Source organism: Magnolia sinica, chromosome 11 (genome assembly GCF_029962835.1).
Source record: "Magnolia sinica isolate HGM2019 chromosome 11, MsV1, whole genome shotgun sequence".
Taxonomy (NCBI): Eukaryota; Viridiplantae; Streptophyta; class Magnoliopsida; order Magnoliales; family Magnoliaceae; genus Magnolia; species Magnolia sinica.
Window position 1 is genome coordinate 82,133,287 of NC_080583.1, and position 60,948 is coordinate 82,194,234.

The 60,948-nt window shown below is 39.7% G+C and overlaps 1 protein-coding gene and 1 non-coding gene across 2 annotated transcripts; both read right to left on the reverse strand.

Annotated features, from left to right (window-relative positions):
- Positions 1-3,437: 3,437 nt before the first annotated feature.
- On the reverse strand, positions 3,438-3,544 carry LOC131219821 (small nucleolar RNA R71). The gene has a single exon (XR_009158464.1). It is a non-coding gene; the product is annotated as a small nucleolar RNA R71 (small nucleolar RNA).
- A 25,857-nt stretch (positions 3,545-29,401) lies between these two features.
- LOC131219512 (uncharacterized) lies at positions 29,402-48,816 on the reverse strand. The gene is made up of 4 exons (XM_058214684.1): positions 48,565-48,816; positions 48,407-48,483; positions 32,456-32,648; positions 29,402-30,123 (listed from the first exon to the last, which is right to left on the reverse strand). The coding sequence occupies exons 2-4, from the start codon at positions 48,458-48,460 to the stop codon at positions 29,993-29,995; spliced, it is 378 nt and encodes a 125-aa protein (XP_058070667.1). The 5' UTR covers positions 48,461-48,483; positions 48,565-48,816; the 3' UTR covers positions 29,402-29,992.
- Positions 48,817-60,948: the final 12,132 nt, after the last annotated feature.

The window sequence follows — 60,948 nt, forward strand, 5'->3', positions numbered from 1 at the left end:
GCCATTTGTTTAAAAAATACAAGATTTTATTTCAGGGCTATAGCGATATGCACTTTACAAGTGCCCACTGGTCGATGCGATTCGTTCATTTACGAGTGCGGTCTGGATCTATCGTCCGTGATGTACCACAAGCCCAGTGAGCCCAAAGACCTCCCATTCAGTCAGACTTTTTTGCCCTTCACTGGGCGATACATAGCCCGATAAGACAGTCGCCAAGTACAATTTGCATTCAATATCTGAACTATTAAATCTTCTTTCTCCTTTTAATTTAGTTTTTTGGTATAAAGGTCCTACCATCTTTGCATAGTCTTTTATATAATTTCTAGCTTGGTTTAGTTTTCCTAAAAATCCCCTAAGTATTTTAAGATCTTCTAATTTATCTGGCATTTCTAAAATTCCTTTAGCTATATGGTTGATCAGGGTCGAATATTACATATTAGACCCTAATCATTACCAGATTTTACGTATATGATAATGCTTAATGGAGTATTTTAATTGTATTTTTGTTACAGGATGAAGTCAGGAGCGTTAATTGAAAATTGATGTTAAAGGCATGGATTTCATGATCCAAAGTCTCCAGAGCACGGGATGGACTCCAGAGAACCAATAATGAAGATTTTACACGCCTGGGATCTGAGGAAAGCAAGCCAAAGGGGCCCGAAAAGGGTCCAGAATGTGAGATCACATGGTTCCTGCTATCCAATCAGTTCGAAACTTCATACATGAGATGAGGGCCGTAAATTAACCGTACATATTAAATTTCAACCATTGAAGATCTCGGGAAGTGGTCCAACGGACAGATCAACCTATTAATCTCCAATTTGGGGCCCACCTGATATTTGGAACTGCCTCAACCTTGGTATTGACGGCTAAATTACCATGATAAAGAGGATGGATAGTGTAGATTTCTCGTAAACATCACGGTGGGCCCTGTGTATGAGGAGTGTGCACACTGCACGTTTTCACCGGTTGCGCACCGCACCGCCAGGACGGTCAGCGAGCCGCTGACCTGCGCTCTCTCTCCTGCGTCTTCAAAACAGCGCCCGCCGTTCCAGCGTCCGCAAACATGACCTGCGGTCGTCGGTTGTGGGTCCCACCTATTGTCCAAATGGACAATCCAAACCGTCCATCCGCTTCCTGGGGCAGCCATAATCCACGCCAAGGTGACGGAAATGGAAAGTACAATGAATACTAGTTTTTCAACCGTTCAATGGTAAAACGGACGGTGAGTTCAAAACTCTGTGGGCCACCACAAAAATAACTCGAAATTGGGCATTCCCAACCGTTTTTTTCATTCTCCATCCAATGAACGGAGTGGATTTCTAGAATACCAAGTGGTTTCGCGTCCGCGTAACGGACGGTCGCTGTCCGTTTTTGCGAAGGATTGTGGGCCCCGTACGTCACCCGTATGGCCGATCCGATCCGTCCATCTTGTAGAGTGGTTCGAGAGCTTCAAAACCATGCTGATATTCTTCTCTCATGCGTGCACACGTGCGTGATACAGAGGCTACAAACAGGCCGTCTTGTGACGTTCAAAACTGATTTTGTTGTGATTTCTTCTCTGGGCCGCGTCAATGGACATTCAAAACCACCCATTCTTGACTGAAATTTCGTCCTGAATCTAATGGACGGGGTGGATTTTCCAGAAAATACCTCTGTGGGGCCCACCGATCACGGCTGTGAAAAATTGCACTCCGTGTCCTGCTACGACTCTGCCACCGACTCCAGCCCTCCAACAGCTATAAAAGAGGAATTATGGACGTGGGAAATTCATTCAGAATGAGGGGATTCCAGATCTGAAGCAAGGGAGAGAAGAAAGAGAAGAAAGAGAAGAAAGAAGAGAGAGAGAGAGATTGTTTGGTTTGACGTTTTTTTTATGAATTTTATTTAATATTTTTTATGGATTTTATGGGTCACTAATCTCTCAGCTAGGGCTGAGATGAAGCCCCTAATTTGATTAGCTCTTATATTGGTTGATTTACTTTGAATTTCAATTAATTTGTTTCTTTCTTTAAGTGGGCTTTATGGGTTTAAATTCTATACTTCTCCATCTATGAACTTGACCAAAGTATATATATGGATGTTGTTTGGATGCTTATTATAGGTGCTTGTGTCTGATCAAGAACAGGTTTCCTATAGAGGAAGAAACAGGATGCTTTAATGAATTGTACATCCCTTATGCCCGACCAAGGATATGGGATATGTCATTCATGGCATTGCTTAAAGGAATTAGACAGTCTGTATGCCCGATTAAGGACACAGATTGTGCTTTCTCTATTTAAGTGGTATCAATCTAGATCAAGGTGAATCAACAGACAAAACAAGGATTAGGATAATTAGGGGTGGATTCGAAAGTCCTAGTGCTCTCTTTCTGATTGAATTTTCTTCCCTGTTCTTAATTGTTTTGTTTCCCTAAAATTGTGCTTAGTAGTTGATTCCATTATCTGTTGGATTAGTTAAGGAGAGTCATAGATTTGAATTGTGACGACCAGTCCTCGTGGGAACGATCTCGTAATACGTACCGTATCTGCATCTGATTCGTATACTTGTGAGTTTAAATATCATTTAAATCGTGTTGGTTTAAATAAAACATCAAGTTTTTGGCGCCGTTGCCGGGGACTGTTTCGTTCCAAATTGAATTTGGGATTCTCTCTTATCATAATTCATAGCTTAGGATTTTTTCTAACTTAGAGTTTTTTTCTTGATTTTAGAAACTAACCTATTTCCTGTTTTGTAGGTCCTGACATAAATTTCTAAGTTAGATTCTAACATAGATCTCCAAATTGGAAGTGAAGGAAGAGCTCCATATTCTTCAATCATCTCCTTTTCCGGGTTCTTTCTTCCCATTCTTATTTACATAGTTTTAACTTGTTTTAGAATCTCATAGTTCCTAGGTCTAGTTTTATTTCTCTTAGGTTGCTTCTTAGTTTAGTTTTCTTTCTTACATTGCAATAACATAGTTTATGCTAGGACGTAGATCTCTGAATATAGAACTAGCACCGTTTGATCCTGAGATTGAAAGAACAATTCGTGAAAGATTGAGAAATAATCCTGTTGAAATGGCGAATGAGACTGAAGTTAAAGCTCTCAAAGATTATTCAGCTCCTGTCCAATTTAATGCGCCTTCATGTATAGTGTTGCCAACCACTACGGCAGCACACTTTGAACTTAAACCTGGAGTCATACAATTGTTGTCATCCTTTTATGGATTGGACAAGGAGGACCCATATCATCATGTGAAAGAATTCTTAAACATTTGCTCCACCTTTAAGTTCCAAAACTTCTCAGACGATTCGATCCGCCTACGCCTGTTTCCTTTTTCTTTGAAGGATAAGGCGAAAGCATGGTTGAATTCTCTAGAAGTTGGATCTATCACTATATGGGACCAACTGTCTAAGAAGTTCTTAAACAAGTTCTTCCCCGTTCACAAAACCAATGCCCTCCGTAGAGAAATTACTAACTTCACACAAAAAGAGGGCGAGCACTTTCATGAATGTTGGGAAAGATGGAAGGACTTGCTTCTTAAATGTCCTCATCATGGTTTTGAGAAGTGGCAACAAGTTCAATACTTCTATGACGGTCTGACACCACAAAACCATCGCATGGTTGATGCCACCAGTGGAGGGTCATTCATGACCAAAAGTGATGTCAAAGCGTGGAACTTCTTTGAAACCTTGTGCGAAAATTCCCAGCAATGGGATTATTCAAATAGAGGTGACAGAAGTCCCCAACCACAAAAGAGAGGTGGTATATATGAGATAGGAGTCATGCCAGAGCTGAGCGCTAAGCTTGATAACCTGACAAAGAAAGTTGATGCTCTGGTATTAAATAATGGACCACCACAAACAGCTCAAGTCGAGGCATATGCCACATGTTCTAGTCTTGCCCATCCTATGCAGTCTTGTCCATCTGGTGCAGCATTCCCAGAACTTCTCTCTGAACAAGTTCATGCTATGAACGCTTTTCAAAAATCTGGGAATGATCCTTACTCGAACACATACATCCCAGGGTGGGCTAGACATCCAAATTTCTCTTGGGAAAAAGGACCACAACAAGGAGGACCATCTGGAAATCCTCCCATGCAACCGCACCTCTAAGTTGGCAGTCAACAACCTCGACAGTTTCCACAATATCAACAACTGCCTACACAATCAAGGAAACCATCTCTTGAGGATACACTCCATCTTTTCATGCAGAGTTCTCTCCAATTCCAAAAAGACACCCAACAAACCTTACTGGCCAACCAGCAAAGCTTACATGCAAATGTACAATCCATTGCCAAGCTGGAAGTACAAATGGGTCAACTAGCTGCCACATTGAGTGAGAGAGAGAAGGGCAAGTTCCCTAGCCAACCTGAGGCTAATCCAAAGGGACAGTATGAGATTGGCTCTAATTCCAACCGAGGGCAATATCATGAACAGGCCAAATCGATCACTACCCTTAGGTCAGGCAAGCAGATTGATAGCAGAATAGAGATGCCTGGGGATGAATCAAATTCTAAAACAGAAGATCAAGATGAAGCAGAGAGCCATACCAATGCATCCAAAGTCCAAAAGCTCTCTGACTCTCCAAGAGCCACTAATGTGCCACCTTATGTGCCCAAAGCACCCTTTCCTCAACGTCTGGCACCAATAAAGAAAAGAAATAACTTTGATGAAATCTTGGATGTGTTTCAAAAAGTGCAAGTCAACATCCCGTTGCTTGACGCTATCAAGCAAGTCCCTGCTTACGCTAAGTTTCTTAAAGATTTATGCACTCAAAAGCGTAAGAAGAATGTTCATAAGAAAGTCTTCCTTGCAGAGCAGCTCAGCTCCATGATTCAACATAACACCCCTCCTAAATTTAGGGATCCAGGAGCTCCCACCATTTCTTGCGGCATAGGAGATCATAAGATCGGGAAGGCATTACTTGATTTAGGGGCGAGTGTCAATTTGTTACCATATTCGGTTTATGAGCAGCTAGGACTTGATGAGTTGAAACCGACTAAGGTAACATTACAACTAGCCGATAGATCTGTCAAGGTGCCCCGGGGTGTTATTGAAGATGTATTAATCCAGGTTGATAAATTTTATTTTCCAGTGGATTTCATAGTTATAGATACTCAGCCTGTCCAGAATCTTCATAGTCAGATCCCAGTCATTTTGGGTCGTCCATTTTTGGCCACATCTAATGCTATTATCAATTGCAGGAATGGAGTTATGAAATTGTCCTTTGGTAACATGAATATTAAACTCAATGTTTTTAATGCAGGACAACAATCCTCAGATTTGGATGACATATTTGAAGTGGACATGATTGAGAGCCTTGTGCAGGACTCCTTCCGTACATCTTTTGAAGATCCTCTTGAGACCTGCTTAGCACAATCGGGCATGGATTTTGACATTGATAGTCCCATCCATGAAGTCAATGCATTGCTCGACTCTACTCCTATATTGGAGACTGAAAAATGGAGAGCGAAAGTGGAACCTCTTCATCCCTCTGAGACTCTTCCTGACAGCACAGTTTGTAACTCTGAGAAGATAAAGGCGAGCAGGCTGCTTAATATTCTTAGAGCATATAAGGTAGCAATTGAACGGAAGATAGAAAAAATTCAGGGAGTATGCCCCCCTGCATGGATGGATCATGCTGTGGTAATATCGCATAACATGCAAAGGAAGCGTGATCCTAACATAGAAGAAGTCGTTCGAGCAGAAGTCCTTAAATTATTTGACGACAGTGTTAGTTGCCTTATTTCAGATAGCACAGTTCATGGGAACTCACATCACTTGTCTGGGATCCGTTAATGAAAGTGTTGAGGTAATTTCTTTGGCGGACCCTGGTTATAAAGATTATTTCATTCATGGTCCGTTCTTGTCTGGCTGAAGACGTTAAACTTAGCGCTCATGGGAGGCAACCCAGCCTTTTGCTTTATTGTATTGCTTTTTATTTCATTCATTTTCATTTTTCTTAGTTAGTTACTTCAATGTTTGTGGGTAACATTACTGCAAACCCTCACGAGACTACAACTCGTCCACTAGGGGTAACCTAGGGGTTTAAAGGCTTGTTGCATGCGCTAAATGCAATCGAGAGCACCTGCGAAAGTGGTATAGGTAGGATCTTCTTTTCTTTTTCTTTTTGTTATTTTTGCTTTTGTTAATTTCTCTCTTGCCCTAACTTGCTCTTACATTGATAATTTTGGGAAGCCTCTTGATTCTCCGTCCAGGTACTATCTTTCCCTCATTCCTCTTTTATTATTCGTTGTCCCATGTGCATCGCATGATTATTTCTTTTACATTGAGGACAATGTAGATTTTAGGTTGGGGGTGGGAGATTAGGTTACCTAATCAGTATTTTCTTGGTCTTGAGCAAAATTTGTGAAAATTTTAAAATTTTTTCTGGAATTTCTATTGAATTCAAAGTGATTTTGAAGGATAGTTGTGATTTTAACATTATAAGATATGTGATGTTGGTAACTTATGACTCTTGGATTTGGCCATCTGCTTGATTTCACAGTCAATTTTGAATTGTTAATCCATGATTAGAAGTTGTAAACATTGATTGAGCCATGATTTCACATATCACATCTCGCTTACACATTAAGTTTTCGGTTCGATAATTGAATGATTAACTTGGTAAAAAGAAGAATTAAAAGGCTAAATCACATAATCTTCACCATAGGTTTGCTCCCTATAGGTGCAGATTTTATTCTCCATAGTTGACATATGAAAAAAAAAAAAAAAAAAGTTAGGCGACAAGTTTTCGCCATAGGTTTGCTCCCTATAGGTAAGAATTTGATTCCCCTCATTTGCGTTACTGCTCATAAAGAAAATCAAAGGCTGGTAAAATGAAAAGTTAATCTGTGAGATAAGTGTTGGTTTCAAGCTTGGTTGTCACGAATTACCAATGATATCATGAGATTGACAATTGGATCTCTTAATGTTTGTAAGTCGAGATTACACTTTACATTCATGGAGCTCGATGTTCAGAATTGTTCCAATTAATGGATTAATAGTTTGAAATTAATTATGAAATCTGTCGAGAGCTTGATTCCAAGAGAAAAATTCCACACACCAATCATGAATCTTAGAATTTTCACATCTCAGCTATCTGTTCACAAGTCACTTGAGTTTACAGGAATTGTCTTTTATTTCTGAAATTATTTTTCGCATGTTTTGCTCGGGACTAGCAAAATGCTGGTTGGGGGTTGTGATCAGGGTCGAATATTGCATATTAGACCCTAATCATTACCAGATTTTACGTATATGATAATGCTTAATGGAGTATTTTAATTGTATTTTTGTTACAGGATGAAGTCAGGAGCGTTAATTGAAAATTGATGTTAAAGGCATGGATTTCATGATCCAAAGTCTCCAGAGCACGAGATGGACTCCAGAGAACCAATAATGAAGATTTTACACGCCTGGGATCTGAGGAAAGCAAGCCAAAGGGGCCCGAAAAGGGTCCAGAATGCAAGATCACATGGTTCCCGCTATCCGATCAGTTCGAAACTTCATACATGAGATGAGGGCCGTAAATTAACCATACATATTAAATTTCAGCCATTGAAGATCTCGGGAAGTGGTCCAACGGACAGATCAGCCTATTAATCTCCAATTTGGGGCCCACCTGATATTTGGAACTGCCTCAACCTTGGTATTGACGGCTAAATTATCATGATAAAGAGGATGGATGGTGTAGATTTCTCATAAACATCACGGTGGGCCTTGTGTATGAGGAGTGTGCACACTGCACGTTTTCACCGGCTGCGCACCGCACCGCCAGGACGGTCAGCGAGCCGCTGACCTGCGCTCTCTCTCCCGCGTCTTTAAAACAGCGCCCGCCGTTCCAGCGTCCGCAAACACGACCTGCGGTCATCGGTTGTGAGTCCCACCTATTGTCCAAATGGACAATCCAAACCGTCCATCCGCTTCCTGGGGTAGCCATAATCCACGCCAAGGTGACGGAAATGGAAAGTACAATGAATACTAGTTTTTCAACCGTTCAATGGTAAAACGGACGGTGAGTTCAAAACTCTGTGGGCCACCACAAAAATAACTCAAAATTGGGCATTCCCAACCGTTTTTTTCATTCTCCATCCAATGAACGGAGTGGATTTCTAGAATACCAAGTATGTGGACCCCACCATCACAACAGCAGCGGGTTTCGCGTCCGCGTAACGGACGGTCGCTGTCTGTTTTTGCGGCTGTTTGTGGACCCCACCCGTTAACCGTACGGAAGATCTGATCCGTCCATCTTGTAGAGTGGTTCGAGAGCTTCAAAACCATGCTGATATTCTTCTCTCATGCGTGCACACGTGCGTGATACAGAGGCCACAAACAGGCCGTCTTGTGACGTTCAAAACTGATTTTGTTGTGATTTCTTCTCTGGGCCGCGTCAATGGACATTCAAAACCACCCATTCTTGACTGAAATTTCATCCTGAATCTAATGGACGGGGTGGATTTTCCAGAAAATACCTCTGTGGGGCCCACCGATCACGGCTGCGAAAAAATTACACTCCGTGTCCTGCTACGACTCTGCCACCGACTCCAGCCCTCCAACAGCTATAAAAGAGGAATTATGGACGTGGGAAATTCATTCAGAATGAGGGGATTCCAGATCTGAAGCAAGGGAGAGAAGAAAGAGAAGAAAGAGAAGAAAGAAGAGAGAGAGAGATTGTTTGGTTTGACGTTTTTTTTATGAATTTTATTTAATATTTTTTATAGATTTTTTGGGTCACTAATCTCTCAGCTAGGGCTGAGATGAAGCCCCTAATTTGATTAGCTCTTGTATTGGTTGATTTACTTTGAATTTCAATTAATTTGTTTCTTTCTTTAAGTGGGCTTTATGGGTTTAAATTCTATACTTCTCCATCTATGAACTTGACCAAAGTATATATATGGATGTTGTTTGGATGCTTATTATAGGTGCTTGTGTCTGATCAAGAACAGGTTTCCTATAGAGGAAGAAACAGGATGCTTTAATGAATTGTACATCCCTTATGCCCGACCAAGGATATGGGATATGTCATTCATGGCATTGCTTAAAGGAATTAGACAGTCTGTATGCCCGATTAAGGACACAGATTGTGCTTTCTCTATTTAAGTGGTATCAATCTAGATCAAGGTGAATCAACAAACAAAACAAGGGTTAGGATAATTAGGGGTGGATTCGAAAGTCCTAGTGCTCTCTTTCTGATTGAATTTTCTTCCCTGTTCTTAATTGTTTTGTTTCCCTAAAATTGTGCTTAGTAGTTGATTCCATTATCTGTTGGATTAGTTAAGGAGAGTCATAGATTTGAATTGTGAAGACCAGTCCTCGTGGGAACGATCTCGTAATACGTACCGTATCTGCATCTGATTCGTATACTTGCGAGTTTAAATATCATTTAAATCGTGTTGGTTTAAATAAAACATCAATGGTCCTGTAATTTAATTTTTCCTTCTCCTATAACTATTCCTAAGAAGTTCATTGTTCTTTGTCCTAATACCATTTTCTTTTTACTAAGAACTAATCCATTTTCTTTACATAATTTAAACATTTCACGAATATGGTTTAAATGTTCTTTTAATTGTTAATTCTACATTCTCTTCTTCATAATTTTGTTCTTCTTTATCACTTATATTTTCATATTCATCTTCTATTTCTTTTAGCTTAAGTTTCCCTTCTAATTCATTATTTCTTAATTCTAATTGGTTAATTTTTCTTTTAGCATTTTCTAGTTCATTTTCTAACTGTTTATCCATTCTTAATTCATTTTCTTTATATATTTTAAATTCAAGTTCTAATCTTTTTGATTTTTCTTCTAAGTATTGATTTTTATGTTTTAATTCATCTAACTCTTTATTTTCATATTCTTGTTTACCTTTTGGTCTACCTTGTTTATAGTAATTATTTCTTTTTAACTTTCTACGCTTCTTATGTTCTCTATCTAAAGCTGGTACATATATCTTGTTACAATATTGGAAATTAGCTACTTGTCTTCTAGCTTCTTGGTTTAAACATTCTTCTTTTAAATAATCAAATACAAATCTTACAGCTGGTAATAAACTAGCTACGTGCGTGTTTGGTTCGAGGGATTGGAAGGGATGTTTCGGTTTAATCCCGGGATTGGCTGGGCGTGCCAAACAGACTTGATGTAGCAATCCAGGGATATAGCAATCCCATGGGTCTCAAGACAATCCACTGCCAACACCATCATTACCTAGAAATCCATGCCATCCACAGTAATACCATTCAATCCCTTCCAAACCACCCGGCCAAACGGGCCCTAAAATCAGCGGGGCAAACTATAAGGGCCCTTTTGGCCTGTCGGATTGGAAGGGACTGGATGGTATTGGAAGTTAAATCCCGGGATTGGCCGGGCGTGCCAAACAGAGACGGTGATCTGATCCCAATCCCACCGATGTTAAGACAATCCACTGACAACATCATCATTACCTTTAAATCCCATCGAATCCATCCTAATCCGTTAAAATTTGCCAGGCACGTGTTTGGTTCGAGGGATTGGAAGGGATGGGAAGGTTTAATCCCGGGATTGGCCGGGCATGCTAAACAGACTGGACGTAGCAATCCAGTCTAATAGCAATCCCATGGATCTCAAGACAATCCACGCCAACACCATCATTACCTAGAAATCCATGCCATCCACCGTAATACCATTCAATCCCTTCCAAACCACCCGGCCAAACGGGCCCTAAAATCAGCGGGGCAAACTAGAATATCAGCAGGGGAAACTAGAATATCAGCGGGGGAAACTACAAAAACAGCGGGGCAAACTAGAATATCAGCGGGGGAAACTACAAAAACAGCGGGGCAAACTAGAATATCAGCGGGGGAAACTACAAAAACAGCGGGGCAAACTACAAAATCAGCGGGGAAACTGTAAAATCAGCGGGGCAAACTAGAAGATCAGCGGGGGAGACTAGAAGATCAGCGGGGCAAACTACAAAATCAGCGGGCCAAACAGAAAAATCAGCGGGGCAAACATGAAAATGAGCGGGGGAAACATGAAAATCAGCGGAGCAAACTACTAAATCAGCGAGGCAAGCATGAAAATGTGCGGGGCAAGCATGAAAATGAGCGGGTCAAGCATGAGAATGAGCCGGCCAATCTCAAGCACTGAGTCACATCAACAGCATACTTGATCGATAAGTATAGCGAGGCAAACGAAAAATATAGTGGGTCAAAGTATAAAGTTCATTTCATCACCCACCAAAATTACAAAGTATGCTATACATCATAACTTACAATTCCGACGAATATGCCAAATTTTTTTAAAGTATGCTATCCACCAAAGTTACAAAGTATGCTATACATCAAAACTTACAAAGTATGCTATACATCATAACTTACAATGTACATTCAACGATGTATATAGTACAATGTATACAACATATTTCAAAAATTCATCCCATGCCCTAAACAAATATCATCTACAAACTAGAGACAAGCAATCATATGCTATTGACTTCCTCCAAACGGCAGTGAATTTTTGCATGTCTATTCCCGCCAAGGTGAGACCGCTACACAAAGTGTCGATGTATTTCATTACGAATATACCACAGTCATAACCATTGTCCTGCTTCGGCGCATATTCATCGACTCTGACGGTCCACTTCTTCCCTTCAAGCGCAGTGCTGTCTCCAGTAGTATGGAAGAGGATGGGGAGTGCATCAGTCATCATCTTCATCTTTTGCTTGTACTTCGGCAATAAACGGGTGCACAAGCTATCCACAATAACAATTTCTCTTGCTCTAGGATAGATGACTAGCAGAAACTAATGTGAATTATCGTGATTTATGGGCGCATAGACCTGTTCGTGATTCACAGGATAATATATTAGTCAAACATGATAGAAGACATAACAATAAGAGATGATGTTCTGCGACAAGTGCATTACCCGTTCATAACACCAAATTGCTTTGGCGTATGGTCTATCTCGCTGTTTGGCAACTGCGTAGGCCGTACCCATCTGATCTATTAGCTCGGCCCGCTCTGACGCTGATATGGAGGCCTGGTATGCAGTCAAAATAGGCAAACACCCCTCAAGGCTTTGCTGTTACAAACATGATGAACGTTCACGTCATGTAAGAAAATCAAATTTTCAAACAGATTATGGATTAGCGCAATAAACAGTTACCGTAAAATATGTAGGACAGAATTTGCAATCTTGAGGATATGCTATTGTAAGGTCGTTATGCCTTCTCTCAAGGAACTCAATGTATGTGTCGATAGCCTAATCAATAGGATAGTACGATTTAGTCATAGATAAATATAACACATAATTATATGTCAAGATTGCATAATATAGAATAAATTAGTAATACTTACCTCGCTATCAACCCACGCATCCTTCAGCCATATCGTACCAAACCATTTTCCCGCTGCCCTGGCTTTGTTTGCTTCATACCAGTCCTCTACCTCTTTAACCTCATGTGCGGATAGTATCCTGAAAGGATCCATCTGTAGAGGAAATGGTATCGGAGATGTTGCAAAAGCTGTTACTTGCTCGGGTTTGGGATCCGCCGCAGGGGTTGTTTCGAATGCAGATAGGGACAAGTATGGAGAAATCTTGTAATATGACGGCTTCGGTATCCTTTTGGTTCTCCTTTCATAAACAGGATGAGAAGTGGATGCATTCAATACATTACCTTTGACATTACTATATGACTGCACATCTAGGTCCCCATGTCCATGCTCTTTATCTTCAATATCATTTACTTCCCCTCTCTTCCTCAACTCCTCACCCTCCTTCGTCACAAAACATTCCCTCCGTGTACGACTACATTCTTTTTCCTTAATAAACTCCTCTCTCTCATTCACTAACTTTTCCTTGTCCTCAAAAAACAAATCCTTCTCCCTCTTCAATTGTTCTTTCTCATTCAGCAACCTCTCCCTCTCGGCAAACATTGCTTCTTTCCTTCTCATCTCTTCCCTCTCTTTTCTCAATTCTTCCCTCTCCTTCTTCAATTCCTCTCTCTCCTTCTTCAACTCTTCCCTCTTAATTCGAAATTCATCCATAAAAACAACATTCTTCATAATACCCCCCCTCGGTCCCTCTCCCTCCACGCCTTTCTCATCGTTATCATCTGACTCATCCTCCTCATGATCAGTCTCATTACCCTCATCATCATTATCTTCCTGGGTCTCAGTAAGCTACAAGATGTATAGATGGATATGTAAGAGTAAGGATAAATTTACAATGACAGAAATTTATAATTCATTTTTCATGACATCTCACCTGGAAACTGTCACGCACCGAGCGTACGGCATCCATTTCCCATTCTCGTAGAGTTGGTTCTAATTTCGTAGCTACTAATGTCTAGAAAAGAACAAAGAGTAATGGTAAATAATTAAGCGTATACGTCAACTCAAGCAAAGTAAATACTGTTGATATATAAACTTACCGCTTTACTCTCGAAAATAGCATTTATTCTGTTGTACCTCCAACATTTCCAGCCTCGGTATTGAATGAACCGTGGAATTTGATGGGGAACATATGAAATAATACACTCTTGTAGGGCCGGATATGTCTCTACTGCCCATACCTGTTAGAATGAAATCAATATATGGTTAAAAATCTATAATTGAATATAGAGGGAAAATATAGGAAAGAAATAGTGGTCTTACTTGTAAGGGAAGGACGCAACCACATACAGTGTACCGACGGGACATTGATGCGGCAACAGCAGATTCGATTCCTTGCAACATTGTATAGTATCCCAGGCTGCCCCAGGGATACATATAGAAATCATCTAGCGAGTCCACCAGGTGAATATAATCCAAGTTGCACATGGTTTTCGGTTCGGTTCCCCTAAGAAAGCACTCTACAACTAGAAGTAGGGCAACCTTCACGACGTCCTCATGTTTATTGGTGTCAACTAATCTCTCAAACACATCCATCAGGTGCTTCTTTAAGATTGGATATTCTTTGAAGTATTTATCTCTTAGTGTTCTCGTAGTGCAACGATTCTTTGGTACAGTAAGATCTCCAATCTTAAGACCAGTAATGAGGGCGAAGTCCATCTCCGAAAACTGAAATCGCCTCCCCCTGATCTCAAATACTGAATCACCTTTGTATTTTAATAAAAGAATGTGAAATATAGCCCCTATAAATCTAAAGGATGTAACATGCAATAGAAACGAGAAGGGGGATTGCCTAAACAGATTTAGGCGACTATTGTGTTTTTCCACTCCACCCTTCACCTTCTCAAACCACCATGTCAGTGTACACCTAGATGTTGGGTTGGAGATTACGGCAGAATATTCGTCACCTACAGAAATGAATTGAAAAACATATCAAACATACAATTCACAAGATAAACATAGTGTACAAACTTGGAATCATTTCTGAAAACAATGTAGCATTTCATTAATTTGAACAAGTTTCATAGGAAATATAAATATAAAATAAGCAAGGAAATACCAAAAATTGGACAGAGACAAACAATCAACATAAGCTATACATTGATCGGAGCTAACAAGAAATTGGAAATTGAACAGGGCAAGCTGGACATTTTACCAAGTTCAACGTTTTGGCCAGTTTAGTCTCTTTTTTATAGTGGTAGTGTCAACAACAAGATGTTATTTGCAACTACCTTTATAGTTGGTTCATTGGTCATATTTTCTTCTTGAAGAGAGTTGTTCATATTCAAAAAAGCAGGCTGAAATCATTATGCCCACTGTTTTCATCACAAAATGTATACACCAAAGCCCCATATGTGGAAGGGAACCTAGACATTGAGGGTGGACACCTAGACATTCAGCGGGACAAACCTGAAATTGAATGGGGCAAACTAGAAGATCAGCGGGGCAAACTAGAAGATCAGCGGGGGAAACTAGAAGATCAGGGAGCAAACTAAAAGATCAGCGGGACAAACCTGAAATTGACCGGGGCAATCTAGAAGATCAGCGGGGGAAACTAGAAGATCAGCGGGGGAGACTAGAAGATCAGCGGGGGAAACTAGAAGATCAGCGGGGCAAACTAGAAGATGAGCGGGGGAGACTAGAAGATCAGCGGGGGAGACTAGAAGATCAGCGGGGCAAACTAGAAGATCAGCGGGGCAAACTCAGCAAATAATTTCGTAGCTTGAGCCGAAAAATCTAAACATATCCAATGTTCAAATGGACCACACCACATGAAATTTTGAGTTGAACTTCTAATGTTGATCATTTCTTAGGGGCCACAGAAGTTTTGGTTCAAGCTTACAATTGTGTTTTCTATTAATCCATATATGTATGATCTTGTGGTAGAAATCATTATGCCCACTATTTCCCACGGTATGATCCACTTGATCTTTTGATATGCTTCAATTTGGGGGCTAGACATTACAAAATAAATGAAGAATCGGATGGACTGTGTGGATATATTACATGCATTCATTGTGGGCCCAACTGAGTTTACATAGTACAATGGGAACGTACTACTAACTCAGTACGCAATCCGATTACGCTTGCTACGCCCATGATGGTGTTTTATTTGTAATACATCATGTTCATCGGATTATGTAATTCGCATATGTTTTCATCGCAAAATGTATACACCAAAGCCCCATATGTGGAAGGGCATTCAGCGGGACAAACCTGAAATTGAACGAGGCAAACTAGAAGATCGGCGGGGGAGACTAGAAGATCAGCGGGGCAAACTAGAAGATCAGCGGGGGAGACTAGAAGATCAGCGGGGCAAACTAGAAGATCAGCGGGGCAAACTTAACAAATAATTTCGTAGCTTGCGCCGAAAAATCTAAACATATACAATGTTCAAATGGACCACACCACATGAAGTTGATCATTTCTTAGGGGCCACAGCCAGGCCGTTCAAGCTTACAGTTGTGTTTTCTGTTAATCCATATATGTATGATCTTGTGAATAGGTTTGATAACAAACAAACATCACTGTTGGGCCGGCTATGGTTTCGGTGGTAGAAATCATTATGCCCACTGTTTCCCATGGTATGATCCACTTGATCTTTTGATATGCTTCGATTTGGGGGCCAGACCCCTCAAAGTAAATGAAAAAACGGATGGACGGTGTGGATATATTACATACATTCATTGTGGGCCCAACTGAGTTTACATAGTACAATGGGAACGTACTACTAACTCAGTACGCAATCCGATTACGCTTGCTACGCCCCATGATGGTGTTTTATTTGTAATACATCATGTTCATCGGATTATGTAATTCCCATCCGTTTTCATCGCAATATGTATACACCAAAGCCCCATATGTGGAAGGGAACCTAGACATTGAGGGAGGACACCTAGACATTCAGTGGGACAAACATGAAATTGAACGGGGCAAACTAGAAGATCAGCGGGGGAGACTAGAAGATCAGCGGGGCAAACTAGAAGATCAGCGAGGGAAACTAGAAGATCAGCGGGGGAGACTAGAAGATCAGCGGGGCAAACTAGAAGATCAGCGGGGCAAACTTAACAAATAATTTCGTAGCTTGCGCCGAAAAATCTAAACAAATCCAATGTTCAAATGGACCACACCACATGAAGTTGATCATTTCTTAGGAGCCACAGCCAGGCCGTTCAAGCTTACAGTTGTGTTTTCTGTTAATCCATATATGTATGATCTTGTGAATAGGTTTGATAACAAACAAACATCACTGTTGGGCCGGCTATGGTTTCGGTGGTAGAAATCATTATGCCCACTGTTTCCCATGGTATGATCCACTTGATCTTTTGATATGCTTCGATTTGGGGGCTAGACCCCTCAAAATAAATGAAAAAACGGATGGACGGTGTGGATATATTACATACATTCATTGTGGGCCCAACTGAGTTTACATAGTACAATGGGAACGTACTACTAACTCAGTACGCAATCCGATTACGCTTGTTACGCCCCATGATGGTGTTTCATTTGTAATACATCATGTTCATCAGATTATGTAATGTCCATCCGTTTTCATCGCAATATGTATACACCAAAGCCCCATATGTGGAAGGGAACCTAGACATTGAGGGAGGACACCTAGACATTCAGTGGGACAAACATGAAATTGAACGGGGCAAACTAGAAGATCAGCGGGGGAGACTAGAAGATCAGGAGGACACCTAGACATTCAGTGGGACAAACATGAAATTGAACGGGGCAAACTAGAAGATCAGCGGGGGAGACTAGAAGATCAGCGGGGCAAACTAGAAGATCAGCAGGGCAAATTGAAAAATTAGCGGGGCAAACTAGAAAATCAGCGGGGCAAAGAGAAAAATCAGCGGGAGATTTTTGAAAATCAACGGGGCAAACATGAAAATCAGTGGGGCAAACTTAACAAATAATTTCGTGGCTGGAGCTGAAAATTTTAAACATATCCAATGTTGAAATGGAATGTTGAAATTGACCACACCACATGAAATTTTGAATTGAACTTCTAATGGTGATCGTTTCTTAGGGGCCACAGAAGTTTGGATCAAGCTTATAATTGTGTTTTCTGTTAATCCATATATGTATGATCTTATGAATAGGTTTGATAACAAACAAACATCACTATGGTTTCGCGGTGGAAATCATTATGCCCACTGTTTCTCGTGGTATGATGCATTTGATCTTTTGATCTGCTTCAATATGGGGCTCAACCCCTTAAAATTTTCCGTTAACGGATGGATAGCATGAATAGTAAATTCAATGTGGGCCCAACTGAGTTTAAAATATAAAAGCGAAACGGATTGGCTACTCCCCCTGACACCAGCCCCGGAGCTGGTGGTCGGTGCTCTATGGGCCCCACCATGATGTATGTATTTCATCCATTCCGTTCATCCATTTTTAAATATCATTTTAGGTTTTAATCCCAAAAATGAGAGGGATATAAATCTCAGGTGGACCACACCACAAGAAAACAATAGTGATTGGAAATCCATCGTTTAAGTCCTCCTAAGGCCCACTGTACTGTTTATTTGACATCCAATATGTTGATTAGGTCATAAATATCCAGATGAAGGGAAAAAAACAAAGGTCAACTTGATCCAACACTTTTATGGCACCAGAAAGTTTTTAATGGTCGAAGTTCATTTAACATTGTTTCCTGTAATGTGGTCCCCTTGAGACTGATATATATCTCATTTTTTGTTTATTACTATAAATTGATCTAGAAAAATAGATGGACGGAATGGATGAAAAACATACATTATTATGGGGCCCACAGAGCACCGACCACCAGCCATTGGCTGGTGGCAGGGGGAGTAGCCAATCCGTTTCCATATAAAAGGTGGGGTCCTTACTCTTGTTTGGTGGTAACCTCTCAGTAGTTTCAACTCCCGGTCAGGAGTTCGAGTGCCATAGGTGGTGAAATGCCACCAGCGTGAGTGTGCGCGGTGTCTGTGCAGCGTGAGTGTGTGCGGTGTGTGTCTGTTCGTGTGTAATAATAATAAAATAATATATATATATACCTGTCTTGTGTGCTTTCTTCGCTGGACCCACCATTTCAAGAAGAAAAGATGAAATGCTGATAAGGGGCCGACAAAAAGGGTGTTTTTTTGGGTCTTTCTACGGGAAATGCAATGGGGAAACGGGGGTGACAGCAACGGCAGGGAAAGTAGCAGCAGAAAGAGAGAGGAAAAGCAAAGAGAGGAAACGGAAAGGAAGAGCCGTTTCCGCAGGAGGAGGGGTATTTTCGTCCTAAAATTCCGACTCCGTACGAGGAGGTCCAACTGCGTATTCTAAGTTTGTTTTGCTTCAAAAAAACCGCTGGATAAAAGGTGGGGTCCACGGTCGTAAATTTCTCATTAACAGGTGTTAAAAATCTACCACCTGAGCAAGAACGAGGACTTTAATGAAATCAAAGTTACATGAGCCTTACATTCAGGTATTTATTATATCCACCCCATTCATCCACTTGACGAGATCATTTTAGAGCATTAGCCCAAAAACGAAGATCAAATGGACCACACTAAAAAATAGCAGTAGAGGCAATAATTATCACCATTAAAACATTTGCAGGGCCTTTTATAATGTTTATTTTCCATCAAATCTGTTTATAAGGTTACAGATGAAGAGGTAAAATAAATATCATATTGATCCAAAACTTTTGTGACTCCAAAAGTGTTTTAATGGTAGACATTCAATTTTATTTTTTATTTTTTTGCAGTGCGGCTCACTTGATCTTTTTATCTTTCTTATTCTTAGACTCAAGCCTTAAGACTAACTCACCAAATGGATGGACGGTTTGGATATAACACATATCTCATGATGCGACCTACGGAACTTGGTGACGTCTACCAATCAGCCAGGTCGGTAACTCGTTGGTGTCTGGTGTGTGCTGCACCAGCCAATCTGCTTCCTATAGCCGATGGATGCGGATTGGCTGATGTACCACGCACTTATATAGTTGGTATATTGACATTAACAAGGGTCCCTTCACGATGTATATATTATATCCAAACCTTCCATTTATTTGGCGAGCTAGTCGCAAGGCTTGAGACTAAAAATAAGACAAATTTGAAGATCAATTGGACCACACTTCAAAAAGCAGTGAGGATTCAACGTCTATCATTGAAATCCTTTTTAGGGTCACGGAAGCTTCGGTTCAATATAAAATTTGTTTTTCCTCTTCATCCAACTATTTGAGCCTTATGAAGAGATTAGATGGAAAATAAACATTATGATGGACCCTGCGAATTTTTTAATGGTGAAAATCATTATCCTTCTGCTATTTTTGGTGTGGTCCATTTAAGTTTTGAATATGATTCATTTTTTGGATAATGATGTAAAATGATCTCAAAAATTTGATGAACGATGTGGATATAATAAATACATCATCGTGAGGTCCATGTAACTTTGATCTCCTTTGAACCGTTAGTGCAACTCGAAGCTCGAGGAGCGTCAGCGCTCGTCTACGCACGACAGATATCTACACCAGATATACAGCTGGTGTGTGGTAGACCAGCCAATCCATGGGCCCGTTTGGCCGGTCCGATTGGAAGGGATTGGAAGTTAAATCCCGGGATCGGCCTGGCCAACAGAGTCGGTGATCTGATCCCAATCCCATGGATCTTAAGACAATCCACTGAGAACACCATCATTACCTTTAAATCTCATCCAATCCACCCTAATCCGTTCAAATTTGCCTGGGACATGTTTGGTTCGAGGGATTTGGAAGGGATGGGAAGGTTTAATCCCAGGATTCGCCCGGCGTGCCAAGCAGACTAGATATAGCAATCCCATGGATCTCAAGACAATCTACTGACAACACCATCGTTACCTAGAAATCCATGCCATTCACCCTAATACCATTCAATCCCTTCCAATCCAACCGGCCAAACGGGCCCTAAAGGCCACCCTATGTGGGGATAGCATTTTCAGCTAGCGTATTTTCAGCCATACTGGGCGATAAATGCACGTTCTAGATCCACCTGCATCATAACTGGGCAAAATTTCCTGGCATGGGAAGCAGGATGGGGTCCACTGTGATGTTTGAGATAAATCCACCAGGTCCATCCATTTTTACAAATCATTTTAGGACATGACCTGAAAAATAAGGCAGATCCAAAACTCAAGTGGGCCACACGACTGATGCTCCAACGCTTATAATTGAAACATTGGTAGGTCACAGAAGTTCTAGATCAGGGTAATTTCTGTGTTTTCAGTTCATCCAAGTAGGAATTACCTTATAAACAGTTTGGATGGCATATAAATATCACCATTTACTCAGAAAGGTTTCAACGGTAAGCATTTACTTACCAGCATTTTCCTGTTGTGTGGCCCACTTGTTTTTTGGATTTGTATTATTTTTATGCCCATGTCGTAGCATGATCTGGAAAAATAGATTGGCAGGATAGATTCCCACTAACATTACGGTGGGCTCCACCTTGCTGGCGTAGCAGGAAGTTCGTGTGAAAGGTGAAAGGCTTCCCTCATTTAAAAATCAAAATAAAAGGTATTACCAGTACAACAAGAGTCCAGACCAAGTCAATCCGCTTCCCTTGTCGGAAGATATTTCAACGCTGAAGTGGACAACACGAGCAAGAAAGATAGAAAATTTAATGGCATTCATTGAAATATTGGTGGGGCCGCAGCTTGTTTGTGAGAAATCCACCCCACCCATCTATTTCTCTACCTCAATTTTGAGTAGATCTGAAGCTCAAGTGAACCACACAACAGGAATCAGTAGAAAAGTATGCGTGCCATTGAAATATCTTGGCCCATCATGTGCCCACTTTAAGCTTGGGATCTGCCTCTTTTTGGAGCCACGCTTTTAAATGAGTTAGAAAGACAGATGAACGGGGTAGATTTCTCACGAACATCAAGGTGGGCTGATGTAAGCAATGGTGAGAGTTGCACGAAAACAATATTCACAAGAGATACGGACATTTAAGTGCAGAGGAGAGGGTTGCCTACTGGTAGGTGCAGGGCAGCCCACCATAATGTTTGAGACAAATCTACCATGTATTTTCCAACTTATTTTAGGACATGTCTCAAAAATTAAGCAAATACAATTCTCAGGTGGGCCACATGGTTCATGAAAGAATGAGGATTGAACACTCATCATTGAAACATTGGTAAGGCCATTGGATTATTTGTGACAAATGCACTGGTCTAGTTGTTTTTTGAGTTCATTTTAGGGCATTGGGTAAAAAATAAGCCCATTCTTGGCACAAAAATAAGGCATGCAATTGGAAGTTCAAATGAAGCACATTACATGAAATAGTGGGGAAGAAAGACTACTATTAAAATATATTGAGCCCATTGTGGGGCCCATCATGAGCATTGGATCTGCCTCATTTTTGGGGGTTGTGTTTGGATGGGCAAATTACATGGGATTGGATTGTATCAGGGTGGATGACAGCGTTTTCAAGGTCATAATGGCTGCGTTAGTGGATTGCATGCAATCCTATGGGATTGCTATATCCAGTGGTTTAGATAGTGGCATATTTGGATGGGCAGACGGAACTTGGGATTGCAACCCTTGGCGTGTTTGGCCGGGCATGGGATTGAAGTCTTGCTGCCTGAATTTTTAGAAAAGTCAGTTATAACCGTTTTTTGCTAGGAAACGGATTGCCTACTCCCCCTGCCACGAGCTCCGTGGTTGGTGGTCTGTGCTCTCTACACCACACCATGATGTGTGTTTAAAGCATGTCATTCATCCATTTTGACATATCATTTTACGGTGTGATCCCAAAAATTAGAGGGATATAAATCTCAAGTGGGTCACACCACATGAAAACATTAGTGATTGGATATTCACCATTAAGATACACAAAGGGCCCACTATTTACAGTTTATTTCATATTAAATCTGTTTATTTCACTATCACCGTGGAACATGTCCACGTATCCAATGGACCACATCACGTGAAAGTGGTGTAATATAGATCCCAAAAAATTTATGGCAGTCGAAAATGTAACATATATAAAACTACTAGAACCACAACCGATGTCAGAGATAAGTCATACACGAAAAATCCACCTGCGATACAGCAGAAAATTCATCCGTACGATGGACTGTGGATAGGCGTAAGAATGACAGTGAGAAGGAATCCTGATCCAGCGTTGGATCCGCAAGATTTCACAAGTACCAGCGAAAAAGTTTCGAATCCAATGTCAAATTCCATCCGTCTTCGATCCATCGCTGCCCAAACAGACAGCTGTATGGACGGGGGTGGATTCAAGAAGCCTATCCCACCTAATACAACCAACTCCAGCACAAGCTGTCCATGCAAACACAGCCTAAATGAGCTTAAAAAATAGATAAACAAAGTGGATTTCTCATAGAGACCAAAGTGGGCCCAACATACCGTCCGAGTGAGGGTTGCACGGAAATCAAGTTATCAATGGGGTTGTTGGACATTTAAGTCCAGGGGTGGGTTTGATGCACCGTAGCTAAAGTACAACATGATGTTCGTGATAAATCCATTCCATCTATCAGATTTGTCATCTCATTTTGACGCATAAGCGAAAAAATAGCTGCAGATACAAAACTTAAGTGGGCCACATGAACAAGAAAGACTGGAGATTGAACACTAACTATTGAACCGTTCCTTGTGCCACGGATTGTTTGTGACAAATCTACCGTGTGCATGTATTAAACCAATTCATTTTAGAGCATGGACGAAAAATGTTGCAGATTCAAAACTCAAGTGGGCCACACGACAGGAAACCGTGAGAAAGAATGCCGAATGCTCAGCTGCGCACCAGCTTGCATGGAACTCATGCGAACTTGAGAACTCATCATACATGATGTGAATCCAAAATCTAAACGGTCCACGTGAAGCATCACCTCATGAAATACCTCGGGCCAAATTTTTACTTTTGATCCAAAACTTTGGTGGAACATAAAAAATGAAAACAGTTTCCTCCCTTGATATATGTACGCTATATAACAGGATCATAGAGAACATAGCCTAATGGGCTGGATAACAATTTGCAGAAAAGAAAAGTAGTTGTAACTTCCAATGATGCCAAAGGAATGATTTTTGTATGGATAAAATCCAGACCATCCATCGAATGTGACTTTTGTGTAACTCATCAAGTAAGTCACCCTATGTTTGGACCACAGCCAAAAAAGCAGGCTAATTCAAAACACAGGTTAGCTATACCACAAGGAGTAGCTTGGATTGGGACAACTAACATTAAAATCATCCAAATTAAGTGGGATCCCTAAATATGTTGTGGACCACATGATCATACAATTTTTGGCCTGAGCATTTATTCACTGGGGTCATCCGAGTTTCACATTTCTCAATCCAGCCCAAAATAAAGCCGGTATTTCCATTGAGTGGGCCATACGCTCTGGACCAGAGCACATGATGGGGCCTACCTGATGAATGGCCATGATCTTGCACATCCGGGTTGAGTCCCATCAGAAGTCCCCATTGGAGTATCGCTTGGGATATCAACTGTACAGTTGGACCCATCTTCACTAATTTGGTGGGGAGAAATTTACGACTGTGGGCCCCACCTTTTATCCATTGGATATTCTTGAAACAATACAAACTTAACATACGCACTTAGACCTCTTCGTACGGACGACAAATTCCAGGACGAAAATACCCCTCCTTTTCACGGAAACGGATTGGGTACGCCTCCTGCCACCCGCCAATGGCAGATCGTCAGTGGTATGTGGGCCCCACCATGATGTTTGCTTTTCATCCATGCCGTCCATATATTTTTCAGATCATTTTATGGTATGAGACCAAAAATGAGGTATATCCAAGTGTCAAGTGTACCACATTACAGGAAACAGTGTTGAATGAGCGTCAACCATTAGAAACTCAGGTGGATCCCACTGTGATGTTTGCAAGAAATCCTCCCTGTCTAAGTTCATTCATAGGGTCACAAAGACCTGGATGAAGAGGAAAAACAAATTTCATAATGATCCAAAGCTTCTGTAACCCCTGAAAGGGTTTCAATGGTAGACGTTCAATTCCCCACTACCTTTTACAGTGTGATCCACTTGATAGTTAGATCTAGCTTATTTTTCATCTCAAGCCTTAATATGAGCTCGTCAAATAGATGAATGGTTTGGAAATAACATAGGCCTCATGATAGGACCCACAAAAGCAACACATAAAAAAAAAAAAAAAAAATAACACCGACTGCCGTGGCAGCAGTCTGACAATTTATTTTTATTTTTATTTTTTTACTGGGAGAACTTTTTTTCTCTTACATTTTTCTCTAATACATAATTATATAAATATATATATTATAAGTATATAAAAATATTTTTTTATCTTTTAATTCATTTCTTTATCCATATATTCAACAAGCATATCTCCTAAACTATAATGATTTGTTTTTTTTTTTACACACGCACACACACCCCCACACACTCACACTAGTGGAATTTTACCACCTATGGATACTCGAACGCTTGACCGGGTGTTGAAACTCTTAAGAATCTACCACCTAACCAGAGTAAGGATCTAAATTAGAATGATTTGCTTAACGTACCATATATGATTTTGGGGTAGGAGAAGCTAATTTAGCAGGGCAAGCATGAGATTCAGTAGGGCAAACATGAAAATGAGCAAGGCAAATATAAAATTCAACGGGGCAAACATGAAAATGAGAGGGCAAGCATGAAAATTAACTGGGCAAACATGAAAATGAGCGGGCCAAACATGAAATTGAGCGAAGCAAGCATGAAAAAGAGCGGGGCAAACAAGAAAAAGAGCGGGGTAAACTAGAAAATCAGCGAGAGAAAAATAAAAAGCAGCGGGGTAAACTAGAAAAACAGCGGGGCAAACTAGAAAATCAGCGTGGGAAACATGAAAATCATCGGGGAAACATGAAAAGCAGCGAGGCAAACTAGAAAAGCAGCGGGGGAAACATGAAAATCAGCAGGGGAAACATAAAAAGCAGCGGGCAAACTGAAATATGAGCGGGGCAAACTATAAAAACAGCGGGGGAAACATGAAAAGCAGCGGGGCAAACTAGAAAAACAGCGGGGCAAACTGAAATATGAGCGGGATAAACTAGAAAATCAGCGGGGGAAACATGAAAAGCAACGGGGCAAACTAGAAAATCAGCAGGGGAAGCATGAAAAGCAGAGGGGCAAACTAGAAAAATAGCGGGGCAAACTGAAATATGAGCGGGGCAAACTAGAAAATCAGCGGGGGAAACATGAAAATTAGCGGGACAAACAAGAAAAATCAGTAGGGGAAACATGAAAATCAGCGGGGGAAATATGAAAAGCAGCGGGGGAAACTAGAAAATCAGCGGGGCAAACATAAAAAACAGCGGAGCAAACTAGAAAAACAGCTGGACAAACTAAAATATGAGCGGGGCAAACTAGAAAATCGGCGAGGGAAACATGAAAATCAGCGAGGGAAGCATGAAAAATAACGGGGCAAACTAGAAATATCAGCGGCGGAAAAATGAAAATCAGCGGGGGAAACATGAAAAGCAGTGGGGCAAGCTAGAAAATCTAAGTCGCCGAACCGGCGGTAGTGCCACGGCAGGCGGTTGATATATATATATATATATATATATATATATATATATATATATATATATATATATATATATATATTTGCGATGTTACTTTTGTGGGTCCCATCATGAGGTCTGTGTTATATCCAAACCGTCCATCTATTTGGCGAGCTCATATTAAAGCTTGAGACGAAAAATAAGATAGATCTAACTATCAAGTGGACCACACTGTAAAAGGCAGTGGGGAATTGAATGTCTACCATTAAAACCTTTTAGGGGTTACAGAAGTTTTGGATCATTATGAAATTTGTTTTTCATCTTCATACAGACCTTTGTGACCTTATGAATAGATTGGATGGAAAATAAATGTCATGGTGGGCCCTACAAAATTTTTAACGGTGAAAATCAATTTTCCCACTGCTCTTTGTGGTGTAGTCCGGTTGATCTTTGGATATGATTTTTTTTTTTTGGGATAATGCTCCGAAATGATCTCGAAATATGGATGAACGTTGTGGATATAATAAATACATAGTTGTGGGGCCATGTAACTTTGATATCTTTTTAGCCGTTCATACAACTCACGGTTGGAGGAGCATCAGCGCTCGTCTTCGAAAGGAAGGCAGGGGTATTTTCGTCCTGAAATTTTGACTCCGTACGAGGAGGTCCAAGTGCGTAATCTAAGTTTGTATTGCTTCAAAAAAACCGCCTGATAAAAGGTGGGGTCTATAATCGTAAATTTCTCTTTGGTGGGACGTATACTATTGCCTTCTCAGGTGATTGGATGGACAGGATTTTCTGTAGGGGAACGATGTACCATAGCACAGTTGGGTAGAGCAAAATATTTCTTTTTAACATGCTTGGCACACTGAGTTACTCAGTACGCTTTTACGGTACTGAGTAAACTCAGTTGGGCCCACCTTGAATGTAAATGGTTTATCCAATCCGTCCATACGTTGTTTCAGCTAATTTTAGACGTTGAGGCAAAAATCAAAGGATATCAAAAGCTCAGGTGGACCATACCACAGGAAGCAGTGGGAATAATGATTTCAACTGTTGAAACCTTACTAAGTGCCCATAGTGATCTTTATTTGTCATCGAACATATTCATAAGATCACAAAGACTTGGATGAAGGGAAAACAAAAATATCAGCTTGATCCAAAACTTATGTGGCCCCCCAGAATTTTTCAATGGTAGACACTTAATTCATATTTCCTGTCGTGTGGTGTACTTGATCTTTGGGTATACTTCATTTTTGGTATCTGGAATTTAATTTAACTGTTAAAATGGATGGACGGGGTGGTACGCTTAAACTCTATGGGGTCCACCGTGATTTATGTATTTTATCGACTCTGTCCATCCATTTTACCGGATAATTTTAGTATCTGAGCCCAAAAATGAAGTATATCCAAACATCAATTGGACCAGGTAACAGTGTGAATTGAACATCTACCATTGAAAATTTCTTGGGGGCCACAGAAGTTTTGGATCAAGCTTGTATTTGTGTTTTCCCTTCATCCATGTTTGTGTGATCTTATGAACAGGTTAGATGAGAAATAAACATCACCGTGGGCCCTATAAAGGTTTCAACGGTGGAAATCATTATTCCAACTGTTTCCTGTGGTATGGTCCACTTGATCTTTGGGTATGCTTAAATTTTTGTCTCAACCCCTAAAATAAGATGGAAAAATAGATGGACGGCGTGGATAGACCAGATACATTCACGGTGGGCCCAACAGAGTTTACTCAGGACGATAAGAGCGTACTGAGACTCAGTACGCAATCCAATTTCAATGGGACGACCAATTCAAAATCGGGCCCACACAAACCTAGACTGGCCCATTGATAGCCTTACAGATAATGAGCAGTAGATGAAGCATCTAGATCACATGATAGTGGACCACATCTATGGGGTTCTCACATGCGAATGCAAAATATACCATGAAGTTTTCATTTTGTACCAGTGGGTCATAGCTCCGTGCTCATGACCATTGGGACTCTGCAGGTAAGTCATTCGATCATGACCTCTCAATTGGTGGGCCCCAAGTTTTCAACGGTAGGCATTTAATCCCCACTGTTTCTTCTGGTGTGGTCCAGTTGAGCTTTGGATATGCTTCAGTTTTGGCCTCATGCCCTAAAATGAGCTGACAAAACAGATGGACGGCTTGGATGCACCACCCAATCGACTTCCGTTTGATAACTAACACGAATGTATGTGATGGCACCGGAAGCATTTATCAAGTGACACGAGAGCTCCATCAGTCCTGTGTAACGGTTGTCTGTGATTCATCTGCACTTGTGTAAGGCATCTGAATCATGTAAACAGTGGGCCAGCCATCAGAGATCGCTCCTCTTGGAAAAACAGTGCCGATCCACCATTTATCAGCATGCTGACTCAGAACATGGGCTATCCTTCGATTTTGACGGTGTGGCCTGCCAGATGAGTAGATCAGCCTGATTTCGCCCAAATGATCTTGATGATGGGACCCACCATTTAAATGGATTTGATGCCCTAACAAGGCTGCATGCTACAAGTTTCCCTCCAAGGGAATATAGAAACAATATCAATATCGCCATTAATATCACTAGTAATTAGAAATGCAAGAAAACATCGGCAAAACTGTCAAATTTTTCAGTGAAACTTCACTACGTACAAAAATACATATACTTACATATTTAGGAATAAAAAAATACAAAAAAATAAATAAATAAATAATTGTATACAAAATAAGTTTCCATTTAATTGAGGCCTAAAAACAAGAGCTGTCATAAGAAATTAGTCCAACCATCCCATGTATCTATCCAACTATCCCATCCAAGGATGTATTTCAGAATATATTGACAACAAGATATTTTGCTGAAAAATCGTTAGCAATAAGAGAAAGAAAAATTGTAATCTTAATATTGCTCATGTTGGGATAATGGTATATTATCGTTGACAAATTGGTAATATTATGATATTATCATTGATTATCGAAATATCACTAATACACTGGCGATATAAGCAACACCTGGAATTTACACCGTAAAAAATATTGGCAATGCAATATAGAAAAATATTGGCAATTCAATATAGACATCGATGCATTGGCAATACAAGCAACGCTTGGAATTTCTACAGTTGAAAATATTAACAATGCTTCGGCGATACTCAGCGATACATCACCGATACCTGGAAGTTTGTATAGTTCTAGCGTTATCGGTATCAGTACGGGTGTTACCGGTATCACTGAACTGAAAATACAGATAATATCGGGGATACTTCATACAATGCTAACAGTACAGTATCATAGTCATTAACAAGCTGTCTCATCAGGCCACGTCCATCACCTCGTGCATGAGCAATCGGGACCGTCTATCAGATAAGTCCCATCATGGGTGATGATGCACACTGATTGGATAGAATAGGCCATTGAATCAGTGAGTTTCAGTCACATGGTTAGAAGCAGAATGGTCGAGGAAACAATAACTGAACTATATGAGGGTCATCCAATGAACGTCATTAAACACAAACACACCTTCCATGCATGCTGAATAGGACGCGAAAATTTCCCAAAATCAAAACAATGCCAAAACATGCTTTTTTTCTACAGAATCAACGGTGCGATGCGATCGTAATCTCCTCTTACCATTCATTGCCGCCCCACTACATTCTGGAGTCTGTATAAATAAAAGAGAGGAATTATATGGTACTCGACCCTAGGATATGCATGCCATCAGCCGGCCCGGAGTTCGTAAACAAGTGGGTCTGTGGATTAGCAATCCAGACCATTGATCAAGGACTGACCACGCCAAAAAAAAAAACTTCCCAGATCATTGGTCGCTAATGATCTGATCGTTCCTGTATTTATTTCTTACGCCGTCGTCTATGGGCTAGAAGTGTCCGATAGGGGATCCACAGATAGATGGTCCTGATCACCAAGCCATGGGCCCCAGTCGTAACAGATTCAACGGCTGCAATGTATCCTCAGGTTGAAGATCATATAACTCTTCAATAAACAGAGAGCTTGGAATACAAGAAGCTATTCCTAAGCAGAGCTAACAACAACATTACATATTTTCAGAAGGTATGAGAAGGAGAAATGTATGCAAACATACATAAATACATATGTAGAGCAGCTTTAACCACAGCTGCAGTGTCATGGTTCCAGCTTCAACGAGACAACTCGCGACTGTCTGTTGCGCTTCGCCACCTTGACAAAGACCGCCGACAAGCAGGGAGGGGCCCACCATGGCCTGCGTACTTCTTGCTCGCCTTTCAAGCAAGCAACTGCAGACAAAACTAAGAATACGTCACAAAAACATCGAAGCCCGTCTTAGCCCATGAACTGAAAAGCCTAGTGCAGTTGATATGGATCAGGTTGTGGTCTATTCTTTCTGAATTCAGTTCCACTCAAGTGAGAGTCAACTCAGAAACTTGGGTCGAGTATCATGGTTCACAATACCATCTATGGGACTTGGTTTCACCCAACCTTTATCAATTTGGTTGGTATAGGAACGAGTCACCAAGCCGAAATGGGGCCCAAAAGCTGAGTGCAGTCGATGTGCCACTGATGCAGGCTGAAATGGGCCTAAGATCCATGCACCAGGCCTATTAGGCCCAATCAGCCAGCCAAGCAATAAAATCCCATTAAATCTCTCCTGCACTAGCCAGCAAGCAACGGCTGGCTTCAAAGCTGTTGTGCGCTGCCTTTGACTTTAATAGATGGTCATAATTGTTTGAGTATATTTATTGATTACTCTTCTATTTTTGCAATAAGTCATTATATGTCAATGACATGGCTCGTTTGGATCGTAAGTTGTTTTTCTTAAGCTACTTAAGCCTCAAGTTATTTATCTTGATTTGTACTTATCCAGCAGATAAGTATGTTTGGTAAACAAATTTATCAACAAAAAAGTAGAAGTTTGTTATGTTCCGAACATTACGTCATATTAATTTTTTTATCTCTTCTATTAATCTCCTCTTATGCAGGGCCCACCTGGATGTGGGTTATCCATCGTGGGGGGCCCACCTTCAACATTCACTTCCCATCATGTGGAGCCCACCTTTGATGTGGACCGTCTATTGTGTAGGCCCCACCTTTGAAGTGAGTCATCCATCATATGTGGGTCGCTTTGGATGTGGACCATCCATTATGCGGATCCACCTTTGATGTGGGTCATCCATCATGTGGGGCCCACCTTTTATGTGGGCCATCTGTCATATAGGCCCCAACTTCCATGTGGACTGTAAATCATGCAGGGCCAAATTTGATATGGACCGTCCATCACGTGGGGAGATGAGAGAGAGACGTGAGAGATTAAAAAAGTAAAAGGTTAAAAGGCAAGAATTGTTTGCTTATGGCTAAAGTTTAAGCTAATAAGCTACTTTTGCAAAGGCTGTAACCAAACTAACTTTTATTTTTAAAAAATAAAAATAACTTATTTGCTGCCCAAGGTTTTTTTTTTTTTTTTTTTAAGCTACTTACAGGGGTCATTCCAAACAGGCCCCACGAACCTTCCTTGTTCGTCTAAGAAGCCCATTTAAAGCCCAATGTGGGTAGTCTCAAGGCAACTTTGAAATGAATACAAAAAAAAAAAAAAAAAACCTAAATATTGATTTCTAATTTGTTTGTGATTCTTATGCTTAGCTTAGAGGTGCCTACATTTGGGCAGATCTTTTCCATCAGGTGACCGTGCCAGCCGAGAAGTCACAAGTCCAATTCTATTGGTTCAGTTAAGTTCAACTCGGACTCCCTGAGGGATTGAGCAAGGGTTAACTCGAAAACATTGGTTGAGTACCATGGTTCACAATAATATCCAGTATGACTTGGTTTCACTCGTCCTAGTGGTTTTGGTTGGGACCAAAGTAGAATGACTGAAGATGAGTTATACAAGTTTTGATCTCCAGGCAAGTCTGCACTCTGACACCGCCAATTTAAACCGCCTTGTGTACTCAAATTGACCTTTTCGAATTTCAAAAGTTGCCAGCCAAGCATGATAATTAGAGGAGGTTTGCCAGAATACATCCCGACATATTGAGTCATACCAGTTTTGGTCTCCAGGCAAGTCACACTCTGAAACTGCTGTTTTAAAACCACTTCGAGTAGTCAAATTGACCTTTTCAAGTTTCAAAAGTTGCCAGCCAAGCATGATTATTTGAGGAAGTTTGCTAGAATACATCCCAACGTATTGTATTACAGAAGGAATTTATTAGATGGATTTGTTTTTTTTTTTTCCATTTCAATTTGACCCACACTGTTTATTTATGTGATAAGGCTTACTCGGATTGGGGATTCTTTCAATTTGACCCACACTGTTTATGTGATAAGGCTCACTTGGATTGGGGTAGCCCAAAAGACTCTTGTCATGATGACCATCCATATTGGCAGCAGATATTAGATAGCGCAGGTCATCCAGTCAGTATGGTATTTGGGAACTCCTCTGCACAATATGACACGTGCTTTGGATGGTTCAGATTGGTATACTTGTAATGCCACGCGTTTGGTGGAGCATCACTGCCATTTAAGAGATGGTGGGTGGAGACATAGAAGATGAGTCCTGGTTTTTGCATTTTCTTTTTCCCAAGTTCCAAGCAAAGAAGAAGAAGAGAAAAGGAGAACCTTTGATGCGTCTGAGCTCCTTGCATAGCGTAATGAAGTCTCCCCATTTCATGTGGCATCGCCTGATAAACCGCAGAATCTGTTCTGTTGTAAACATGGATAAGCTCTCCAAGTACTCTCCGTTGACACCATTTTCTTCGAAAATCTGGCGGTAGCCACCAAGATTTATCTCTTCCAGCCACAACCCTACATCCTGAAAGCGCAGACACTCCGAAATCAAGTCAGGTCATCTATTCCAGCATTTCTTTTCTTAAATGGCAGATGGGTAAACAGAGCAACGATGGATAAGCAGTCTTCTTATTGTACTAGGTGCAAATTCCTCTATGAGGCCCATGCGGGCAATATCAAGCCTACTAACAGTTAAATAAATGATATTGTGGACAAGTCTTTATCAATAAATCTCCATCTTCCGGATCAAGTCTTAAGTTGAGATCCATAGGTGTATCTACTACAGGTTTGGCACCCAGCATACCTATCTCTTTTAACAAATCACAAACATATTTCCCCTAACACAATTTATCCCAACTTTAGCTCTTGCGACTTTTATACCCAGAAAATAGCAAAGTAAGCCAAAGTTTTTAATCTAGAACTAGGAGTGAAGATGCAACTTTAATTTGTCAATAACATAGATATGAATGTCGGTATTGTATTGGTCAAAAACGGTTGTATTGTATCTGCATCGGCATGAGACGAATCGCGATATGGGGCCGTATCGGCCTGATACCAAAAAAAAAAAAACCCTTACACGTTACACCCATAAATGTCCAATTTTAATTTTAATTTTTTCCAAAATTTCACAATTGTCTCCTCTTCTTTTTTCATTTAAACCATGCAAGAGCTTAAAAACTTATTTATTTTAGGCTAGATCTAGACCTATTTTGGGACCAAACCAATTGATTTGAATAGGATTCAACAAATCGAAGCGAAGTGGACCATTATGAGAAAAATTAGAGGTAAACCTTCACTTTCTTTTTGATATTTTCATCTTCTTTTTGTTGTATTTCAATGTAATGGGCCTTAGTTCGCCAAATCATACTTGATCTGTGTTCAATTAGGGCACATTTAGTTGACCTTCAAGAAGTCAAATCGACAGACAACATTCTCATCAAAGCATGGTCTGATACGCCATCATATGCATGTGCAAAATACAAGGAAAAAAATTATTGATTCTTGAGTATCTTATTATTCTCTTTTTTGTTCCTGATATTTTCGTTAATTCTTTGGCTTAAAAATATTTTGACCAATACGGGCCGATACCATCTGATATGGACTGATATCAATACACGATGCCTGTATCGTATCGTATCATACCATCTGATATGATATTGCGGACAAGTTTTTATCAATAAATCTCCATCTTCTGGATCAAGTCTAAGTTGAGATCCATAGGTGTATCTACTACAGGTTTGGCACCAAACATACCTATCTGTTTTAACAAATCACAAACATATTTCCCCTAACACAATTTATCCCAACTTTTGCTTTTGCCACTTCTATACCCAGAAAATAGCAAAGCCAAGTTTTTAATATAGAACTAGGAGTGAAGATACGACTTTAATTTGTTAATAACATCGATATGAATGTTGGTATCGTACTGGTCAAATACAGTTGTAACATATCTGTATCGGCACGAGACGATTCGCGATACGGGGCCTTATCGGCCCGATACAAGAAAATAAAAAAATAAATAATAAATACCTGTTATGCCCATAAATGTCCAATTTTAATATATATATATATATATATATTCAAAATTTCACACTTGTCTCCTTTTCTTTTTTCATTTAAACCATGCAAGAGCTTAAAAACTTATTTATTTTAGGCTAGATATAGACCTATTTTGGGACCAAACCAATAGATTTGAATAGGATTCAACAAATCGAAGCAAAGTAGACCATTATGAGAAAAATAAGAGAGGTAAACCTTCACTTTCTTTTTGATATTTTCATATTCTTGTTGTTGTATTTCAATGTAATGGGCCTTAGTTCGCCAAATCATGCTTGATCTGTGTTCAATTAGGGCTCATTTAGTTGACCTTCAACAAGTCAAATCGAAAGACAACATTCTCATCAAAGTATGGTCAAATACACCATCATATGCATGTGCAGAATACAAGGGAAAAAAAGATTGATTCTTGAATATCTTATTATTCTCTTTTTTGTTCCTGATATTTTCCTTAATTCTTTGGCTTATAAAATTTTCGACCAATACGAGCCGATACCATCTGATATGGACTGATATCAATATGCGATGCCTGTATCTCCATACAGAAATGCATTCTTCACGTCAAGCTAAAAGAGATGCCAATCATAATTGGCAGTTGTAGATATAACAACACGAACATAATTAATTTTAGCGATAACAGAAAAAAGTATCCAGATAATCTACTCCATAAACCTAGGTGAATTGCTTGGCTGCTAACCTGGTATAACACTCAATGGAACCATCGAGCGAAAAATTCAGCTATATAAGCCCACCTATATTTAATAAGTGTCTCACCGGATGTAAGATCACTCGACTCCCATGTATCATTGGAATACATGACATTCATCTCATCCATAGCCCTTTTTTAAAAATTTTATCCAATGATACATCCTGAACCAACAAAGGAATAGATAGAGAAGATAATGCAAGGGCAAACTGCCAGTAATTGGTGGATAACTGATCAAAGGAAATAAAATTTGAAAAAGAATGCTAAGTATAAGAGCGTTTACATTTAGGAACAGCAATAGGTAGACCTCATGTGTTGTGAGAAGAAACGGATTGCAATGCTTAAGTTTTTTCTCCTTTTCCTGTAGCCTATCAAGAGATGGGATGGGTCAGACTCCCCCTTGCCCCAAACACCTGTTAGAGGAGGGATTCATAGCCCCGTTGCTAAGCCTCTTCGGTATCTATCCCTCTTATCTCTTCTGTGGATGCTGTTAGTAGGATAGACAACAAACCTACCATATATTGCTGTTCAGTCCGATTCCTCTGGGGTTTTCTTGCATCAGCATAAATACACGGAGGACTTGATTTCCTTGTCTGGTTGGCAAGACTCATCTTCAGTGGATACCCCTTTGGAAGTGAATGTCAAGTATCGACGTGAGGAGGGAGATCTCCTTCCTGATCCCATGGTGTTTCGACAGTTAGTTGGTAGTCTCAATATCTCACTATTACACGGCCTAACACCTCCTTTGTTGTCCAGCAAGTTAGTCAATTTCTACAGTTTCCTCGCCAATCTCAATTATCTCACTATCACACGGCCTGACATCTCCTTTGCTATCCAGCAAGTCAGTCAATTTCTGCAATTTCCTTGCCACCTTCATCTTGCCGGGGTCCACCAAATTATTCGATATCTCCGGGGTTCCTCTCACCGTAGCTTGTTCTTCTCTACTGGTACTCCTCTTCACCTTGTGGCTTTTAGTGATGCTGATTAGGCAGGATGTCCTGATACTCATCGGTCTGTCACCGAGTGGTGTATGTTTCTTGGTGATTCACTTATCTCTTGGAAGAGTAAGAAACAGGATCGTGTTTCCAAATCTTCGACCGAGTCCAAGTACCGTGCCATGTCAGCAGCCTGCTCGGAGATTATGTGGCTCCATGACTTACTTGCTGAAATAGGTTTTCCTCAGTCTACTCTCACTCCTCTTCATGCTGATAATACGAGTGCTATTCAGATCGTTACCAATCCCGTCTATCACGAGCGTACCAAACATATCGAGGTGGACTGCTATTCTATTCGGGAAGCAATTGATACTCGGGTTATCTCTCTTCCACATGTCTCAAGCGACCTTCAGATAGCGGACGTCTTCACTAAAGCTATGACACGACTACGTCATCAATTTCTTGTTGGCAAATTGATGTTTCTTGATCGACCAGCATCAATTTGAGGGAGGATGTTAGTAGGATAGACAACAAACCTACCATATATTGTTGTACCATATATTGTTGTAATTAAGGGCTGTAATTAGGGGATATAGATGTTGTTGTTATGCTGTAATTAAGGGCTGTAACTAGGGGATATAGATGCTGTAATTAGGGGATATAGATGCTGCTATTATGCCGTAATTAAGGGCTGTAATTAAGGGATATAGATGCTGTAATTAGGGGATATAGATGTTGTTGTTATGTTGTAATTAAGGGTTGTAATTAGGGGATATAGATGCTGCTCTTATGCTGCAATTAAGGGTTGTAATTAGGGGATATAGATGCTACTGTTATGCTGTAATTAAAGGTTGTAATTAGGGGATATAGATGTTGCTGTTATGCTGTAATTAAGGGTTGTAATTAGGGGATATAGATGCTGTTGTTATGCTGTAATTAAGGGATATATTGTAAGTAGGGAAAATGATTTCTATATAAGAAAAGGACTACTCAATTGAGGGTCATTGAGCAAATCTGACAGATGCGACGGTTAGGATGTGGAGAAATTCGAACAATTCTCTATGCGATCTTTTTACAACCGAGTAGTGAGTCTTCCTACAGTGGCGATCATGCGCACACCTCATTCCTTTGGTCGTATGGGGCTTCTCACAAGTGTGCAATGTTAGATTGGTTGGTGGGTAGGAAGAAAGTGCTTACAATGGATAATTCGCAGAAGCAAAAGCTAATAGTGACCAAACGGTTCCTCTGCCCTCTTTGTTTGCAGAATGAGGAGATAGTCAACCATCTTTTCCTTTATTGTCCTAATGCTAGGGAGTTTTGGGATTTTATTTTGGGCTGCTTTGGTGTCCATTAGTTAATGCTAAAGTTGATCAAAGGGTTCCTACAAGCTTGACATGGAGGGGTGGGAAAAGCGGGAGGATTGCTTGGAGGTGGGCATTGTTGACTGGCCCATGGGCTCTCTGGGGGGGGGAGGAACAATCTATGCTCCCGCAATATACGAGGGACTGTTGCTAATGCTATTAAGCAGGCCAAGCTGGATGTTTTGGATTGGGCTTCAACCTCCCAAGCCTTGAGAGATTGTTCTCTCTGTCCCCCTCTTGGGCATCTTTGTAATTCTTTATATTATTTAACTATTTCAGCTCCTCATTAATAAAAACATCACATTTCAGAATACATATATATTTTTATATATCAATGTTTTAAATAGCGGTAGCATGATGCGTAGCGCTCAACCCTTTATAGCATGTAGCGTAAATACAGAGCGTGTAGCGTAAGCTACACAATACTTCTATTTTTTAATTTAAAAAAATGACAAATGTAATAAAGAGTGGAAAAAAGGATATGTGTGTGTGTGTGTGTGCGCCTAAAAAATGATTCATTTTATCAATTATACGCATGTTCAAACAAGTTATTAGTTATCATTTATCAAAAGCCAATCTACATATATAAATCAAATCAAATAATTATCACATCAACAACTTTCTTTCTAAGCAAACCACTTTAATAATTAATAATGTCTAATTGAAACCACAAGTCACAATTATGAAAAAAAATAAAAATCCCATAAGTTAAAAATATCAAGAAAAATATAAGTGTCACATTCCTCAACATTAGATACAAAGAAAACATGGAAAAAAAAAATACATTGTAGCGTATGCTGCATACGCTATGCGCTACATAGTTGTAGCGTACGCTACAGGGGATTTACGCTATTTAGGATGCTGCGTAGCGCTATAGCCACACTACACTACGAGCACTACCGCTATGCTACGGGAGTTATTTGAAACACTGATATATATATATATATATATATATATATGTATTCATTTCCAAGAGTAAACTACGTGTGACTTCAATCAAATGTCCTTTTTTTTTTTTTGCTCAACCACCACATTCTACTGAAGTTTAAGCACAACAAGAAGTATGATGAATAATACCATAACATTGCAAATAGGAATGAAAATCACAATACATAAATTCCAATGCATTATTAGATCTAAGTATGCAACCAAGCTGAGATTTTATTTCGCTCCGAAAAATCTGAAATACAGAAAAAAAAAAACAAAAAAACAAAACAAAAAAAAAACAAAAAAAGCCTTTTAATTTTTTATTTTTTTTTTATCAAGCCGATATTTGTGTTACTGTCAGTTCACACACAATTCACTGTTAGCCACCCCCACTAGGGATCGATACCAAGACCTGAGTGTTGAAACGAGGTATCTTTCACTTAGTCTACCACTTGAGCCAAGTCAACCAAGAATAATCATCAACAAAAAGAACAAAATACTGAAAATCTTACAAACTAGGAACTCAAACTAGTCCCCACACATCACAATGAACTCACTTAAATGGAATAGTGCTTCGTTCATTAACTCTAGAAGGAAAAGGAAAGGTACTCTATGGTGTTTATTTAGCTGGAATGTTTCATAATCGAAACTTAACAAGGGATGAAACAAGGCTTTGCAATTTTTGGAGAGACAAATGGCCTTGACAACAATGCCATTGGATAGCAAGATCCTTAGGTAGCACTGCACCACTTACAGATTTTCTCTACAAATAGTACAAACTATTCCTCTCATATCCTCCACCAATTTTCATGCCCGTCTTAAAGTTATGAACAACACAATGAGAAAGGAAGAAAGTGACAGGGCAATTTAGAAACTTCATTACTTAGACAAAAGATAACACAGATGCACTAAGCCGACTAGTACCAAGACCAATAATGTTGGAGGATGTGCCATCGACTAAGGTAACGGATATGTTGGAAGTATGACCAAATAAGAAGAATAAACTACAGTTGCCAGTGATATAATCAGAAGCCCCAGAATCTATTATCCAAGAGAAGAATAGGATGACAAGAGTCACATTTTACCCAAATGGTCCAAAGTATCAATAACTTTGACGGGTACATAATTGGATGAAGGACCATTGGAGGAGAGGAATCATGCTTGTTCTCGCGGGAATGTGACATTAACCTTATCAACACCAACATTGGAAGTAGTAGAAGCAATAGGTCTACCGTCAGATGAAATATCATCAACAACCCGTGCTTGATTGGCCCTTGGAGGTTTCCTACGAAGATCCCAACAGAAATCCACAGAATGATTAGTCAACCCATGGTGAGTGCAGAAACAATCTCCTTTACCACCACAACCAACTCAGCCTCTGCCTAAAACTCTACCACTTCTGCCACCGAAAAAACCACCACGACTACTCTGTCCACAACAACCTCCGAGCATACCAGTGTGACCAGATGAGATAACCAAGGCTGATTTATCTGTACTATTAAACTGAGTACTGCCAGATTCATTTTCAGTGGAAACCCTGAAGTCTAGCATAAACTTTTGCAACTAAATGAATTGAAACAACACCCAAAATATGATCCTTTGTGGATTGATACTCCTTTGGCAAACGGGATAAGAGCTTCACTGCTTTCATGTCTTCCATCTACTTCTTCTTCTTCTTCTTCTTATTGAAAGGTAACACTACCAGGGATTGAACCCTAGATCACTCACACACACTATACTGTCTCCACAGTTCATCTAACACTTCCATCTACTTCTTCATGAGCGTCACATCCGAAGTAATGGGATGATAGATCAAAAGTTCTACACACATACCAATAAACTTTGCAAAATATCCATCAAGAGATCCATCTCCCTTTTGAAGATAGAAAATTTCTTCGTACAATTGATACACCCAAAAAATATTCTGTTTTGAGGAGTACCTCCTTTTAATCACATCCCACACATCTTTAGCAGTATTCAAAAACACCAAGTTTGAACTGACTTCAGGTTCCATATTACTCCACAACCAGGACCTCATTTGAGCATCATCACACAACCACTATCCATATCTAGGATTAGATTCCTCAAGTTTGGTCTCCATGAGAAAGTGATACTTCTTCTGCCAGTTGTATAGACATAATTGATACATTAAACGGGGAATTAGGACTTTCACCTACTACTCCCTTAAGGTCCATAACCCACTTTTACCGAATTTAATTCAGCCAGTATTGAAAAATATTGATCTATAATCATATCGACACTAACTACATCCAAATTAGGTCATGGATAAAAATAGTCAACTAAAAAACTGTCTTTTACTGCAAAGAAATCAAGGGATGAAAGTTTGCTGACGTTGATATAAAAATAAAAAAAAAAGAAGCTAACTTTCATCTTCCAAACCAAATTTTTGCATTCCTTTGCGAAAGATAACACGCACCTTAAAACAGTTACAAAAAACATGTTTTCTATGAAAAACGAAGAACGGTCCTTTCTTCTAGGGTTTGATCAACACTTTGGGGTTTTTGAGAATTCCTCCAAAATCTGATTGATAGGTTTGGGTTTTAAGAGAAGAAGATCTAGATTTGAATCACCTCTTGATCCCATGATTTAAGCTTCTTGTCGAAACAGCGTGCATTGAGTTCAGCCCGTATGTTCCAAAGGCAAGACAGAAGGATCAGCCCTGATGACAACCCATTTGTTACCTCGTTCATCAGAGTTGTGAGACAATAGGTGAATCAAGGTTGCAAAAGTTTTTGGCCCCAATGTGGCTTGCATCAGGCTCCCCCGGCAACAAACGTACCCTTGAGTTCTCTTCTCTAGGAAGCACTACAATCCAATCACTAAAATACACGGTTGCAATCACACCTGCTACCTGTTGTCTGATTAGTCCTTCCTTGATAACATGTTAATTCTTCAATCTTTTCCATTAGCAGAGGAAATACGACTCTTCTTAAGAAGTTTCCATACACAATCTCCTTGTGTCATTCATTTTATGGAATCTCCTTGCACGGATATTTCTCTATGCCTAATTTGCGTGCAACAATGACTACATTGTGCATTATTTCTTTATGAGTACTGTCATGGACAGTCATGTCGCGTTCATCAGCCTCTTTATTGAAGACTGTTCCTTTATTGAAATCTAGATTTTCAACATATTCATTAGGCTTTAGCTTCATCAAAAATCATATCTCGACCATGTTCTAGGAGATTGAGGAGCACCGTATTCATCGATTATTGGCTCTTTATCAAATATTGGACCTTTTTGAGGATCTAAGTTGATGGCATGATCGGTGGGTGTCTTTGTCGAAAATTGGATCCCCGACAATATCTTTGTCACAGATCTGTTCATTATCAGATTTTCCGTTGGCATTGTAATGCAATGGAACTTTATATCACGTGATGTATTGCTTCAAAGTCTCGACTTGCCACTGTAAGAGCTCGATGCAATTGGTCAGCGACTCAACCTGCAGTCTGAGGAACTAATGTCTTATTCCTAGCGTTGACTGCTTGTTCGGCTTGTATTGTGCCTTCTGCTCCTTGCCCACATCCTTGGACATGTGGTGGGGCCATGTGGGATAGGCGGAAAGGGTTTGGGCAAGGAAGTTGCTGGTCTCCTTGAACGGTTAAGGGCAGGGTGGAGGTTGCACTGTGTGAGGATGGCTAGGCATTGGTTGTGGGGTGTGGAGAGTGGATGAGATGAGGCTATGGGATTAGGTGAAATGAGGATGGTTGTGAGATGTGGATGAAACAGAAGTGCAAGCGTTGTAGGGAATCTTGAGTGTAATAGGTGGGGTGGTGGTATAGATATGTGGAATAAGGGACAAATGGATGGCTTTTGGATGGTTGTAGTGATGGGGCATGGGATGACTGATGGGATTATGGACAGTGAAGGACATTAATTGGATGGTTAATGTAGTGGGATGTTTGGGTAGTGGATTGGGGTTGGTGAACGTGGGATGTTTGGGTAGTGGATTGGGGTTGGTGAACGGGTGTTAATGCTGGTGGGTTGTGGAAAGTAAAATAACTAAAAATGGGAGTGATGGGCGAAGAAGTTACCTAGATCAGATCACAATAAGCATGACCTCCTCTTCAATACCACTTAGTGCAGTGAAGCACACGCCAAATCGATGACATGGCCAGCCGTGGATGAGGACGCCGAATCTAGCAAGCAACTCAAGCATGAAATAATGGAATATCTGCGATGGGAAATCCACAAGCAACTCAAGCAGAGATCAGACCCAATGTCACAAACAAGAGAAGGGAATCCACCATCTTCTTCTTCCTTTTCCCAAATAGAGAATTTTTTATTTTTTTTTTGAAAGATCTCAAATAGAGAACTTTAATTCAATAATCCAAAATCCCTCAAATTACAATGCAATGAGAATACCTACACCAACTCCTAACCCTAATCAATCTAAGTCATTTATTATCTCTATCCTCACCTCACTTCTAATCTCATCCACACTAAAAATACCAAAATATCCCTAAACTTAAACCAGCAACTAAAACAAAGCAAAAAACTGAATTGAAACAGAGGGCACACCGCTTTGGCAGAAATTGAATCCTCGACATTCTATCTAGGCCAATCTAATGCCCATGCTGTACATCGGGATCAAATATGATGATATCATACAAAGCCTAAAAAAATTTCCCTTTTGTGGTCCACAATCGGAGCTTCCTCGAAGATATATGGTGTGATTAATTTTTCGGCCCAAATGCTCCTACATCAGAGAGACATTCACCTTTTTGCTTTCAAATTTTTAGGGTCGATCATTGCTTAAGGCACCTCAAAAAATAAAATGCAATCTCTTGAGCCACAAATTGCCAAAGCGATGCTTGGAGTTGGGTTCGATGAAATTTGCCACTTAACCTTCAAGATAAACATTTTTTCATCCATATCGAGAGAAAGGCTAATGATAAGCAGATTCCTTAACTAAAGGAGTTGAGTGACCCACCCTCCATATCGGAACATCAGTTCATCTAGCTTTATGTATCTTGCTTCTCTTTTTTAATAAAATTGTTCCCTTTCAAAAAAGAAAAAGGCCAGCTTAAGTGAATAAAGTGCACAAACACTCTGAAACGCTGGGCCTCTTTTCTACAAATTGTCAAGAGTTATTGGCCATTGCCATCCAAGCAGGGGCACAAATTCTTCCGCACCTTGGCACACGGTGGACGCAGCCTTAGTAAGAAGAATTCATTTTTTTTTTTGAATGATATTAAGAAGGATTCACATCCAATCGTTCCACTACAAGGTATATGTATCAATGGAATCATCGCATTGTACATTACGCTATCTCGTGATTTTTATTGGGACACATGGAGACACATGGACTGTTCAAAAAAATTCAATTTTCAAAGTCCATGCAGTCCATCCAACTTTCAAGGGCAACTGCAAAAAGAATACCACTTGGCGGATCTCATCCATCTGATGGATGTCCTCTACAACAAATGGCTTGGATCTTTTAGTAAATGAAGTCAAATCATCAATGTGAACCATCCATTAGTGGATCCCACCACATGTTGCACATGTGTCTCAAGAATCACTTGCGATGACAATCTTAACCATCCCATCTGTGACTTGGAAAACAATCTGTTAAAAAGGCAAGGCCAACGCTTGGACATATTGGATCATCCTTAAGGATGGAGCTGGTTCTAAGGAAAGCTAAGTGTGGAAATGGGTGAAACCGGAAGGTAAATTTTCATTGAGATCATTTATTGGGTTATTGAAGGTGGCTGGTTCGGCTTGTCCCAAGTTCTAGAAGGCTCCAATTCCTTCAACAGTGCATGGTCAGCCAAAGCTACCAAGACAATTGAAGATCTCAAGAAGCGAAAAACGCAATTTGCTATTCCTAACAGGTGTGCTTGGTAAGAATGATTAGGAAACTGTTGACCGTCTTTTTCTTCATCACAGTGTAGACAGCTAGGTAGCATTTCTTCACCCATTTTGGTGTGGCTTGGTCCCTAAAAAGGTCCCTTAAGGCACTTTTGATGGTTGGCCAATTGGGCCCTATCCGAAAGTGGTAAGGTTCTTTGGGGCAAGATATGTGATTTGGTGGGTTTTATGCAGAAGTTTAGAACAATTATATGTCAACCAAGGTGATGGTACAGCGGATTTCCATTACGGTGGTAGGTCACTAGGTTGTGTCGATTGATTACTGGGTTAGATCTATGACAAAAGTCTAAATCTGAAAAAAAATTCCATCCAAGATCTGTTCGGGTACTTGCCTCAGTTCAGGAGTACAGATTCTAAGCATCAATAGCAGGGAAATTAGATCACCTCACCATTACAGCTTGCCAATAAACACAAGTTGGATGAAGTCTATGGCAGCGAAAAGAGATACATGGGAGTACTCTTAAACAATAAAAGAGAAGTTCTAGTCCAACAGGGATTGTTAACAGAAAAAGAAATATTACACTGAAAATAAGAAAACTGATCTTAATAGACAACGAGAAGCAAATAAGAAAAAGGTAAACGATGCAATAGCACCCATCCCACATGTGTACTCTCCACACATGTGCACAAGAAAAGGGCTTTTAAGGATCAATATGCAACTTCTTGTTTTTTTTTGTCTGTCAAAAATCCATTTTAGGCGTGAATCTGTTACCCAGTCATTAATGACTCTTTTTTTGTTTTGGGATGGGAGGAAAAGAGGAGGGAAGTTACAACCACTATACTATCGTGGTCAACTATACTGAATCATGCATCATATTACATTACTTTATCATGGGCGGATAGCAGAGATCAAACCTGCAACTTCTCCTTTAGGTCATACGAAATAGCACATATGAATGATATTTTCGTTTAAGCAAAACTCCTTTGTTTCTCTATAGTAGTAGTGATCTGCGGGAGTGCTAGCTCTAGTGTGAGATTAAAGGACTGTTAGCTTACTCACGGCCTTTGCTTATTCTTCTTACACTACAGATCACACTCACCACTAACGCTACTATAAAGAAACAAGAAGTTTTGCTCCAAGAAAAATATCATCCATTTGTGTTATTTCATATGGTTCGTGCCTTATTTATAGGGAGAGGTTTGCCAGGTTTCTTTCTTGATAAAAAACCTAGCACAGTATGAAGAATCTAAAAATAGAAATCCTTGCTTGTAAAAATCTCATAATAACCTAACTTTATACATTAACAAATAAGAAATCTCAATAACATACATTCCCTAACATAGAAACTAAAAAAGGAAACTAGAACCAATTTAAAAAAAGGAATTGGGTCCTTTTCTCGTGCACACGTGTGGAGTGTGCACATGCGGTATGGGATGTGATTGCATCTGTAAGCATCTAGCTAGTTGTTATCCAAGACACTTATAACTCTAGGAGATGTCTTGCTTGCAAGCAATGTTGTGTTCTAAACAAACTATCTAGGTCATTTTGTCCTAAATAATTAATCTAGGTCATGCTATCTTGGTCTAGCGATTATGTTCGTTGTTTGTCAAGTCCATGGAACAAGCAAATGCTTAGTTTTTAGCCCTCCATTTGAATGTGAAATCTTGAGAAATTTCTATCAGGAAACATTGTGGAACAATAATACACACACACACACACACACACACACACACACACACTACCAGTTTTATAGGTCTTTCTCTCATCTTCTTTTCAAGCCCTTCTAACCTAATCAAAGGTTCCCTTATAAAAAGTGCTTCTAGTCTCCATGACTAGGGAAGCAAGAATTTCATGATTTCCATAATAGAATATCCAAAAGAGATTAACGCCCAAGCACTCCAATAACAAGAGATGTTAGAAGAAAAACCAAGATATCAAACCGAATAACAACATTTCAGTTGGCATTTCAAGTCTCCCACTTCTACTGTTATCATATTTTATATATTTCTAATGGTGGGTTGTTTATCTGAAATTTTGTGCATCATGATGTTACATGAAAGAGAGCTTGTTGGGACCATCCAAATCTCTCTATCAAGACTCTTTTAAGGCTAAGTTTGAATGCTCATTTGAATTGAATTGCAATCAATGTTTTCAGTATCAGTATCGACGCATGTATCACACCCTTAGAATACAAAAACATATTGGGTATCGAATGGAAAACATCATATGTATCGCGTAATGTATCATTGTTTTTAGAAAACGTTGATAAACATTGAGAAATTGATCAAATTTTTCAATGAAACTTTAGTGGGTGTTAAAAAAGACATCAATACACACTTAGAACTCAAAAGATCACAAAAAACAAGTACATGTAATAAGTTTCCTTTATATAGGGTCCTAAAATATATGATGTCTTACAAAGGTATTGTACCTATATTCAAAATCAGTTCATATAATTTATAAATCATATCATAAACAATAGATTTAAATAAATTTATTTGTTTAAAATAAAATTATTTTTGAAAATAAATTTATTATCGAAAATAAATGTGTAGTTGATGTTAAGATCAGCATATACTCATAAATATATAAATATAAGGCATGAATAACATTTTTCAAGGTAATTTGTTCAAAAAAATATTTATTTATTTATTGCAATTTTAATTAAAATTATTGTTTTCAAAAAAAAAAATCCAAAAAGCTCCATCAATCTATAGATCAGCCTCCAAACACTCTCACATGATTTTTCCACACTCTGATTGTAAGTTAAATAGGTGAAATCAGAAAAAAATTTGGACATTTCCCAAATTCCCCAAGTTTTCCCAAAATACATGATTTAGCATGCAAAACATGAACAATCATGGATTACTAATGTCATTCCACATATTCTAAGCAATTTAAACAAAAGAAAATAATTTAAATTAAATATATATAAAAAATCCACTAATTGGGCTTTTGGTACCACACACTCTTCAATCTCGATTTACGTAGCCAAATCCCCTTTCCTCTCCAAACAAATGAAAAGAATTGGTTGAATCCCTTTAGCAAAGTAATCCCAACAAAAATGTTCATAGAAAATCAAAAATAAATAAATAAATAAATAAAATTTTGTGGATTGTTGGGTAATTTCCCAAATTTTTCGGAAGAGGACCGTCACAAGTGTTTTATCATCGATACGTGCAATACATATTGACAACATCAGGCAACTTATAACAGCGATATTTTCAGAATATCCCAATGTACCAATATATCGACCAATATTAGGAAGTTTGCCAAGTACAACCTAGTTTTGTATCAATAATGTGTGATATCGATAGTATCATCCAATGCTATAGTACTAAAATTGCAATGTATCAGGGAACTTATAACAACAATATTTTCAAAATATCGCCATGTATTGGTATATCGACTGGTGCTAGGAAGTTTCCCAAATAAAACCCAATTTTGTATCAACAGTGTGCAATATCAATAGCATCGGCCGATACTAATGATGTTAAAATCACTTATTGCAATTATTCAATCAAACATAAACGAAGTGGCCACAATGAAAATCATTTTAATTCATAATGATAACCTATCCCTAGTTGCAATTCCATGTATTTCAAGTTGGACATGAACCGATTGGAATCATTGGGCAGCCAACGGAATGGAACTAGCCCCATTTTGGCGATTTCTACTATACCAAATTGAAATATAGCAATTCAATTCAATTGAGCATGGGAGCTAAACCAAGTCTTCGAAAGAAACTTTCATTTGCTTTCACCACGTGAGCGTTATCCAAATCCACTGGAACTGCACAATAATTCATAAGCTGCATTTGGTCCCATGAACTATCTTACTTCAAAACCACATATAAGCAAATCATCCAACAATTTTTATTTTAAAAAAAAAAAAAAATGCTCAAGGTATTGACATATCGCATGCCGATCCACACAAACTGTTGGATTTTGATTTCAACCACTAAACTTACGTTCACCAACTTCATTCCCAGCCTCTCTCTCTTTTTCCACATATCAAAGTAGGCACAGGAAGGCCCAATATTCCCAAGATCTAGGCCGTTAAACTGGAGGCACCCATCACGAAAAGACCATGTCCAACTTCGATCAGAAAATCTTAACATATAGTCCGTGTAACTTTCTCGAGGAGTGCTGTCCGACGGATCAGCCATCCATTTGCAGGTCTCCAATCAGATAAAACTAAGATCGTCTAATGTAGGATATTCCGAGGCACGCCTATCCAAACTGAGGCCCGCAAGACGAACGGCCCGGATTGCTGAGGCATCGACCCCAACTGTACACTCATCGACCAAGCAAAAATACCATTTTTGTTCGGTCGAGCATCACATAACAGGCCCAAAAAATTAAAATAAAAAATAAAAACCCTTAAATAAAACATATTAATAAATAAAGATGAAATTTTCAAAAAGAGAGAGAGAGAGAGAGAGAACCGATTCGAATTCACACCTCAACAGTCCAAATGAAGAAATCCAGAGGCTCCGGAGGCCGTTCTTTATTCATTTCCCAAACTGTTCCTCGAAAACCTGTAAATTCCCACAAAAGTCAAGTAGACTGAGCTGAGATTTCTCGAATTTCATCGCATTTTGGAGGATCGAAGAGATTACCCTTATACGAAGCAGGAAATTACAGGAAAACCGCCAAAAAGACGGTCAGAGAGCGGGGAATCGCATGGAATGAAGATCGAGAGGCGGATTTCTACATCTCCGGATCGGATTTCAGATGAATGCTTGAAAATTGAAGAGATTTCGTCGGCAAGTACAAAAAAGAAAAGAGGGCTCTCTCTCTCTCTCTCTCTCTCTCTCTCTCTGTATTTCAAGAGACGCAAGGGTCCACGACGGCCCAGCTTATTTTAACGGAAGGCGCGGATTCTGACTTATTTTCTCTCTTTAACTTCCCGCTTTTGCTAAAATACGCCTACTTCTACTAAAGTACGCCGGTTGGGTGTGTTGGCGGTGCGCCGGTGCGGCATATCTGTGCCCGAATAGTTCTGCTCCCACTGTGGTCTGACGCGTTGTGGGGCCCACATAAGATGGACGTGACAAATCCACTCCGTCCATCAGTTTTTCAAGAATACAAATCTCGGTTGGGCCATATCACACGAAACAGCAGGGATTGAAAGCCCTCCATTGGAAACATTTGTGTGGGCCACGGAAGTTTTGAATCATGATTATATTTGTGCCTACGGTTATCTGAGCGGTAATAACCCTATGAACGGTGTGGATTTCATATAAACATCATGGTCAGCTCTGACAGTGGAAGTATATGTTCCCACCGCTTCATTTGGTGTGGCCCATCTGAACTTTGAATCTCCTCGATTTTTCCATTCCTATGCTAAAAAATGATGGACGGACCAGATTTATCACAGATATCTCTGTGAGCCCCACAGCTTCCTGCAGCAGGAGACACGGAAATATTCATGTGCCCGAAACACGGGTACTCCGCTGCCGCGGAGCTGCCAGGTGTGGAGCCTTAGGGACGCGAATTTCCTACCGCACATCATAAAGAGGGGGGACGCAACAAGGCTGTAACCCCAAGCTCTGTGGGGGCCACCGTGATGTTTGTCTTACATCCACTCCCTCCAGCTTCACGAGTTTACTTTAGGACGTGATCCCAGCGTGAATGTGTTGTACTGCAATTCTGGCCACTATGCGAAAGTTAAGAAGAGGGCTACATGTGACATTCGTACTTTTTAAAAATTAGAGCTGAAATAAAACCAGTTTTACATCTTAAGGGCCCGTTTGGCCGGGTGGATTGGAAGGTATTGAATGGTATTAGGGTGGATGGCATGGATTTCTAGGTAATTATGGTGTTGTCGGTGGATTGTCTGGAGATCCATGGGATTGCTGTATCCCTGGATTGCTATATCCGTCTGTTTGGCATGCCCGGCCAATCCCGGGATTAAACCTTCTCATCCCTCCCAATCCCTCAAACCAAACACGATCCAAGGCAAATTTGAAAGGATTAGGGTGGATCGGATGGGATTTAAAGGTAATGATGGTGTTGTCAGCGGATTATCTTAAGATCAATGGGATTGGGATAAGATCACCGACTCTGTTTGGCACGCCAGGCCAATCCCGGGATTTGACTTCCAATCCCTTCCAATACCGTCCAATCCCTTCCAATCCGACCGGCCTAACGGGCCCTAAGGGATGGTTGACGGAATGTTGTGATCGTATTAGCGGTAAAGAGAAAAGTATGATGTAGAGATATAAATGGGACCAAGAGTAATAAAGTCTTGACCCATGAAAAAGAGCCGTCGTAAAAATAAACATAACCAAATAAAGATTTATATAGGAGAATGATCTAAATAGACTTTTAGATAGTTGTAATCGTTGCACTAGTTAAAGAATTATCTAGAAGAGTAAGATGGGACAGAGTTCTATAAATAGCAGAGAAAATCAACTGAGAAAAATATCTCAAAAATCTCCAAACTAATCCTACAACGCAATCCAATATCCCAACTTATTCTAGGAATATCAATAATTCTTAGTTATAATCTTTAATCGTAATCTAAATATATCCTCATATGCTAGATTCGTCCTTTATCTTACATCACACAGTCCTTTCAATAGACGCATTCTTACGAATACTCATAGTAATCGATTGTGATTTTTTCTTTTATTTGATTGTATTGGTATTGTGAAAGTCATCTATTGTGGAATGCACAAAGTAACTTATCTTCAGATGAAGAACTCTGTCCTCTGATCATCGTCTGATCATTATCAAATTCTGCAAATGGCTGATTAAGTGACCAATCTTCTCATAATATGGTCATATATATGTTCATATTGGACGTATCTACTTATTCTTGGCGCTTGGGGTCGAAGTCGATCAATTTAGATTGAACCGTTATATCAATTATGGCACGCCCGTGCACACTACATGTGACAGAAAGCAAATCGAAGTATCAACATTTTTTGCACACCCGGTGACACTACAAACTACTTTGTTGCTATAAATATTCATTGTGCACTAGCTATGTAACATTTTTGGTGAACGCCAACATTTTTTGCATGCCTAGTGGGACTACAGACTACTTGGTTTTCAAAAATATATATTGTGCACCGGTCGTACAACAATTTTGGCTAACATCAATATTTTTAATACGCCCGATGGAATAAAATAAAATACTTGGTTGTCATCAATATTCATTTTGCATCAAATGTACAAAAATACCACTCTTGACACTAGTATACATGTCAATGCACTAATTTCTCAAAATCATGAGGTAAAGAGGTGTCATAATACTTCAACAGTTGTTGTTGCAACTAACGAACCCCCTACTCACGAGGAGTTACAAGGACAACAGGTGTCTAAACAAATGAATCCATCGCCTAGTCTGGTGCCTACTCGGCCAAATCCAAATAGACCATCAACATCTCAAGTTGAACCTCTTGAGATTATATCAGCTGAGATGGTTGATATGCAAAGGGAGATTCAACGCATTACAAAGTTATCCCGAGTTCAGGTTGAACACTCATGAGTTCAGGCCAATGCCTTTAATAGGTGGATGGTTGGCCACACTAAGAGCATGATTCAGTTGGTGGCTTTGTTTGCTGGAAAAAAAATACATGTTACACTTCAGCAACAGGCCGATACAAGCCTTGTTGGGAATCGGTTACATGTACCACCAGTCCAAATAGTGCCACTGACACTTCCTTTGCAGTGAAATACATCGTTTATTTCTATCCTTAATCTAATTTCGAATCTGCGAAATTCACCAATACTGGTAGATTTCAGATGTCCTGAATGTATTCTTGCATAGGACATGCAATTCACCACCACCGGTAGATTTCAAGTGTTTTAAACGTAAGAATGGAAATATAATTCACGAATTTATGAATCAAGGCATTCCTAGCAGCCAACATTTGCCTAAAAATTAACCACATATGAAGACACGGTATCAGGATGGCCATAAGTACCCCAATGGCTACACCATAATACTTGGAGTGTAACCAAATTGTTCAATTGGTTCAGAAAGTAGCAAGCCAAGTTCTCGACCGAACTACTACTCTAGTTTATTATAAGCCATATCCTGATTGGATCGATTGACAATATCCATTGTCAAGGAACTATCTGTTGCGCACCACGCCAACAACACAGTGAATCGAGATCTAATCTCCGGTCTCACCCACAAATGATAAACAAGAAGAAATATAAACTAGAAAAAGAATCAAAGTATTCTAAACAAACCACAATACAAGATATACGTGGAAAAACCCCAAACAAGGGTAAAAAAACCACAAATGCAAACTTCCACTATGAAGAAAAACGAAGATTACAAGGAAATATACTAACATTTCCCTTGGAAGTACAGAAAAAATCCTTTGCCCACACCTTGGAATAACTCTCATAATACCTAGAAAAGCCCTAGGGACCCCTATTTATAGTTTAAGCAACTTCCCTTTTGCACCCTTGCAAAAATCGACTCAAAAATCCATAGTCCGCATCAAATCCGAAAATGAATCTGCGTAACCTCGACTGGTCGAGCATGGGCCTCGACCGGTCGAGTACCGCGGAACCAAAAAATCGATGCTTGCTGGACTTTGAGTCGAGCCAGTCCACGACTGGTCGAGTGGGCCACTCAACCAGTCGAGCGGCCGTCCATATGTGGTTCCACATCTCAACAATCTCTCACTTGGAGACACATCACCATAAACCTTCGTCTTCTTCATCCGAAGTGCACCACCTTCCCGACTTCAAGCTTAAAGACCAATGAAAGCTGAACAGAGCTTCAACTTCTCCTGTGTGACCGCCTTAATCAGCATATCTACAGGATTCTCACTTATATGGATCTTCTCCAGAGTAATCGATCCATCTTCCAGTAACGAACGCATAAAGTGATATCTGATGTCAATATGCCTGGTCTTTGAATGAAAGGCTGAATTCTTAGCCAAGTATATTGCACTCTGACTGTCACTAAACAACTTGCAATCTTCTTGCTTCTTACCCAACTCTTCCATGAAACCTTGCATCCACACCATCTCCTTACACGCTTCTGTAGCTGCAACATATTCTGCTTCCGTTGTACTGATAGATACTATCTTCTATAACTAAGAGACCCAACTGACTGCAGCACTACCCAGAGTAAAGACATAACCTGTAGTACTTCTTCTATTGTCGATATATCCTGCCAAATCTGAATCTACGTAGCCTTGTAGCTTGATTTTCGATCCATCATAGCATAACCCTATATCCACAGTACCTACCAGATATCTAAGGATCCACTTCACAGCTTTCCAATGTTCCTTCTCGGGGTTATTCATGAACCTGCTAACAACTGTCACTGCTTGAGCAATGTCGGGCCTCGTGCTCACCATAGCATACATGAGACTCCCAATAGTTGACGCATATAAGACTTCTGCCATGTAGTCTCGTTCCTCCCGCGTCTTTGCATCTTGCTCCTAGAAAGCTTAAAGTGGTTAGCTAATGGAGTGCTAACCGGCTTAACACCACCCATATTGAATCGATTAAGTACCTTAGCTATGTACTCTATTTGTGACCAAACCAATTTCTTATTTTTCCTATCACGCTTTATCCTCATGCCTAGAATTTGTTTTGCAGCTCCTAAATCCTTCATGACAAATTCTCTAGACAGTTGTCTTTTGAGATCTGAGATGTCTTTCATGCTTGAACCGACCACAAGCATATCATTAACGTACAGAATAAGGATAATGTACGACGTATCAAACTTCTTCAAATAGCAACAGTGGTGTACATGACATCTCCTAAAACCGTTTCACGATATAAAATTGTTGAACTTCTTGTACCACTGCCTCGTGGCCTGCTTCAGGCCATATAAACTCTTCTTCTGTCTACACACCTTGTTCTCTTTTCTTGGTGCCACGTATCCTGCCGACTGATGCATATATATCTCTTCTTCAAGGTCCCCACAAAGAAAGGTTGTCTTAACATCTAGCTGCTCTAAATGTAAGTCCTCTGTAGCCACTATACTCAAGACCATGCGAATCGTAGACATTTTCACTACCAGTGAAAATATTTCAGTGAAATCGATACCTGCCTTTTGTTGAAACCCTTTTACAACCAATCTGGCCTTGTACCGTTTCGAACCATCGTGCTCCTCCTTCAGACTATAAACCCACTTGTTTTAAGAGTTTTCTTACCCTTGGGTAGAGTGACTAGCTCCATGTACGATTAGACTCGAGAGAGTCCATCTTATCATCTATGGTCTGCTCCCACTTAACCCATGTATCTGACTATAATGCCTCTTCAAAATACTTTGGTTCACCATTATCTGTCATTAGTAGATAATGTAAGGATGGTGAGTATCGGACCGTGGGTCTCCTCTCTCAAGTAGACCTCCTCATAACCATGTCTGTGGCTCTGCCTCATAATACTCCTGTGTATGATCATCCTGTGGCGCTGTAACACCCGTGTCCGGTAACTCTTCCAACTCTATGAATTCTTTCTCCTCGGCCTTATTTTCTTGCATACTGTCCTTATACATCACTTTTTCATTGAACACTACATCTTTGCTTCTGATGATTTTCCTTTTTTCTTTATCCTAAAACCTGTAGCCAAAATCATGCTGCCCGTAACCTATAAACATGCACCTCCTGGACTTCGCATTCAGCTTGTTTCTGTGTCTGCATCAATGTGAACATATAAAGTGCAACTGAACACTCTGAGATGTGTAAGGTTCACTTCTTTCCCAGTCCACGTTTCTTCTTGTAGCCCACCATCCAATGGTGTTTAGGGGCTTCTATTGATGAGATATGCGAAAGTATTCACGGCATTTGCGCAAAAGGTCTAGGGCAACCCTTCATGTAACCTCATACTTTTGACGCGCTCAAGGATGATCCTGTTAATGTGCTCAACCACACCATTTTGTTACAGTGTCCCTGAAATTGTTTTATGATGTTTGATTCTATTTGCTGCACAATACTCCTCAAATTTCTTATCATAGTACTCTCCCCTATTATCCAATCTGAGATATTTTATTGTTTTACCTATCTCATTTTTTACCATAACTTTCCACTTTTTAAATACATCAAATACATCAGATTTGTGCTTTAAGAAATAAACTCACAGTTTTCTACTAGCATCATCAATAAAAGAAACAAAATAACATGAACCACCAAGAGATGATACCTGTGCCGGTCCCCACACATCAGTGTATACAAGCTTCAACAGATGCGTTTTTGAAGTGCGTCCTGTCTTCTTGAAACTTACCCTCGCCTGCTTGCCATACGCGCAGTCCTCGTAAAATTTCAAGTCAATAGACTTCGGCACTGGTAGCTTCCCTTTTGACAATAGTACTTTCATCCCCTTCTCACTCATGTCCCAACTTTTGATGCCATAACTGCCCATTCATTTCAGTTGATACAACTACGAGTGAACTATACGATCCTAAAGTCACGTACAAAGTATCTTCCTTTTACTTCGAGATATCACCAAGGCACCTTTTGTGATCTTCCAGGAATCACTGGTGAATTTCGTCACATAACCGGTACCGACCAACTGCCCCACTGAGATCAAGTTTCATTTCAAACTCGGTACATGGCTGACATTCTTCAATTTCAAAGTCGTTTCATCTTTCTGATTGACGTGAACATCTCCCTTTTCAACAATACTGCACGGCTCATCATCACCTAAGTAGACTCTCCCAAAGTCACCTGATACATAATTACGCAGAACTTCCTTACACGAAGTCGCATGAAACGAAGCACCCGTGTTTATGACCCAAAATTGATTCATCGAATCAAGAGACAAGATCAACGCCTCTGTGTCACTCTCGTCAGATAGATTCACTGAATGCTTCCCGTCTTGAGAGCTTCCTTCTTGTTTCTTGAGCGCCCTACAATCACGTTTCATGTGCCCCTTCTTCCCGCAATGCCAACACCCATCTTTGTTTTTTGGTCCCTTGGACTTCTTCCTCGACTTAGAACGTCCGTGTTTATTGCCTCCTTTGTTCAGCGATCTTCCTCTTCCTTCAACGTTTAGAGCATTCCCTGAATCCCCTGAAATTCCTGATGCCTTTCTTTTAGATTCTTCACTGAGAATTAGATCGGCCATATCATTAAATTTTAGCTTTGTCGACCATGAAGAATTACTCATAGCAATCAACAAACCATTCCAATTGTCTGGTAAATTAGACAAGATCAATAACGCCCTAACCTCATCCTCAAAAGCAATGCCAACAGATTCCAACTGGCTCGTGACTGTATTGAACTCGTTTAGATGTTCAGCCACGCTCCCACCATCTTATATCTTCATGTTGAATAGTTGTTTCATAAGATGAACTTTGTTAGACGTTGAGGGTTTTTCATATATGGTGGCTAGGGCTTCCATTAAGTCTTTTGTGGTTTTCACCTTTGATATATTGAAGGCGACGCTCTTAGACAAAGAGCGTCGGATCGTTCTTAAAGCCTTCTGATCCAATAAAAATTATTCGTCATCTGTCATCTTATCTGGTTTCTTCTCTTTTCCTCCTAGAGGAATATAGAGGTCCTTCCGATACAAATAATCCTCCATCTGCATCTTCCATAAGGCAAAGTTTGAACCATCAAACTTTTCAATTCTAGTCTTTCTTTCTTCCATCATCGCTTCCAATAGAACTAAAACCAATAGCTCTGATACCAGTTGTTGTGCAGCACACCAACAATGTAGTGAACCGAGATCCAATCTCTGGTGTCACCCACAAACGATAAATAAGAAAAAATATAAACTAGAAAAAGAATAAAAACTTTCCAAACAAACCACAAGACAAGATATACGTGGAAAAATCCCAAACAATGGTAAAAAACTACGGATGTAAACTTTCACTATGAAGAAAAGCAAAGATTATAAGGCAATATACTAACCTCTCCCTTGGAAGTAAAGAGAAAAGTCTTCGCCCACACCTTGAAATAACTCTCGTAATACCTAGAAAAGCCCTAAGGACCCCTATTTATAGTTTAGGCAATTTTTCTTTCGCACCCTTACGAAAACTGAGTCAAAAAATTCACAGCCCGCATTAAATCCGGAAACGAATCTGCGTAACCTTAACTGGTCGAGCATGGGCCTCGACCGATCGAGTACCGGGGAACCAAAAAATCGATTCTCGCTGGACTTTGACTCGAGTCAGTCCACAACTGGTTGAGTGGCCGTCCTGATGTGGCTCCACATCTCAACACTATCGACCTAAATTTAGGTTGTTTATAGGTGATATGGGTTAAATCGACCGTATAACACATGGGTCAGTTTACCATACAATGTAGAGAATTGGCCAACAATGAGTATTATAAATTACAAATATTTAGTCATTTACTCAGTAGGGTAGCTTTTCATTGGTATTCCAATTTGTTACCGAATTTCATATGAAATTGGTAAGAGATGGAAGAAAATTTTCATGCTCCGTTCTTTTATAAGGACAAATAAATTTCTATAGTTGATCTTTCTCGTTTTCAGTAGTTTATAGGAGAATCGATCGAAAAGTATATTGCTTGGTTTAAGAGAGCAAAAAGCCGATGTAAGGTGGTCACGACTGAATCAGAATTTATCCAATTAGTTCAAGATGGATTGGAGTTTAAGCTTTGAAAGAAATTTATTAAAACGGAATTCACGTATCTTTATAACTTAACCAGGAATGTGTCTCGATATGAGGCCCTCCTTCAAGAGTCAATGAGACAAAATAATTCATCAATAGGAACTTATTATTATGACCCTAATTATAATGTTGCAATGACTGAAGTAGTGGCTAAACAATCATTCATATGTCCAGCCCTAGTTAAAGCAGAAGGAACGACATCTTATAAAATAAGAAAATTCAAAAAACGTACACCTTTGATAATTTTCATACTGAGAAAATCTTTGACATTATGTTAGCCAATAATTTTATCAAATTTATGGTTAATCATAAGATTTTGACAGCTAAAGACCTGAAGAAAATTAATTACTGCAAATGGCATGGGACTCGATCGCCTTTCACTAACAACTGTGTTGTTTTCATTAATGACATTTAGGATAACATCGATAAGGGCTGTTAAAGTTTCCTGAGAAAATTAAAAAAAATTAAAAAAAGAAGCAATGATGATCGATAGTAATCCATTTTCATCCAATTTGAAGATCAAGATGGCCACCATTAATATTCAAAGGTTGGTTCGACTACAACAAAAGGCTAATATCAGAATGCAAATGGGGCAACTAAAGGAGTAAAATGATAAGATGAGTGTGAGGCCTAAGCATGTGGGCGACTAGATCGAAGCATGTTCAGGCACAATAATTTTAAATTATCAACACCTTTGTGAGAAATATGCTAGACCAACTTGATTAAATGGTCAATCGATCAATCATAACTATAAAAAAGGAAATACCTTTTACCCACATAAGGATAAACACGTTAATGATCATCCTAGATCTGTGTATGGGTCAATGAAGGTTAAACATCGGCCCAGCTGAGAAGACGTCTAGGAAAGGCTGGGTTATTCGAAATTCTCAACAATACTAGAGGGGATGACTTGTACCCAGAAATGACGTTGGCAAAAGCAACATGCAACAAAGAGAAGACAGTTGGCCATTATTTGGGGGTCAACCTTATATGTACCCGCCAACCCAATTTAGGGTTAGTGATGCCAAAGTAAGAAGGAGAAAAATATATATATGTTAATGTGACTGAGCTTCTTGTGGGCCATGATTCAGTCAATAACCATAATCGTTGATAAGGCAGGAATGAATATGGAAGAATTCCTAGCGAGAATGAGCATAAAATGATTGACTGAGTATTTAAGTGATGAAAAATTCTCAGATGATCTTTTGATTGAAAAATACTTTGCTAAAGTAATAGAATTATAATCGTCATATTTTAAGATAGATATGAGAACAACCAATGATGTTACATATGAAATGGATAATCCACCAAATTCAGAGACACCTGAGGGGCAACGTCCGAATTCGGTCGTACAATTTGGCTCATTTCCGCCATTTACATTGGATTGTAATAAGGTGTTGACACTACCATTAAGTTTCCAAGATAGACGTCTGAACCAACATAATGAAAGGAAATGCCGAAGAGTTAGGCCCTTTGATAATCATACAACATGGATCCTTTGATTTTGAGGAAGGAGTTAAATGGGTATCAACCGTGACAGTCGAACCAAGGTCCCCTTTCGATAAAATAATTATTGAAAAGAGGACTCTCACAATGACCCAACACCTAAAGTCATTGTATATTTTCATTCACTTACAATGGTGCCTAACCACTCGAGTTTTGGATGATAACGGAGCTGCTATTAATATTCTCCCAGTAAATTGATGGCCAAACTGGAAAAGACTCAAGATGACATCATCCCAATCGAGGTCACAAGGAGTAATTTTGTTAAATGAATAATACAAATGTATGGAGTTTTACAAGTCAAATTAACGTTGGGAACCAAGAAAGTTTCAGTTGCTTTCTTTGTAGTCGATACTTCATCAAACTATAATGCTTTACTTTGACGATATTGTATTCTATCAGTCTCGTGCATTCCATCATCATTACACCAATTCTTAATTTTTTGAAATTAAGACAAAGTAGAATTGGTTATGACTCACAATAAACCATTTTTAGCCATGTTTAATGCAGTTGAGGCTTGTTTCTATGTAGATGAGATCGAACCGATATGATTTACATGGCAAGATAAAAATGGTAAGCCAACTGAAATTAATGACAAACTCAAATTTGGTAATGTCATACAGGATATTTCTACCATGATTAATCAAGCGAAGATTTGTCGAAGACTATAATTCCCTTTTGTGTGATTACAAGGTGTAGATTTAAGAAATCACATGATGGTTTGATCGTTGATCAAGGCTGAGTTCACGGCCAGAGTGTGTAGCTCGATGAGAGTTTGTGAAATAATGATAATGGATGTTTTGTTGATATGGTCTATATAGTCGTACTGGTCGATTAGGAAACTAAAGATGGTATTAAAATGAAGGATTTAAAACCAGCTTAAGAGACATTGGATGATTCTCAAACTCGGGTTAAATATTCAATAGTAGAGGTAAATTTGGGGACAAAGCAACATCTTAAGCCTATCTTCATTAGTGAATTATAATATTTCCAAACACGGGCCGAACTCGTTAATTTACTTAAAGAGTTTGTTGATTGTTTTACTTGGGATTATCATGAGTTGTCTGGATTATAGCCGACATCTAGTTGACCACAGGTTATCCATGAATAAGGGATATTAACCACATAAACAAATATCTAAGTGGATGGTGATCGAAGTAATGCAAAAGATCAAAGAAGAAATCGAACGTCTTTTGAAAGAAAGTTTTATTAAACCCCATCAAATATGCCAATTGAATTTCGAATATAGTCCATGTTATAAAAAAAGAACAGTAATGTCAAACTCCAAACTAGGAAACCGGGCTCACAAAATTTTCAATCGCCGAATCCAGCGCCGACAGCCTCCGTAGCACCCCATTCTCGGCTTCCAGCGCCCATTCGACAGGTTCCTATCCTTGGATGCTACGAGGAGAATTTTCAACATCAGTTTGATTCGTAATAAGCATAACCAAAGGCATAACCCACAAACAACAACCAAAAACTCCATCACATTTCCACTATGATAAAAAACTTTACAAGTACAATGAGCATAAAGGGAAATACAATGATAATGGACAAAAAGCTTCAAGATGATCTGTTATGCGCTCCTGCCTCAGCGCTGCTGCGGTCCAACGTCACCTGCATGCAACGGTCGTGCATAAGCTTATGGAAAGCTTAGAGGGCGGTGAAAGTGTGTGCGCAAGGTAGTAGTTATGCAGTATCAGAGTAATGCGGAATATGCTGATGAATCCATGAATGCCATTAGCCGTACCAAGGCTATGCGATGCGAGGCATGGATGATGTCGGCCATACTAAGGCCATACGGTGCAAAATGCAACTCAAGCATGCGAATCCTCATCTAAGTTCACATATCAATACAGTTCAACTCTGGAATATCACCGGGGTCTAGTATACTTCAACCAGATTGTCACCCCATCACGTGCAATAAGGTGAGTGG

What these genes read in the sequence shown, in the direction of transcription:
- LOC131219512 (XM_058214684.1), bottom strand. Translation starts at nt 48,460, where the DNA reads ATGAATAAAGAACGGCCTCCGGAGCCTCTGGATTTCTTCATTTGGACT. An exon ending in TCTTCATTTGGACTGTTGAG is followed by an intron (nt 32,649 to 48,406) that starts GTGTGAATTCGA and finishes CTGCGCTTTCAG; the next exon opens with GATGTAGGGTTGTGGCTGGA. An exon ending in GGAGCTCAGACGCATCAAAG is followed by an intron (nt 30,124 to 32,455) that starts GTTCTCCTTTTC and finishes TTTTGTCTGCAG; the next exon opens with TTGCTTGCTTGAAAGGCGAG.